Source organism: Bombina bombina, chromosome 3 (genome assembly GCF_027579735.1).
Source record: "Bombina bombina isolate aBomBom1 chromosome 3, aBomBom1.pri, whole genome shotgun sequence".
In the NCBI taxonomy this organism is placed as follows: Eukaryota; Metazoa; Chordata; class Amphibia; order Anura; family Bombinatoridae; genus Bombina; species Bombina bombina.
The window spans coordinates 1,060,148,073-1,060,220,161 of NC_069501.1; positions in this window are offsets into that span (position 1 = coordinate 1,060,148,073).

Consider the following 72,089-nt stretch of genomic DNA (forward strand, 5'->3'; position numbering starts at 1 on the left):
AGGTCGAAAGAAGCCGGAAGAAAGAAGATTGAAGATGCCGCTTGGAGGAAGACTTCGCCCCGATGGAGGACCTCTTCTTTGCCGCTTGGATGAAGACATCGCCGGGATGGAAGACCTCTTCTTTGCCGCTTGGATGAAGACATCGCCGGGATGGAGGACCACATCTGGATGAAGAGTTCGGCCCGGCTGGGTGAAGACGACTCAAGGTAGGGAGATCTTCTTGGGGTTAGTGTTAGGTTTTTTTTAAGGGGGGTTTAAGTGGGTTTAGAGTAGGGGTATGTGGGTGGTGGGTTGTAATGTTGGGGGGTGGTATTGTGTTTGTTTTTACAGGCAAAAGAGCTGATTACTTTGGGGAAATGCCCCGCAAAAAGCCCTTTAAAGGGCTGTTAAAAGAGCTCTTTACTTTTTAATTTAGAATAGGGTAGGGCTTTTTTTTATTTTTGGGGGCTTTATTATTTTATTAGGGGGCTTAGATTAGGTGTAAGTAGCTTAAAATTCTTGTAATCTTTTTTTATTTTTTGTAATTTAGTGTTTTTTTTTTTTTGTAATTTAGTTTAGTGTATTTAATTGTATTTTAGTTTAGATATTTGTAGTTTATTTAATTTATTGATAGTGTAGGTGTATTTGTAACTTAGGTTAGGATTTATTTTACAGGTAAATTGGTAATTATTTTAACTAGGTAGCTATTAAATAGTTATTAACTATTTAATAGCTATTTTACCTAGTTAAAATAAATACCAAGTTACCTGTAAAATAAGTATAAACCGTAAAATAGCTACAATGTAATTATTAATTATATTGTAGCTATCTTAGGGTTTATTTTATAGGTAATTATTTAGATTTAAATAGGAATAATTTAGTTAATATTATGAATATTATTTAGATGTATTTTAATAATAATTAAGTTAGGGGTGTTAGAGTTAGATAGGGTTTATATAGTTAATATATATATATATAATATAATAACTATATTAACCCTAATATAATTAGGGTTAATATAGTTAATATATATATAATAATAACTATATTAACTATATTAACCCTAATATAATTAGGGTTAATATAGTTAATATATATAATATAAAAACTATGTCAACCCTAATATAATTAGGGTTAATATAGTTAATATATATAATATACTAACTATATTAACTATATTAACCCTAATATTATTAGGGTTAATATAGTTAATATATATAATATAATAACTATATTAACCCTAATATAATTAGGGTTAATATAGTTAATATAGGTGGCGGCGGTGTAGGGGGATTAGATTAGGGGTTAATGTATTTAATATAGCTGGCGGCGGTGTAGGGGGATTAGATTAGGGGTTAATGTATTTAATATAGCTGGCGACGGTGTAGGGGGATTAAATTAGGGGTTAATGATTTTAATATAGCTGGCGGCGGGGTAGGAGCTCACATTAGGGGGTAGGTAATGTAGGTGGTGGCGGTGTAAGGAGCTCACATTAGGGGGTAGGTAATATAGCTGGCGGCGGGGTAGGAGCTCACATTAGGGGGTAGGTAATGTAGGTTGCGGCGGTGTAAGGAGCTCACATTAGGGGGTAGGTAATGTAGGTGGTGGCGGAGTAAGGGGCTCACATTAGGGGGTAGGTAATGTAGGTGGCGGCGGAGTAAGGGGCTCACATTAGGGGGTAGTTAATGTAGGTGGTGGCGGGGTCCGGGAGCGGCGGTTTAGGGGTTAAATACTTTATTAGGGAAAGCGGCGGGGGATCGCGGTTGACAGGTAGATAGACATTGCACATGCGTTAGGTGTTAGGTTTTATTTTGCAGGTAGTTTAGGGAGTTACGGGGCTCCAATACACAGCGTAAAGCTTACTACGCCTGCAATTTGTGGCGAGGTAAAAATGGAGTAAGATTTCTCCATTTTCGCCACATAAGTCCTTACACTGTATATTGGATACCAAACTGCACGGGTTTGGTATACCTGTCTATGGGCCAAAAAACTACGGCCGAAGGCAGAAATATACGAGCGTAACTTCTATGTTACGCCGTATTTGTGATAACAAACCAGCGCAATATTTGGCATCGCCGGCTTTTGCAGGCGACGCTGCATATCGGATGAAGGCCAATATCAGTGGGTAACTGTCAGGTAACAGGTTTTTATTTGGATCACAACTGCAGATAGGCTGCACTAGAGGAATGAATACTGAGGAGTCTGTTAAATTATCACTTAGTCTTCTCCTGATTAGTATGTTACAAGAGAGCATATAAGAGAGTACCTGAAAGGATTAGCACAAAATAGTTCTTGTGGTTCACTGGTAACTCTTTAGGCAGGTTAGTTATTGTTCAAGAGATGGCAGATTACATAAGCAACAGAGAATCAGAGGATGTTGTGAAGGATAGTCCGATGTCTGATCTCGATACCTGCAGTAAGACAGTAAAGAACACCCAGTTGCGTTAGAGGCTGTGAGAACAAGAGCTTACATAGCAGAGTGGGTGTTGACTTCCAGGAACACAACAGAGAATCTCTGACGTAAGTGGAGGTGGGCGGTAAGTCCGGGAAGTCCCGCGGCTGATGCCAGTGAGTCACAGGTGACGTAAGTAATGGGCGGACCTCGCCGCTGTTTGTATCTTTAGAAACAAGTAAGTAACTGTCAAATTGTAGCAATCTGTGATAAAGTTTTATGGAATTATAGGCAGCGGATGCTCAGATTGAGTATGTGGGAGTCCAGTGAGAACGGAAAGTCTTTTCCCAATACTGAGCGAAGATTCAGTTCAAGTTGTCTGTGAGAACGGTGCTGCAGCGCTGCAGAGGCTTTTACCTCTAGAGAGGTTGTGAGATGAATCCTTTAGCAAGTATTTAGTAGAAGTCTCCAAAGATAATATGGTAGATGGCCTGTATTACTACACAACAATGCTCCAAGATATGTTGTTAGCAGGTGATACAGTAGTTGAGCTGGATTTGTTCAGGAACAGTTTGTTCAATGAGCAGCAAGCTACACACTAAACATTAATTGGCGAGTTAAGTAGAGGATTATGGGATTTTATGTGGAAGGATTTAAAGGCACATAGTCCATACAGCATCAGAATGGAACGTGACATGTCCCCCGTCAAGGGGCTGCACAGCAGCAACAGGTCCAGGTCTGTTCGGATTTGCTCGGTGGAACTGAGCAATGAGAAGTGAGGCTTGTAGGTTTGTGGAGGGTTCCCACGAATCCTCGTCAAAGGAATAACCCTTCCAACGGACTAAATATTGCAACTTCCCTCTGAAGAGTCTTGAATCCTGAATGGAGCTTATCTCATAAATATCTTCTTCAACCAAGACAGGAGCATGCGGGATTTCAAAAGGGAGACATGGAATGTCGGATGGATTTGGTACTCAGGTGGCAATAGCAATGTGACAGCATTGTCGTTCACCAGTTTACTTATTTTAAAAGGTCCTATGAAGAGTTGGCTGAATTTCCTACATGGTGTTTTCAACTTCAGATGTCTTGTAGACAGCCAGACTTTATCCCCAACAGAGTAGGAGGGAGGTTTTCTTCTTTTTGAATCATATTACTTCTTTTGTCTCTCCTGAGCAAGTGCTATATTGTCCTTTAAAAAGGTTAATGTATGGGATAGGGTGTTTGTAGTCTCGTTGACTTGGGGTGAAATTGTGTTCAGATAAATGGAAGGTGGGATGATACCCATAGTTGGAATAGAATGGAGACCTCTTCATGGAAGTGTTAGGTGAATTATTGTAGGCGTATTCAGCCATAGGTATATTGTAATACCACTGATCTTGTTGATACAAGCAATAATACCTGATATACTGCTCTAACCACTGGTTCACTATTTTTGTTTGCCCATTTGTTTGGGGATGATAAGCAGTGCTGTACCGTTAGTCAATCTGGAGAACATTACATAGCTGTCTCCAAAACCTGGAGGTGAATTGAGATCCCCTGTCGGTTACGATGATGGAAGGTAGTCCATGTAGTCATATTACATGTGTTAGAAAAAGCTCTGCTGTCTCTGAGGAGGTAGGTAGCTTTTTGTATGGAACAAAATGAGCCATTTTCATGAGTAAGTCCACAATGACTAATATGGTGTTAAAGCTATTAGATGGGGGAAGATCAACAATAAAATCCATGCCTACTGTTTGCCATGGTCTGTCTAGAACCTAAAGAGACTTCAGTAACCCGGAAGGATGAGCTTTATCGGTTTTTGAGGCTGCACATATTTGACATGTCATGACATATTCATTTACTGATTGTTTGATCTTAGGCCAGCAGTAATTCCTTTTTATTAGGTCCAATGTTTTGTGGACACCCGGATGACCTAAAAGAGGTGAATCATGGTGGTTGTACAATATTGAGTTTCTTAGTGAGGGTGGTATGTAAAGTTTGTCTCTGGAGTAATTGAACCCGTCGGTTTTAATCTAGAGTTTCTCTTTAGGAAAGTAGAAGGCCGGTCTAGTCTTCTGGACAGAGCATCAGCCTTTCTGTTTTTGGACCCTGGGCGGTAAGTAATATGGAAATTAAACCTTGTAAAATACAAGCTCCAGCGGAGTTGGTGGGCTGATAATGTTTTGCTAGATTGTAGGTACTCCAGATTACAGTGATCCATATAGATATGTATAGGTATCTTAGTGCCTTCTAGTAGATGGCGCCAGTGTTAAAAAAATCTTTTAATCGCTAGGAGCTCCTTTTCTCCGATGGAATAGTTTAATTCAGGTGGTGTCATCAATCTAGAATAGAAGGCAACGGGATGTATTGGTTCGGTGGGGGATTTCCGTTGGGAGAGTATGGCACCTATAGCATGCTCGAATGCATCCACCTCAAGGATGAACTGTAAATCTGGATTTGGAAAATTCAGAATTGGAGTAACAGTAAAAGATCTCTTCAGAATGTCAAAAGCCTTCTGTGCTGTTGGATTCCAAATGAAGGGAGAATGTAAACCTGTAAGGCTGGTGAGGGGTTTTGCGATGGTTGAGAATCCTCTAATGAATTTGCGGTAAAAATTGGCAAATCCTAGGAACCGCTGTACCTCCTTTTTGTTTTTCAGTATTGGCCAGTTCTGTATAGCCTCTACCTTGTTATCCTCCATCTTAAGTCCTGAAGAGGAAATGTGGTAACCAAGGAATGATATCTCTGTGACATGGAATAAACATTTCTCGGGTTTGGCAAAATGTTGATGAGTCCTTAGATGACCTAGCTCCCAGCGAACATGTTTACAGTGATTTTCCATGTTGTTTGAGTAGATGAGGTTGTCATCCAAGTATACCACCATACACACGTCCAATAAATCCCTGAAGATGTTGTTTATGAAGAATTGGAACATGGCAGGGGTGTTACAGAGTCCGAATGGCATCACTGTATATTTATATAATCCATAGCGAGTTCTGAATGCCGTGAGCCATTCGTCGCCCTCTCTGATTCTTACCAAATTGTAGGCTCCTCTTAGGTCTAATTTGGTGTATATTCTGGCTTAACTAAGTCGTTCAATCAGTTCCAGTATTAGCGGTAAAGGATACCTATTTTTTACTGTCCTCTTGTTGAGTTCGCGATAGTCGATGATTGGAATCAGAGAGTTATCTTTATTCTTCACGAAAAAAATGCCCGCTCCGGCAGGAGAGGTCGAAGGCCGGATGAAACCCTTCTTGAGATTTTCTTCTATATAGGATTTCAGGTGTTCTAGCTCAGGTTGGGACAACAGGTATATGTGCCCATAGGGAATAGAGGATCCGGGTAGCAATTCAATTCTATAGTGTCTCGGCCTCCTTCTTATTGAAGATATCTAAGAAATTGTGGTACTCTTCTGGTAGAGAAAATTCAGTTATCTGTAAGATCTCCTGGTGGGGATAACAAGTACTATGACAGTAAGGTGATTTGAATTCCAAGTGAAGTGTGTCCCACTGTATGCTGGGTTGGTGTAACTGGAGCCATGATAACCCTAGAACAACAGGGAATAAAGGCGAGGGGGTTATATCAAACGATATGTATTCTACATGTCCGGTACCTGTGGTGAACTTGATTGGAATGGTTTGATGTGTAATAGGACCGGAATTAATAAAAGAACTGTCAATAACACAAATTGAAACAGGTTTTGCTTTTAATTGAAGTGGAATTTTATTTTTCTGTGCTGAAGCTGCGTCAAGGAAGTTGGAGTAAGCTCCGGAGTCAACAATGGCTTCAGTTTGAAGTACTTGATGATCCCACTGTAGAGAGAGAGACAAGGTACAGTAAGCGGCATTAATGATTTTATTGGTGAAACAGTTATCAACTACAACTGACTTACTCTTCTTTTGGCGGAGTAGCAAAGGGCAGTTCTTCACTGTATGGTCAGGAGAGGTTCTTCAGGCTGTAGAGGTCCCTTCGTGAACCCTAGTTCCATAGGGATGGGGGAATCTTTGTTGTAGGAGCTTGTATTGTGAGGAGAGTTGTATCTGTGTAGAGACTCCGGTTGTTGACGCTCTGCACACCTCTCTCTGAGATGTCTATCGATCTGAATCAACAGATTTGTTAACTGCTCTAATGTCCTAGGAAGCTCAATACGTGCCAACTCATCTTTGAGAGAATCTGATAACCCTAATCTGTATTGATTACGGAGGGCAATGTCACTCCACTCTGAATCTTTCATGTAAAGTTTGAACCTTGTTAAGTATTCTTCGACAGGACGCCTGCCTTGTTTTAGGGAACGCATTTTGGCCTCTGTGGTCAATTGCTTTGGCGTATCTTCGTACAAGGCACTCATTTGAGCAAAAAAATCAGTAAGTGAACCCAAAATAGGGTCATTGTTCTCAAAAAATAAATCAGCCCATACCCTGGGCTCTCCTCTTAAAAAAGAAATCACAGTCATGACCTTAATCCTTTCGTAAGTTAGGTTATTGGTCTCATTTGGAAGAGTAAATAACAGGCATTCCTAAACTATCTATAAGTAGACCTTTCTCCTGAAAAAATTTTGGGTAGGCAGACTTGTGGTTCTGGGGTGTTGTCCTTAACCATAGCCCTAAGGTTGTCATTTGAATTTGGAGCTCTCTTACCCCCTGCGTGAGTTGTTCAACACGTTGTGTTAGATTGTACACCACGTTTAGAATATATGCTGGATCCATAGTAGTGGCCAATTAATATGTCAGGTAGCAGGTTTTTATTTGGATCACAACTGCAGATAGGCTGCACTAGAGGAATGAATTCTGAGGAGTCTGTTAAATGCTTACTTAGTCTTCTCCTGATTACAGTATGTTACAGTACAAGAGAGTACCTGAAAGGATTAGCACAAAATATTTCTTGTGGTTCACTGGTAACTCTTTAGGCAGGTTAGTTATTGTTCAAGAGATGGCAGAGTACATAAGCAACAGAGAATCAGAGGATGTTGTGAAGGATAGTTTGTTCCGATGTCTGATCTCGATACCTGTAGTAAGACAGTAAAGAACACCCAGTTGCGTTAGAGGCTGTGAGAATAACAAGAGCTTACATAGTAGAGTGGGCGTTGACTTCCAGGAACACAACAGAGAATCTCTGACGTAAGTGGAGGTGGGCGGTGAGTCTGGGAAGTTCCGCGGCTGATGCCAGTGAGTCACAGGTGACGTAAGTAATGGGCGGACCTCGCTGCTGTTTGTATCTTTAGAAAAAAGTAAGTAACTGTCAAATTGTAGCAATCTGTGATAAAGGTTTATGGAATGACAGGCAGCGGATGCTCAGATTGAGTATCTGGTAGTCCAGTGAGAACGGAAAGTCTTTTCCAAATACTGAGCGAAGATTCAGTTCAAGTTCTCTGTGAGAACGGTGCTGCAGCGCTGCAGAGGCTTTTACCTCTAGAGAGGTTGTGAGATGAATCCTTTAGCAAGTATTTAGTAGAAGTCTCCAAAGATAAGATGGTAGATAGTCCATATTACTACACAGAAATGCTCCAAGATATGTTGTTAGCAGGTGATACAGTAGTTGAGCTGGATTTGTTCAGGAACAGTTTGTTCAACGAGCAGCAAGCTACACACTAAACATTAATTGGCGAGTTGAGTAGAGGATTATGGGATTTAATGTGGAAGGATTTAAAGGCACATACAGCATCAGGATGGAACGTGACAGTAACCCAAAGAGACAAATAATATTCTTGATGATGAGGGAATCCACCACTACCAGAGAGTAGTGTTGCCTATTGTTCTAAATCAGGGGTGTCAAACTCAAATTCATCGTGGGTCGCATCAGCAGTTTGGTCACCCTCAAAGGGCCGGTTGTATCTGTAGGACTATGTGTCCACTCTTTATTATCGTATATTATTGTCACTGCATTCAATTATTACTGTTAATAATAAGAATAATGGCAAGTAGATATTCAAATGTACAATTATTTTACAATTTATTGAAAAATTATTTTTGTAACAGACAGTAATATTTTTTTTTTAAACGTACAAATATTGCCAAACACTGTTTATTACACATATGGCAAACACAAGGCATTAACTTTTTTTAAACTTTTCTGACTAGATGGCTGACATCGTTTTCCTGAGGTCAGTCCATCGATGTCTGGCATTAGGTCTTGTGCTGTAGCAATCCGCAAAACGGCATGGTACCAAAGTGAATCAGCTGATTGATGAATTCAATCGATGCTTTTCTGACTTTAAAGAACAGAACTTAACCTTTACCAGCTTTGATAACCTCCATGCTGTTTTGCGGATTGCTACAGCACAAGAGCACTCTGATACGTTATACCACTGTAAAGTGACACGGAAGTGGTCAGTATATCCAAAGTTTACCGCTCAGACTTTTAAGCAGAATAATAAGCAGACCCCCCTCCCCCCCCACATACATCATATGTACTTACAGTACAGGAGAGAAGGGTTCAGGCAGCCGTTGGATCTGTCACATAACAGGATGGCATGCGCTCAATATAAAAACAAGTTTCCTGAATTCATGTAAAGTGGAGGTTTCCTGTGTAGAACGGCCGGCGCCGCTAGAGGGCTGGCTTGTAGGCTGCCGCGCATGCGCTGAAGAGGGCGGCTTTCTTGTGTCAAAAAAAAAAAAGCGAGAATAAAAGGTGAAGGCTGGCGGCCGGCGGCGGCTACACGGGCCACATGACGAGGTCTGGCGGGCCGGATTCGGCCCGCGGGCCTTGTGTTTGACACCCGTGTTCTAAATGTTTGTTTATACATTTAATTCAAATGTTTGTTTATTCCTTTATTCATCTGTCCCCTTATATTTAAAGATATGTGTTAATGCCCTCCATACATCACCATGTCTATCCAATTGTATTAGTATTGCTTCAAACAAGAGTGTTGACACTACAGGCTAACACTCAGTTTTATTCATTATTATCTTTGGATGATGATGATTTGGAAGGCATAGAATTGGATGACTTTTTTACCATAGAATCTTTGGGTATTAAACTTGGAGATATGTTTAATAATATGGAGTTGTTGAGACTTAAAGAAATTAGACTCAAGTTAGACATTTGGATACTGAAGAAATACTATGTTCTAAATATGATACCCAGAGGGTTGAGAGTCAGGAAATTTCCTACGTTTGTTGTAACTGATTCCACTTTCATTAGTGAGGGGAATCAGGTTCTCTCTGAATGCTCACTAAGACTAATGTCAATGCTAATTAAATACAAAACTGATCAATTGTCTATGGTTAGGAATGACATTGTGGTACTCCAGATAGAACTTAACAAATGCAAAGATGTCGCAGAATACTGTGAATATGACAAAATGTTACAAGGGGTTGTTGAACAGTGTAAACAACAAATTATCCACACAAAACATGTCAAATTTCTAAGAGACCAGAAAGATTACAGCACTGACAAGGTCTTTTTATGGCAGAAACCTAAGACACAACATAAATTAAAAAAGGGGTCACGTAGGTTGAACAGTGGCAACACACATAATCAAGATAATATAGCAACTAGCAATATATCAGAAATAGGAGTAGTGAGTAGTGAAGACAGGAAACCACAAAGAAAACATAAACGCAGAAGGGGCCAGTATCAAAAAAGGGTTTCATTTTCTGATCCTGAGGTAACTGATGAGGAATTTTCCTCTCAAAATTATTCTACCTCTGGTGATGAAGCATCAACCACGGATATTGATTCAGGGGATCTTCCAGTATCTATTATCACCCCTGCCCCTATTCTTGCTGACAATGTCACTCAAGCTGTTCAAGCTGAAGTTATTGACCAGGGAACACGGCCAAAAGATAAGTCTTCCATTTTGAAAAAAATGTGATATAACAATAACAACAAAAAAACAGGTGTTAACACAATCACAAGGTGCTAGTACACAGGTTTTTTGGCCTGTTCTCAAACAAACAGAGGGAGGAGGCTCCCATCTAAAAACCCGAGTCAATCACAGGTATGCATTGAGGGACAAAACAGAGAATTAGGCATCACCACTAATGTAATAAATCTCTCTTCATACACTCTAAGTGATACAGAGGAAAGGGTTCTCAGTTATGGTTTAGGTTTTTGTCCAACTTGCAATTTTAACTTGTTTAACACCATTCTTGATGTCAACAAGTTCATCAGGAAACTGACCCTTAAAAAAACATTTTTCTGACAACAGTGTAACCAATCAGCAATGTTCCATTCCAACTAATTCTGAAAATACATTTCAGGATGCTTGTGATGCAATTTTGCTTGAAGGATTAGAAAGAGAATCTCTATACACAATGGAACAGGAAGAATCTAGAGTTTACCCAAAATTCAAGCCTGATTCCAATTTTTACCCTATACAAAGCAGGGGCAATGTATTGGAGTTATACCACAAGAGAGTTGTAGAAGATCTAACCAATTTACACTACAGAACTACACAGTCTAAGAGCAATCTATCCCCTATGGAAAATCAGGCAGTCACTTCACTCAGAAATAATGAAAATCTGGTCATTCGCCAATCAGACAAGGGAGGTAGCATTGTGGTAATGGATCAAATAGACTATACAACTGAAGCCTACCGTCAGTTAAGGGATCCAGAAACATATAAAGTTTTGCACAGGAACCCTACTTTCCTTTTTCAAACCAAACTGAGATCTTTGGTGGATGATGGAGTCTCTTTAGGGATCATTGACAGGGACACCTACAAATATTTGGTAGTTGAACACCCTGTGGTCCCTATTTTCCATCATCTGCCAAAAGTCCATAAAAGTATTGACAATGTTAAAGGCTGCCCCATTGTCTCGGGGATTGGGTCTCGACTTAGCCCTCTGTCTGAATGGCTCGACAATATCCTCCAAAGATCTGTGCGAGGTATTTATAGCTATCTAAGAGATACCACCCATGTCTTGTCCTTACTCAGGGAAATCCAGTGGCAGGAACACTATAGCTGGCTCACGATTGATGTTGTGTCATTATACTCCAGCATACCCCATGACAAGGGTCTTCTGGCTATTGAATTTTTCTTAGATTTAGACAATGACATGATTGGTACCCACAAAGAATTTGTTCTACGTGTAACTAGATTTCTCTTAGAACATAATTTCTTTATGTTCGAGGGGTTATACTATTTACAACTTAGAGGCACTGCGATGGGGGCAAAATTTGCCCCCTCGTATGCAAACATCTTTATGGGCTGGTTAGAGTCCAAGTATGTGTACTCAGACACTAACCCAATGAGGGACAACATTACCTTTTATAAAAGATTTATAGATGATCTTTTGATCATTTGGAGATCAAGTGAACAAGATGCTGAACAATTTGTTCAGTACCTCAATGAACAAGACGCAGGAGTCACCTTTACATATGAATGGAACAAAGAGAAAACATGTTTTTTGGATGTTGAACTTTTGGGGTCATCTTTGACCAAAGAGATTAAAACCAATTTGTACCGTAAGAAGATTGCTGGTAACTCTTTATTACATGCCAAAAGTGCACACCCAAAGCATGTTTTCAAAGGGATTGTCAAAAGCCAGTTCATCAGAGCAAAGAGAATTTGCTCTGATAGGGCTGACTATGTGGCACAAAGTACAGATCTTAAGAAAAGATTTAAAGCCAGAGGCTATTGTAAAGATCAAGTAAATAAAATTTCCAAAGAAGTGGACAATATTGATAGGGATGATACTCTATCTAGTAAGCCGAAGAAAATAACAACTAAACAGCCAATTTTCATCACTAAATACTCATTCCAGTATCCTGAGGTTTGCAGTATTATTAAAAAATATTTCCCAATTTTGCATGGAGATAAGAAGCTTAAAGCAGTAGTTGAAGATGGCTGTAAATGTGTCTTCTCGAGAAACCTAACCATGGGTAACATTCTCTCACCAAGCTATCTGAAAACTACTAACAGATATAGCTCTTGGCTATCAGTAAATGGCACATATCGTTGTGGCCATGCACGTTGCAAATCCTGTGAATTTCTTTCAACAGGGAAAGAGTTTTACTCTTGTGTCACAGGACAAACTTTTCTCACTAAGGGCGTCATTTGTTCCACATCATATGTAATCTATTTGATCGAATGTACAGAACATAAATTACAATATGTTGGAATGACTAGTCGTGATGTCAGAACCCGCATAAGAGAACATCTGGGTTATATCACCAATGAAAAGAGATGTTCAGCTTTATCAAAACATTTTTTAGATGTTCACTATCAAAATACCAATACATTTAGATGGAGAGCAATTGAACATGTGAAAAATCCTAGCAGAGGAGGAGATAGAAATAGACTCCTCTCTAAACAAGAGATTTATTGGATATTTAAATTGGATACCCAAGTACCCAAAGGCTTCAACTCCGAATTTGATGTCATTAACTATTGGTAATGACATAGGGAAACATTTATTTAACACCGATTTAACTTTACACCCCAGTATATTTACTACCCAATCTATCATCCAACAACCTGGAGCTTACAGAGAGTGATAGGAACAAATCAACATGCCACATTAGTGTCTTTTTGCTGTAGTATGATGCTACCTGTAAATGGCTATATAGTTTGTAGCCTAGAACTAATAATGAACAAATAATAAAAGAGAACTTGGATTTTTATCCCAGTGTACTAGTTTTTACAGGTAATAATAACAAACAGCATAAACACACCAATATTCACCATAGACTTTATATTACACACACATTTTTATGTTTATGTTTAGAATTGCTTTCTAGTTAGTGTTTATGAGAGTTGTATCAAATGTTGTTAAGTAAAGGACAGTAGTGCAACTTTGCACTTTTTGTTTAAACACATTTTGAGCTAAACTGTATAAATAAATTATGGTATAGTATTTCAATGCAACACTTAGAACAGGAAAAAAATTTTTTTTAGCCAATCTTAAAACATTAGTTGTAATATAATATTTTGAGGAAACTAGGTTTTTCCTTTGAAGGGTTTATGTTGACACTTTTGTGACTTATTGTTCGAAATGTTTGTTTATACCTTTATTGAAATGTTTGTTTATTCCTTTATTCATCTGTCCCCTTACATTTAAAGATATGTGTTAATGCCCTCCATACATCACCATGTCTATCCAATTGTATTAGTATTGCTTCAAACAAGAGTGTTGACAGTTTAAAATAATTAACTTACTAATTGCTTGCCCAATGGCTGCTTGGCAGCCTCTTTTTAAAGGTTGCAGACATGCTAATCTGTAGGTCTATGAATACGGCACACAGCCGAAACGCGTAAGACCTGTCTGCTGGTCTTATTCCTGTATGTTGGATTTTAATTATTGAATAAAAATTACGTTTTATGGCATCTTGGGACTCTTACCGGATCATTTTCTTTTTGTTTTCTATGTTGCCTATTGTATCTGGCAAGACAGTGATTAAGTCCAAGGTCAATTGTGTCAAGGGATGTTTGGCCACAGAGTATGAAGGCCAGCTGTAAGGTTAGGTTTGTAGACTGCATAAGAACTAGGCAGCACTTTGCACTTGGTGATTCTTTTTTAAACAATAATTGTTACTCCTAATGTATTAATAGGAAATGCACTACATGGATTATGTCACAAGGAATTCTCCATTGGGAAAAAGTAAAGAAAATTATTACAGCAGTAAAATTTCCTTCTGCCAGGTTCCTTTTTTAAATGAGGAACATTTTGAATACATCCAAGCAAATATTATTTTATTGTTGCACCCTACTGGAAATTAGAACATTACTTGAGTCTTTTAAGATATTCAGAAGGCCAGATGTCATTCTGTACTTCACCAAGACAAAGTTCTCTTACAGACTATATAAACGGAATTAGTTATTTTCCATTAAATTATTTTTAATCTTTTTTCCTTGGTTCCAAAATAAGGCAGTGATTTTCCTTAGTAGATAAAGCTACCGCGCTTTTAATGAAATAAAATGAAGTTTAAGTAAAAATGTATTTCACTTATGCAATTCTTGAATAAAAAGATTTAAACATTTGGATAGCAAATGCTTTACTCTTATACATGTTTGGATATATACAGTCATTTCAGAAGATGTTTAAGACTAGGGGGCATATTTTTCAATGTGCGAGTGGACATGATACAAAGTAACGTATCATGTCCGCCGCACATCAATAAAAACCGACAGCATACGCTGTCAGCATTTATCATTGCACCAGCAGTTCTTGTGAACTGCTGGTGCAATGCTGCCCCCTGCAGATTTGCGGCTAATCGGCTGCTAGCAGGGGGTGTCAATCAACCCAATCGTATTCGATATGGTTGATTTCTGTCCGCGGTGTCAGAGCAGGCAGACAAGTTATGGAGCAGCGGTCTTTAGACTGCTGCTTCATAACTTCTGTTTCCGGCGAGCCTGAAGGAGCTTGATAAATATGCCCCTAGATGTCATCCAATTTGTCATTAGGGCAATGGTGTCCTTTAGACTTTGTTTAAGCCTTTTTTTATATAAAAAAAAATTGTATTCCCTTATTATTCCCTTATATTAATGCAGGTATTACTATTGATCTTGTTGTCTGGGTCCAAAAAATTATAGATATTCTCCTTGAAAGACATCAAGAAAATTAAATTAGGGCAGTTAAGGTAAAGGGGCATATGTATGAAGGTCTGGCGGACCTGATCCGACACTGCGGATCAGGTCCGCCAGACCTCGCTGAATACGGCGAGCAATACGCTCGCCGTATTCAGCATTGCACCAGCAGCTCACAAGAGCTGCTGGTGCAACGCCGCCCCTGCAGACTCGTGGCCAATGGGCCGCCAGCAGGGGGTGTCAATCAACCCGATCGTACTCGATCGGGTTGATTTCCGGCGATGTCTGTCCGCCTGCTTAGAGCAGGCGAACAGGTTATGGAGCAGCGGTCTTTGTGACCGCTGCTTCATAATTGCTGTTTCTGGTGAGCCTGCAGGCTCGCCAGAAACACGGGGCATCAAGCTCCACACGGAGCTTGATACATATGCCCCAAAGAGTTCCATCTTTCACAATCCCATTGGGAATAGACAGAATTTTCCTTTAAAAAAGTCTAAATATTTATTATTTTACATTTGTATACTATTGGATAAATATGACAGAAATTCCACCCTTTTGGAAGATTCTGAACAATAGATTCTATGTTTTAACAGAAAACACAGTGCTATTGATTTTTGTTTATTATTATTATAAGACGATTATTCCATTTCTATTGATGCAGAAACTACTATTCATCTTTTTGCTATTAAAAGAAAAAAAACAAGAAAAAAAAATGACCCTCTGCCATGTTATATTGTGCTAATGTACAGTCCACTATTGGATAAATAAACAGATAAGTTACAAACATTGGTAGCATAGGAAGGTTATATGTTCTATTTTTCATCAAGAGAATGTAGTGTGCAGAATATGTTTATGTCTTTCTTTTTTACATTAATTTTTTTCTTATCTGGTCCCAAAGAACCCAGGGCCTCTCCAAAAATAATATATAATTTCCCTTAGTCTTGTAACCCTTTAAAGTGACAGTATAAAACCTTTTGAGAAAATCTTAAATATTATTTTACTGTGATATACGTTTCAATATGTAAGAACATAACCATTGTCCTTACCAAAAGTAGTTATTCTGCTTACATTAAAGTAGATATTACTTCTATTTTTTATTGGGTTAAAATCAATAATAGGGACTCATCTTCACAGATTATGCTACTATGGTAATAGGACATAAAAATAATTATATCATGGCTAAAGTGAAAACAACCCTTATGTCATATACTCCTTTTAAATGTACATTCTAGGCATTCTATGCAAATATTATTTAACTGTTGTACATTAAGGCACAATTAAGAAGTAAAGTTCATACATTTTGGGAAGTGTTTTCCTTTCTTCATGTGGACACATTTGTTGTACACACATTGTTATACCTTTTTTTTCTACCAAAAGTGGTTATTCTTTTCATATTAGTGCAGATAATATTTATTAATCATTTATGTTTGGGTCCTAAAAAAATATAGAAATTCTACTTTGCAGATTATGCTGTTATGCATGCTAATATGGGACCACTGTAATTCAGGCAAAAGAACATTGTGATAATAGCTAAAACAAATTTGATTTTAAGATTATACCTAGTTAATACAAAAGGACAGAAAGTTCAGTCCTTTCTGTAAACTTTAAAAGACCAGGGGGTCAATAATAACCCTTAAGAAAAATTTATCAAAGGAGTCATCTACAAAAACAATTATTAAACTTTTTGAAAACATTATGATCAACGCATAAATGTCCTGTTTTTTGTCAGGATAAATTTGTTTATGCCTTTTCTTTTTTACAAAACTGTTTATTACTTACATATATGCAGATAATAAACCGTTTAACAAGGACTCCCAAACTTCTAAGACTATTGGTAAAAGCCAAGAAAATAAAATTACAGCAGCTCATACATTATGCAACATTGGGAATAAGTCAAGAAGATCAAATTCAAAAGCTTAGGTAAAAAATAAATGTGTACCCCTTTGGAGGGGGAAGATAAACTTTTTGATAAACAGACCTATGAACGTTGTCTGTCTTCCATTAAGGCAGATATTGTCATTAATATTTCTACTGGGTGAAACAAGTGACAAGGTCTCTCATTTACAGGTTAATGAATAATGGGGATACCATAAGCTAAATCAACTATTTCAGAAGTACTTGTAAACAATTGTATACACTCCAGCAGGTAAAGTGGATCATTGGGAACAAATTAAAGGGGAGAATTTTTTTTTGGAGTAAACTGTAAATATATATATTTATATGTATATAAGCATATACTGTACATATAAATTTAGAGTAAAACCACAATCCCCCGTAGACCTCAATGTAAAGGCACTTTTAGTGCCGTTTTCTTTTTCTAACACCCCACATCCCCTCACTTTAACCACTTAACTGCTTTGTGCAGTTTGCTTTTTTTATTTGTACAGCACTGTTCTCTTTATTTGGGGGGCAATTGAGGCATTTTTTTCATTAACCAGAGGTTAGACCTCTGGTTAATTGCGCTTAGCGCAAAGTTAATCCACGACCTTGTGGGAGCGTTAAAGAGACACTTGTAATGGCTAGTTATGTAACGTGCGCACGTTAAAATAGCGCTCCACTCGTAATCTAGCCTATAATGTCTTGCATATCTACAGAGACAGAAAGTTCTGCCTATGTAAAAATCATTACTTGTGCTGCTGCACATGCAAGAAACATAAATAGCTTCTAGAGATTTGCATATAATAATAGTGTACATAACAGTACATGAAGTACATCACTGCAAATAGCATTCCAAAGAGCATAAAATGTACAAAAGTATACAGAATGCAGACTGACATAAAAAAGGATATCTGTTTACATTCCCTGGCAAAAATGGGAGTACAATGCTTTATGGACTTATATACAAGAATTGATAGCACAAATAGTTATAATAATGATAATGGCACTATATGTCATTATGGTCAGTAAATATATAATTGCACATATTATAGTAAATTGGGTACACTGTAGATCACATAAGTATGTGCTGAGGTATACAGCTGCCTAAAGGTCTTTGGAAAAACACCTGCATAGAAGATGTTATCAAATCTGACACTTTTTTTGTTTTCCAAAACAGTCCCGACGCCTGTTAAAGGGACATTATACACTAGATTTTTCTTTGCATAAATGTTTTGCAGATGATCCATTTATATAGCCCATATAGCTCCAGATAGAAGATACCTACTCCAGATTGCTCCTGTTTGTGTAAATAGTCTATTCATATGCAGAGGAAGGGGGAGGGGGAGTGTCTTCTCTTTTTGGTGTACAATTTCTACCTCTGTTCTGTCTCTAAGATTTCTTGTCTTGAGGGAGAAAAGCTCCTTTTCCAGCAGTAACAGTCTTAATAATTGAGTCTAAATCAAAACCAAATAGAATCTTTCCTTGCAAGGAAAGAGACATTAACCTATGTTTTGAAACCATGTCTGCTGATCATGGTTTTAACCATAAGGCCCTTCTTGCAATAACTGCCATAGACATATTTTTGACATAAAGCTTGATTATGTTCATTACTGCTTCACATATAAAGGTATTAGCCATTTTAAGGGTTTTGATGCAGTTCTGGAGATCCTAAGCAGACAATTGTTCAGAAGCTAATTTGGATAAGGAATGGAACCAGAGAGCCACATAGGTGATGGACACTGCTGGTTTAAGCAGAAGACCTGTCTGGAGAAAGAACTTTCTCAGGAAAGACTCCTCAATTTTAAGATATATAATAGGGTTCCTAAAAGATGTGCTATCCTCAATGATGAGAGTAGTGTGCTTGGCAAGAGTGGAAATAGCTCCATCAACCTTGGTAATTGTTTCCCATAATTCCCCATTCTGTTCTGGAATTGGGTACATCCTCTTAAACCTGGAAGAAGGAGCAAATGGAATAACAGATTTTTTACATTCCTTGCCTATGTAGTCAGAAACCAAATCTGGATCTTGATATACCTCTGGAATCTTTGGAGGAGCTTTGAAAACAACATTTAACTTATTTACAGGCTTGTTTTCAGCAGGCTTTTCCTCAGTACTTCATGCAACAATGTGTGGATATGTTCCACTTTAACTAAAATTGTGGAAGTATAGAAACTAACCACGAGACAGTATGCACATACAGCACTCTACGCCCAGACTTGGGAGTGGTACTTAGTGTGAGAAAGTAATTAAAATTTGACTTTTATTTGGATTAATTAAAAAGTGTAGACAAATTACACACAACACACAGGAAATTAAAATCCTCAAAGTAAGCTATGTCTAATCAAATGCTGAGTCTAGTGAACACTAATTTTAAGGTAAATGCCTATAATATACTGTAACAGTGTATCACATAGGTCATATCAGCATGTTGCAATAGTTGTCTCCTATGGTAGTAATACCTCTGTCTAAGGGAGATTGTAGTTAAAGATCTCTACATATAATTATTGTAGAGATGGGTATATACTGAGGGTTTTATAAATCAGGATATTGATGCCAGATCTAGCTGATCACATGTTGATCATACTATCCCTTATATCCTTGTAATTGTGTAGTAGATGTGCGTTATTGGCACAAGAGTGTGTCAGTACATGTTACTGATATAGAGATATACAACGTTGTATGTTAGTGGCTAGGGCTAATGTCCACTTGTGTTATACCAGTTTAGTAACAGTGTAATCTCTCTATAGTTATTACATCAAGAATATTATGGATGAGAGCATAAATATTGTATATAAACTATTGGATGTTGCCACTTGTAATATAGGGTCTATATTTGAACCTCAATGTTATTTCTTATAATTTGCGACTACTGAATGGATGGTAATCCTAACCATCTGTTTGTTCGCCTTAGGTAGTGGTTAGCAGAAATTACGCTAATATTTACATATGCCCAGGAGTCCCCGTAATTACGAATACTATCTAGATGGTATTGTCAACCATAAATGGTATCACCTTGGGAGATTATTAGCTCAGATTACGCCCATATTCGTATCTGCCCAAAAGTTGACATATGTTATGAATACAGTATAGATGGTATATTAATCGCAGAGATTGATGTAATAATCTCTAGTGTAATAGGTATATTGTGGTAATATTAGTCATTGGGATTGCACTGTAACGCTTAAGTGACAATATTATTTCCTTAGGCCTAGGTTTAGAGTTTGGCGGTAGCCGTGAAAACCAGCGTTAGAGGCTCCTAACGCTGGTTTTAGGCTACCGCCGGTATTTGGAGTCAGTCAGGAAAGGGTCTAACGCTCACTTTTCAACCGCGACTTTTCCATACCGCAGATCCCCTTACGTCAATTGGGTATCCTATCTTTTCAATGGGATCTTTCTAACTCCGGTATTTAGAGTCCTGGCTGAAGTGAGCGTTAGAACTCTAACGACAAAACTCCAGCCGCAGAAAAAAGTCAGTAGTTAAGAGCTTTCTGGGCTAACGCCGGTTTATAAAGCTCTTAACTACTGTGCTCTAAAGTACACTAACACCCATAAACTACCTATGCACCCCTAAACCGAGGTCCCCCCACATCGCTGCCACTCGATTACATTTTTTTAACCCCTAATCTGCCGACCGCCACCTACGTTATACTTATGTACCCCTAATCTGCTGCCCCTAACACCGCCGACCCCAATATTATATTTATTAACCCCTAACCTGCCCCCCACAACGTCGCCGCCAGCTACCTACAATAATTAACCCCTAATCTGCCGACCGCAAAGAGCCGCCACCTACATTATAGCTATGTACCCCTAATCTGCTGCCCCTAACACCGCTGACCCCTATATTATATTTATTAACCCCTAATCTGCCCCCCTCAACGTTGCCTCCACCTGCCTACACTTATTAACCCCTAATCTGCTGAGCGGATCTCACCGCTACTATAATAAAGTTATTAACCCCTAATCCGCCTCACTCCCGCCTCAATAACCCTATAATAAATAGTATTAACCCCTAATCTGCCCTCCCTAACATCGCCGACACCGAACTTCAATTATTAACCACTAATCTGCCGACCGAATCTTGCCGCTATTCTAATAAATGGATTAACCCCTAAAGCTAAGTCTAACCCTAACACTAACACCCCCCTAAATTAAATATAATTTAAATCTAGCGAAATTAATTAACTCTTATTAAATAAATTATTCCTATTTAAAGCTAAATACTTACCTGTAAAATAAATCCTAATATAGCTACAATATAAATTATATTTATATTATAGCTATTTTAGGATTTATATTTATTTTACAGGTAACTTTGTATTTATTTTAACCAGGTACAATAGCTATTAAATAGTTAAGAACTATTTAATAGCTAAAATAGTTAAAATAATTACAAAATTACCTGTAAAATAAATCCTAACCTAAGTTACCTAACACTACACTATCAATAAATTAATTAAATAAAATACCTACAATTACCTACAATTAAACCTAACACTACACTATCAATAATTAATTAAATACAATATCTACAAATAAATACAATGAAATAAACTAACTAAAGTACAAAAAATAAAAAAGAACTAAGTTACAAAAAATAAAAAAATATTTACAAACATCAGAAAAATATTACAACAATTTTACACTAATTACACCTACTCTAAGCCCCCTAATAAAATAACAAAGACCCCCAAAATAAAAAAATGCCCTAGCCTATTCTAAATTACTAAAGTTCAAAGCTCTTTTACCTTACCAGCCCTGAACAGGGCCCTTTGCGGGGCATGCCCCAAAGAATTCAGCTCTTTTGCCTGTAAAAAAAAACATACAATACCCCCCCCAACATTACAACCCACCACCCACATACCCCTAATCTAACCCAAACCCCCCTTAAATAAACCTAACACTAAGCCCCTGAAGATCTTCCTACCTTGTCTTCACCATGCCAGGTATCACCGATCGTTCCAGGCTCCGAAATCTTCATCTAAGCCCAAGCGGGGGCTAGACATCCATCATCCGACGGCTGAAGAAGTCCAGAAGAGGCTCCAAAGTCTTCATCCTATCCGGGAAGAAGAGTAGATCCGGACCGGCAACCATCTTCTTCCAAGCGGCATCTTCTATCTTCATCCGATGAGGACCGGCTCCATCTTGAAGACCTCCACCACGGACCCATCTTCTTCTTCCGACCACTTCCCAACGAATGACGGTTCCTTTAAGGGACGTCATCCAAGATGGCGTCCCTCGAATTCTGATTGGCTGATAGGATTCTATCAGCCAATCGGAATTAAGGTAGGAAAATTCTGATTGGCTGATGGAATCAGCCAATCAGAATCAAGTTCAATCCGATTGGCTGATCCGATCAGCCAATCAGATTGAGCTCGCATACTATTGGCTGATCGGAACAGCCAATAGAATGCGAGCTCAATCTGATTGGCTGATTGAATCAGCCAATCGGATTGAACTTGATTCTGATTGGCTGATTCCATAAGCCAATCAGAATTTTCCTACCTTAATTCCGATTGGCTGATAGAATCCTATCAGCCAATCGGAATTCGAGGGACGCCATCTTGGATGACGTCCCTTAAAGGAGCCTTCATTCGTCGGTAGTCCGTCGGGCCAGCAGGATGTTCCGCGTCGCAGGTCTGCAAGATGAATCCAGAAGAAAGAAGATTGAAGATGCCGTTGATAGAAGACTTCAGCCCGATCATGGACCTCTTCAGCTCCCGCTTGGATGATGACTTCAGCCGGATCATGGACCTCTTCAGCTCCCGCTTGGATGATGACTTCAGCCGGATCATGGACATCTTCAGCCCCCCGCTTGGGCTTGGATCAGGACTTCGGAGGAGCTCTTCTGGATCGATCGGTGAACCTGGTATGGTGAAGATAAGGTAGGAAGATCTTCAGGGGCTTAGTGTTAGGTTTATTTAAGGGGGGTTTGGGTTAGATTAGGGGTATGTGGGTGGTGGGTTGTAATGTTGGGGGGGGTTATTGTATGTGTTTTTTTTACAGGCAAAAGAGCTGAATTCTTTGGGGCATGCCCCGCAAAGGGCCCTGTTCAGGGCTGGTAAGGTAAAAGAGCTTTGAACTTTAGTAATTTAGAATAGGGTAGGGCATTTTATTATTTTGGGGGTCTTTGTTATTTTATTAGGGGGCTTAGAGTAGGTGTAATTAGTTTAAAATTGTTGTAATATTTTTCTGATGTTTGTAAATATTTATTTTTTGTAACTTAGTTCTTTTTTATTTTTTGTACTTTAGTTAGTTTATTTCATTGTATTTATTTGTAGATATTGTATTTAATTAATGTATTGATAGTGTAGTGTTAGGTTTAATTGTAGGCAATTGTAGGTATTTTATTTAATTAATTTATTGATAGTGTAGTGTTAGGTTTAATTGTAACTTAGGTTAGGATTTATTTTACAGGTAATTTTGTAATTATTTTAACTATTTTAGCTATTGTACCTGGTTAAAATAAATACAAAGTTACCTGTAAAATAAATATAAATCCTAAAATAGCTATAATATAAATATAATTTATATTGTAGCTATATTAGGATTTATTTTACAGGTAAGTATTTAGCTTTAAATAGGAATAATTTATTTAATAAGAGTTAATTAATTTAGTTAGATTTAAATTATATTTAATTTAGGGGGTGTTAGTGTTAGGGTTAGACTTAGCTTTAGGGGTTAATCCATTTATTAGAATAGCGGCGAGATTCGGTCGGCAGATTAGGGGTTAATAATTGAAGTTAGGTGTTGACGATGTTAGGGAGGGCAGATTAGGGGTTAATACTATTTATTATAGGGTTAGTGAGGCGGATTAGGGGTTAATAACTTTATTATAATAGCGGTGCGGTCCGGTCTGCTCGGCAGATTAGGGGTTAATAAGTGTAGGCAGGTGGAGGCGACGTTGTGGGGGGCAGATTAGGGGTTAATAAATATAATATAGGGGTCGGCGGTGTTAGGGGCAGCAGATTAGGGGTACATAGGGATAATGTAAGTAGCGGTGGTTTACGGAGCGGCAGATTAGGGGTTAAAAATAATATGCAGGGGTCAGCGATAGCGGGGGCGGCAGAATAGGGGTTAATAAGTGTAAGGTTAGGGGTGTTTAGACTCGGGGTACATGTTAGGGTGTTAGGTGCAGACGTAGGAAGTGTTTCCCCATAGACAACAATGGGGCTGCGTTAGGAGCTGAACGCGGCTTTTTTGCAGGTGTTAGGTTTTTTTTCAGCTCAAACAGCCCCATTGTTTTCTATGGGGGAATCGCGCACGAGCACGTTTTTGAGGCTGGCCGCGTCCGTAAGCAACTCTGGTATTGAGAGTTGCAGTGGCGTTAAATATGCCTGTACGCTCCCTTTTTGGAGCCTAACGCGGCCATTCTGTGAACTCTCAATACCAGAGTTATTTAACCCCTTAGTGACCAGGCCACTTTTCAATTTGTTGACCATCTGGGACCAAGGCTATTTTTGCATTTCTGCGATGTTTGTGTTTAACTGTTATTTTCCTCTTACTCATTTACTGTACCCACACATATTATATACCGTTTGTCTCGCCATTAAATGGACTTTCTAAAGATACCATTATTTTCATCATATCTTATAATTTACTATAAAAAAAATTATAAAATATTAGGAAAAAATGAAAAAAACACACTTTTTCTAACTTTGAGCCCCAAAATCTCTAACACATCTACAACCACCATAAAATACCAATGCTAAACAGTTTCTAAATTTTGTCTTGAGTTTAGAAATACCCAATGTTTACATGTTCTTTGCTTTTTTTGCAAGTTATAGGGCAATAAGTACAAGTAGCACTTTGCTATTTCAAAACCATGTTTTTTCAAAATTGGCGATAGTTACATTGTAACACCAATATCTGTCAGGAATCCCTGAATAACCCTTCAAATGTATATATTTTTTAAAAGAAGACAACCTAAGGTATTAAACTTGGGGTATTTTGACTTTTTTCATGCAACCATTTTACCACCAATCTATGCCAAAGTTTTGGGGGGGGAAAAAATAATTTGATTTTTTGACAAATAGCAATTTAAGAATACATTTACTGATAAAATGGTAAGGGTTACTGCCGAATAACACCCTAATATGTCTTCAGTAGCATCTCCTGGGTACAGTGATACCACCCATGTATAGGTGTGTCGGGTTCTCTGTGGGCTAAAAGCCCTTATTTTTAGAGAGCGCATTCCAGTTTTTCAACTTGGAATTTTCACATCGGTCATCATGCACCCATGTCCTATTTGGGACATTTCTGAAGCTGGCCAATGGAATTTACCCCCATCAAACCATATATTTTTGAAAAGTAGACACCCTAGGGTATTTCAAATGCTGGTATTTTAACACTTTCCATGCACTAATTCAACCACTAGTCTTTGTCAAACTTTTGGGTAGTCATTTTTTTGTGTTATTTTTCACACACATTGTACTTTAGGCATGGATTCTCAGTTCCTGTTATGTGTTACTGCCAAAAACCACCTCAATATGTGTTCAACAATATCTCCTGAGTACAGTGATACCACCTATGTATAGGTGTGTCGGGTTCTCTGGGGGCTAAATGGCCTTATTTTTAGGTAGCGCATTCCAGTTTTTCAACTTGGAATTTTCACATTGGTCATCATGCACCCATGTCCTATTTGGGACATTTCTGAAGCTGGCCAATGGAATTTACCCCCATCAAACCATATATTTTTGAAAAGTAGACACCCTAGGGTATTTCAAATGCTGGTATTTTAACACTTTCCATGCACTAATTCAACCACTAGTCTTTGTCAAACTTTTGGGTAGTCATTTTTTTGTGTTATTTTTCAGACACATTGTACTTTAGGCATGGATTTTCAGTTCCTGTTATGTGTTACTGCCAAAAACCACCTCAATATGTGTTCAACAATATCTCCTGAGTACAGTGATACCACCTATGTATAGGTGTGTCGGGTTCTCTGGGGGCTAAATGGCCTTATTTTTAGGTAGCACATTCAGTTTTTCAACTTGGAATTTTCACATTGGTCATCATGCACCCATGTCCTATTTGGGGCATTTCTGAAGCTGGCCAATGGAGTTTACCCCCATCAAACCATATATTTTTGAAAAGTAGACACCCTAGGGTATTTCAAATGCTGGTATTTTAACACTTTCCATGCACTAATTCAACCACCAGTCTTTGTCAAACCTTTGGGTAGTCATTTTTTTGTGTTATTTTTCACACACATTGTACTTTAGGCATGGATTTTCAGTTCCTGTTATGTGTTACTGCCAAAAACCACCTCAATATGTGTTCAACAACATCTCCCAAGTACAGTGATACCACCTATGTATAGGTGTGTCGGGTTCTCTGGGGGCTAAATGGCCTTATTTTTAGGTAGCGCATTCCAGTTTTTCAACTTGGAATTTTCACATCGGTCATCATGCACCCATGTCCTATTTGGGACATTTCTGAAGCTGGCCAATGGAATTTACCCCCATCAAACCATATATTTTTGAAAAGTAGACACCCTAGGGTATTTCAAATGCTGGTATTTTAACACTTTACATGCACTAATTCAACCACTAGTCTTTGTCAAACGTTTGTGTAGTCATTTTTTTGTGTTATTTTTCACACACATTGTACTTTAGGCATGGATTTTCAGTTCCTGTTATGTGTTACTGCCAAAAAACACCTCAATATGTGTTCAACAACATCTCCTGAGTACAGTGATACCATCTATGTATAGGTGTGTCGGGTTCTCTGGGGGCTAAATGGCCTTATTTTTAGGTAGCGCATTCCAGTTTTTCAACTTGGAATTTTCACATCGGTCATCATGCACCCATGTCCTATTTGGGACATTTCTGAAGCTGGCCAATGGAATTTACCTCCATCAAACCATATATTTTTGAAAAGTAGACACCCTAGGGTTTTTCAAATGCTGATATTTTAACACTTTCCATGCACTAATTCAACCACCAGTCTTTGTCAAACTTTTGGGTAGTCATTTTTTTTGTGTTATTTTTCACACACATTGTACTTTAGGCATGGATTTTCAGTTCCTGTTATGTGTTACTGCCAAAAAAACACCTCAATATGTGTTCAACAACCTCTCTTGAGTACAGTGATACCACCCATGTATAGGTGTGTTGGGTTCTCTGGGGGCTAAAAGGCCTTATTTTTAGGAAGCCCATTCCATTTTTTCCACTTTGAATTTTCACATCCCATGCACCCATGTCCTATTTAAGACATTTCTGAAGCCGGCCAATGTAATTTACCTCAATCAAACCATATATTTTTGAAAAGTAGACTTCCTAGGGTATTTCAAATGCAGGTATTTTAACACTTTCCATGCACTAATTTAACCACTAGTCTTTGTCAAACTATTGGGCATTCATATTTTTGTGTTATTGTTCACATACATTGTACTTTAGACATGGATTCACAGCTCCTGTTATGTGTTACTACCAAAGAAGACACCAATATGTGGTCACCAACATCTCCTGAGTTCAGTGATACCACCTATGCATAGGTTTGGTGGCTTGTTTGGGGGGTGCAATGCCAAATGTCTGACATGCGTTTGTGATTTTTTTTCACCTTTAACATATTTTCTTTGCCTATCGTCTTTTTGGGGGGTCTTTTAACATACCCCAATTTATTTGTTTTCCATGAATGTGCATATATTTGAAAAGCTGACACCCCAAGGTATTGTATATGGTGTGCTTTGATGCCTTTGAAGCAACCGTTTTAGCCCAAAAAATTGGAGAAAGTGTATGGTGGTTATTTTTCAATTTTCATTTTTACAGACACATTGCTTTTTGACTATGATTTAGGAGAGACTGTTGTAAGTTATTGCAAAAGAATACTTCAGGTTGTTTTCTGCAAGGCACCCTGAGTACACCTATGCCCCCCATGCATAGGTTTGCCAGGATTTTGGGAAGGTTATGTTACAAATTTATGACTTGTGATTTTAGTTATTAACAATGAGAGTATTTCTTCTGATAGGCCTATCTTTAGTTTGTGGCCTATCGCATACCCCACTTTTATTTATTGCCATGAAAGTGTATATTTTTTAAATGTTGACACCCCAAGGTATTGTATATGGTGTGCTTTGATGCCTTTGAAGCAACCGTTTTAGCCCAAAAAATTGGAGAAAGTGTATGGTGGTAATTTTTCAATTTTCATTTTTACAGACATATTGCTTTTTGACTATGATTTAGGAGAGAATGTTGTAAGTTATTACAAAAACATACTTCAGGTTGTTTTTTGCAAGGCACCCTGAGAACACCTATGTCCCCCATGCATAGGTTTGACAGGGGTTTTGGTTAAAAAAAAAATAACAGGCCCAATTTTAGAAAAAAATAGAGTAGTGAAATGTAAAAATCTGGCACAGTAAAAGTAAAAAAAACAAAAACCCATCTAACAGTAAACATAACCAAAAAAAATAAATATATATATATAACACCAAATGTATTTATTTTTTTAAAAATTGACCATTGTATGGTACCGCTTGAAGCAGTCCCCAATGCAGAGTGCAGGCTGTCCAGGGCAATCAGGACAGTGATATATGGTGTCCCTTCTCTTCCCCCTCTTGGTACAGACTCTGCATTTTTTTTGTGGTTTCTGCTTTGCGGCAGTAGGGGGGATTTTAAAAATAAAATGAGTAGCCCCAACTCTGCTCTCTCCCATCACCGCCCGGGGAGCAGGTGCATCATGGTACAAAATCCCAGTAATAATCTGGAGCTGAAACTGTAAAAAAGTTTTTTTAACTCTGGGGTTTGCTTTTTTGAACAACAAAAAAGCGTTGTGGGTTGCAATCTGCATTAGATAAATTGCAACCTTTTTGTACCAGGCCCTTGTCTTCCGCATAATTAGGTAGGGCTGCAGCAGCTGATCAGCCAGATCAACCCCACCCATATGCCGGTTATAAGACTTGATGCACACTGGCTTCCTTATGATCTCAGCTCTGCCACGTACAGAAACCGCCACCGTCCTCTCTGTGTGGATGGTGGTAAGAAGGTATACATCCTTCTTGTCTCTGTACTTAAGTGCCAACAGCTCCTCTTGGCGCAGAGCTGAGGTCTCCCCCCTTCGTAGCCGGGTGCGTACAAGTTGTCCTGGGAAACCTGCGCGGTTCTTTTTAATTGTACCACAAGCTACTGTATCAAAGCAATACAGTAGCTTGAACAAAAGGACACTTGTATAAAAATTGTCTAAGTACAAGTGATACCCTTTGTTCATTAGGGGTAATATCAGGTCCCAGACAATCTTGCCAGTGGTTCCCATATGTTCTGGGCAACCTGGAGGGTCAAGGTGGCTATCCTTTCCCTCATACACCCGGAAGGCCTGAGTATACCCAGTCTCGCTGTCACAGAGCTTATACACCTTTACCCCATATCTGGAGCGTTTGGAAGGAATATACTGCTTGAATCCCAGCCTTCCCTTATACTTCATTAGGGATTCATCAACGCATATATTCCTTCCAGGTGTATAAGCCTCTGCAAACCTGGCAGAAAAGTGGGTTATCAGGGGGCGGATTTTATACAGCCTGTCAAATTGGGGATGCTCCCTAGGGGGGCACAGGCTGTTGTCGCTGAAGTGCATGAAATGCAGAATCATTTCATACCTCTTCCTCGACATAGTCTGGGAGAAAATGGGGGTAGAACAGATGGGGCTACTACTCCAGTAGGAGCGAATGGAGGGTTTCTTTATGATGCCCATCAGCATAGTCAATGCCCAGAATTTTTTGAATTCTGGCACATTGATGGGGGCCCATTGCTGCTTTGCCAAATATGTTCCAGGCTTTGCAGCACGGAACTGATGGGCATATAAATTAGTTTGGGCGACAATGTTCCCCAATATATCATCGCCCAGAAACACTTCCAGAAACTGCTGGGGCTAAAACCTGCCACATCTATATTTATGCCAGCATTTGCTGTGAAGGGTGGGATATCTGGCCTCTGGAGATGAGGCGTTACCCACTCTTCAGCAGCAATGGCAGCAACACGCCTCCTTCTGGCAGGGGGGCTAGCAGAGGGGCTGGCAGGGGGGGTAGCAGGGGGGCTGGCAGGGGGGCTAGCAGCCACAGATACATCACTATCAGTTGAGACTGCATCTAGTGATGTATCTGAGCACATGGCAGGGTCAAAATTGGGGTCTGAGTCAGAAATAGAGGCATCTGACTCCTCAGCACTATATCTTTTCTGTGACATTTTTGTATCTGTCACAGAAAACAATTACTAAAAAAAATTAAATTAACTAAATTAATTAACTAAATTAACTAGCAAAAAAGTACAGCTATGCTACTGCCAGTGATTTATAGCGATCACTGGCAAGCTAGTGGTTAATGGCTCTGAAAATTAAATTAAATTAACTAAATGTTTCTGAAAAGAGCCTTTGGGTTTTTAAAAAATTACAACAACAAAATTAACCCCTAAAAAATGCACAGACAGCAAAAAAGTACAGCTATGCAACTGCCAGTGATTTATAGCGATCACTGGCAAGCTAGGGGTTAATGGCTCTGAAAATTAAATTAAATTAACTAAATTAATTAACTAAATTAACTAGCAAAAATGTACAGCTATGCTACTGCCAGTGATTTATAGCGATCACTGGCAAGCTAGGGGTTAATGGCTCTGAAAATTAAATTAAATTAACTAAATGTTTCTGAAAAGAGCCTTTGGGTTTTTAAAAAATTACAACAACAAAATTAACCCCTAAAAAATGCACAGATAGCAAAAAAGTACAGCTATGCAACTGCCAGTGATTTATAGCAATCACTGGCAAGCTAGGGGTTAATGGCTCTGAAAATTAAATTAAATTAACTAAATGTTTCTGAAAAGAGCCTTTGGGTTTTTAAAAAATTACAACAACAAAATTAACCCCTAAAAAAATGCACAGACAGCAAAAAAGTACAGCTATGCAAATGCCAGTGATTTATAGCGATCACTGGCAAGCTAGGGGTTAATGGCTCTGAAAATTAAATTAAATTAACTAAATGTTTCTGAAAAGAGCCTTTGGGTTTTTAAAAAATTACAACAACAAAATTAACCCCTAAAAAAATGCACAGACAGCAAAATGCAGCAAAAAAAAGTGCACCTATGCTACTGCCAGTGATATATAGTGATCACTGGCAAGCTAGGGGTTAATGGCTCTGAAAATTAAATTAAATTAACTAAATGTTTCTGAAAAGAGCCTTTGGGTTTTTAAAAAATTACAACAACAAAATTAACCCCTAAAAAAATGCACAGACAGCAAAATGCAGCAAAAAAAAGTGCACCTATGCTACTGCCAGTGATATATAGTGATCACTGGCAAGCTATGGGTTAATGGCTCTGAAAAGAGCCTTTGGTTCTATATTTTTTAACAAATAAAAGAAATAAATCTCTCTCTCTGCTAAATACAGGTCTCTCTCTCTCTCCAACAAAATGGCAAGTGAGGAGAGGGAGGGAGATCCACACTGATCATAGTCAATATTTACAAATATTGACATGATCAGACAAATGGGGTATTTTATTATTATTATTTTTTTTAGGGTGGGAGGCTCAGATTGGGTGACCCTAGCTTGCCCCTATGATGATGCAGGCTAGGGACACCCCCAGAGGCCCGATGATGCACTGGGCATCGCCATCTTGGATGCCTAGTGAAGGGGGAGGGGGGGGCTATTTAGGGCTTTTTTTATTTTAATCGTTTTTTTTTTTTTTCTTTTTTAATTTTATTTTACAAGTAACTAAGTGCCTCGACCCACCGAGGCACTTAGCACACAAGCAGAGCATCGGAAGCGTGTCCGATCGCTTCCGATGCTCTGAAACACTGCCGGGCTCCACGTGGAGCGAAACCGGAAGTGATCACTCGTGGGGGAGTGATCAATCCGGTCCCGGCACTCGGGAACAGTATTGCAGGATGCCTAGACCTCAAGGCAAGCCTGCAATACTGTTAGAGCAGCTGGAAGCGATTTCGATCGCTTCCAGTGCTCTGTTAAACCGACGACGTATGCCATACGTCCTCGGTCGTTAAGTGCTTTTTTTCTGAGGACGTATGGCATACGTCGTTGGTCGTTAAGGGGTTAAAAAGTGCGGCCAGAAAAAAGCCAGCGTTAGCTACGCGGGTCGTTACCGACAAAACTCTAAATCTAGCCGTTAGTTTTTATATGAAAATAAATTGCTCAGGGCTTATACTATGTTTATTAGCACTCGCCCTTATAGCTCGATATATGTCAGCAGATTGGACCAGTTTGTGATTACTGATTTATATATCAGAAGATTAGACCGGTTAATGATTACCGATTTATGTTCCACTTGTATGTGTGTCGGTATTATTAAAAATAACTTGGGCCTTCTATATTATGAATACAAAGCCTGCTGGTCTAGCATTCACATCTGAGTGAATCATATCCATTATTTGGCCAATCACTGAATAGCAGTGTATCTTAATCTGAGCTAGAGTTTATCAGTGTTGATAACTTATAGGTAATAAGTGCTAATGTACATTATTGATGTACTGCAATAAATCTTGTCAAAACACTTAGGAAATCCTGATGTTCATTTACTATTGTGGTTCCTAGTGATAGATGGTGTATTGCTAACTCTAAAGTATCTACGATCCAAATGCTTGGCTATGTATCGTTTCTCTCTATCCGTGTATTCCCTTATATGTTGATGATTTGTACACTCGGAGCTTATGTATTTCTTAGCAAGCTTGTGTCCATCATAAAAAATTGTATCAACTGATTGTGCGGCTGTAGCTTCTATTTCAAACTTGTTACAACTTGTATTAGTGGACTCTTGATTGTACAGCTTGCATTGGTTTCGTAAGGTATATACAAAGAAACCTTAAACCGTTCATTTATTACCCGGATGTGTATCCGTTATTATGAGTCTAGCACGCTAGTCAATTGTAATCGTATCATAGAGATACTATAATTCCACAATTTCTATATATACAATATAATAGAGTATTACATATTTACAGTTCTATGGGGGATTCCTGACATTTAGCTGTTTGTATAAGTTCAGCTGATTACATCGGTCTTGAAAATCCCATAGGCCGATTGAAGGTACCCGGATGTAAGCCAAATGCCGACAACCCTAATAATCCTAAATTATCTTTAAATCAACATAACTGTACTATGGCGTATATTGAATTATGTTACCCACATGTGTTGTATAATACTATTACACTACATTCAGTTAGACTAGAGGTAGAACCTGAACGGTCCTAAAATAGAGGTTAATATTAGAATAACATAGGAGATTAGTTAGGTATTGAAACAGAGCTATACTTTGACACGTTAAAAGGCGTCTGACACTACTGACACGTTTCGCCCGTGAAGGGCTTTTTCAAAGGCAGCGAGCCACCAATTTTTCAAACATTTATGTGTTCCGTTCTCAGGTAGTACCTCCCCTTTCGATTCCTGATTGGTTGGGGACTCAGTGGGTGTTGTTACCAAGTTCGTAAAGGTGGTATATACCTGTTGTGTTCGTCTGCATTTACAACTACTATCCTTGAGTAAAATTAGGTATTTCTATTATTGTTGTTGATCTCTTGATGCTCAGATTATTGATATAGTATTGGGATGTCACGCATTATTGATTTGAATTAATTTCTATCCGTCTATTTATGTCGTATAGAACCATCTCATTATCAATATTTATGATCTATGAGATCTTACTGTAACAGTTTTTTAGGAAATCTTATTTTAATGTGACCTAGTCTGTTAATAGTCATTGAGTAGTTGTTGTCTCTTTTTTCTATTAATTATGAATATCTCTATTAGATTTCATGAATTTGTTATAAACCTTGTTACATAATGATTAATCCTCATAGGATTTCGTTATCCTCACTTATGTATTTTATTGTAATTTAGGATTGGTTGTTACTTTGTTTTATACTAAAATGATAATATGGTATTTATCATATTAAAAATGTGTTAGTCTGATGTTTACTATTTACAGTGGAGGTATGGTACTAGTCTCGTTATTACAGTGATCCTATGTTGTTATTTAGATTAAATTAGTTCACATTTGATTTATTCTATGTATTCTTATATTTTGTATTGTTCACTTTTAAAATATAATCTCTTTTACATGTTTCTCTCTTGTTATTATACTGTGTGTCTCTCATGGAACTATGTGTAGTTCTTTTATGGATGTGAATGTGTTGCTGTGTTGATTTAACCAAATATTACTTAAAATTCTTTAAAAAGCGGTGCTTATGTGAAATACACTGTGCCTTTTGGTGGTTACCTCTGTTTGGGCATATGTATATTGTGTGCTTGTTAATGGTGTTTCATATTCTATTACAAGTGTCATTCTCTTATATTAGATTATCTATTCTCCATAGTGAAATAATTAAAATGTGGTAAATCTATGTGATGGTAATTCAAATAATGTGATTGAGTGAAAAAAAAAAAAAAAAAAAAAAAACTAAAAACATAGGAAAAAACAAACTAAAAAACTAAAAAAAAAATTAATGTGATTCCTTAAATTTCATTATATAATAGTGAATCGGTCAGTTTCTTTGACCAGTGTCCATGTGATATTGGAAGGTGTATTCATGGAGAGACTATCATTGGGTAAATTTAAAGTTTGTAAAAGATTTTTTTCAGATTATATAAAAGTGTCTGGTGATTGTTCAACTCTTTCTGAAGAGTTATTATGTCTTTATAAGAATATATAATAGTTGTTCTGCTCATTCATTCCCTTAGGATACACTGTATTTAACCGATAGGTCAATTTAGTTTCAGCCTTGAGGATTGCCGTTTCCAAGTAACCTCCTCTAATTCCCAAACTTATTTTTTCTACACCCCAGCAACAAAGATCTTGTTTGATAGACCGGTGATGACTTAAAAAATGGGCTGCTACACTTGTGAGTGTTTTGCCTCTTTCTTTGTCTGTTGCCGCATTTTTTATAGTCCTTAGATGTTCCATTAGTCGTGTGTGGAGTTTACGTGTAGTCATACCTATGTACAATAGATTACAGCTGCATCGTAGAGCATAAATTACTCCTTCTGTATTACAGCTGATATATCTTTTGATCACATACTTTGTTCCAAATCTGTCTGTTATTTGTGTAGTCAGTACCATATATTTACAAGTACTACAATTCTCAGATTTGTGAGATCCAGGTCTGAATGCCGTTGTAGTCTTTTTAGTTTGAAAATGACTACTACTTACAAGATCTTTTAAGTTTTTCGTTCGTCTATATCCAATCATTGGTTTATCTGCTATTTGTTGTTTTAAATTTGCATCTGACATAAGTATATTCCAATGCTTGTTAATAATTTTAACCACCTCTGATGTTTGATGGTTATACGTGAGAATGAGTCTTGGATTTTGTGTGTCTTTTTATGGGTTACCATCTAGATAGTATTCGTAATTACGGGGACGCCTGGGCATATGTAAATATTAGCTTAATTTCTGCTAATCACTACCTAAGGTGAACAAACAGATGGTTAGGATTACCATCCATTCAGTAGTCGCAACTTATAAGAAATAGCATTGAGGTACAAATATAGACCCTATATAACAAGAGGCAACACCCAATAGTTTATATATAATATTTACGCTCTCATCCATCATATTCTTGATGTAATAACTATAGAGAGATTACATTGTTACTAAACTGGTATAACACAAGTGGACATTAGCCCTAGCCACTAACATACAACGTTGTATATCTCTATATCGGTAACATGTAATGACACACTCCTGTGCCAATAACGCACATCTACTACACAATTACAAGGATATAAGGGATAGTATGATCAACATGTGATCAGCTAGATCTGGCATCAATATCCTGATTTATAAAACCCTCAGTATATACCCATCTCTACAATAATTATATGTAGAGATCTTTAACTACAATCTCCCCTAGACAAAGGTATTAATACCATAGGATACAACTATTGCAACATGCTGATATGACCTATGTGATACACTGTTAAAGTATATTATAGGCATTTACCTTAATATTAGTGTTCACTAGACTTAATATTTGATTAGACATAGCTTACTTTGAGGATTTTAATTTCCTTTGTGTTGTGTGTAATTTGTCTACACTTTTTAATTAATCCTAATAAAAGTCAAATTTTAATTACTTTCTCATACTAAGTACCACTTCCAAGTCTGGGCGTAGAGTGCTGTCTGTGCATACTGTCTTGTGGTTAGTTTCTATACTTCCACAATTTTAGTTGGAATTTCAATTTATGCACAGCACCAACTCACGTATATTACTTCCTATTGTAGAAGTGTTAAGAATTATAGAATACACTCAGGACAACAACTATAGTGGGGATCGCCTAAATAGTGCCATTGTTTAAACTTTTTCCCTGTATGTTCCACTTTAAATCTGAAAGCATTGTCAAATTCAGGATCAAGAGCAGGGTCCTGTTTACTAGATGACACTTCCCCATCTGAAGAAAGACAATCTCAGATTCACAAGGATTTAATGCTAAAGGATTAAAAGGTGCATACAAATTACACGTACAAGTTAAAATGCAAAAACAAGCCGATAGTTCACTCTACCGGTCCCTCTCATAGGCAGCTTTCATGCGCTCTCCTCCTGCATTTAGATGTAAGACACGCTCAATCTGGATAACTGCGGTCAGTTGATGAAGTGGAGCAGAGCTAAGGTACAGCCGCAGATCATCTAAGGTATCCGGGAATGGACATAAACCACTCTACGTATTTTGCCTGGTAAACGTCCAGGCTTAAAGCATAATGCCCCCCTCCAGATTAACTTGCTAAAAAACATTCCTTTCTGAACTGGATTATTTTGAGTCCTCAGAGTCAGAGCTGCTGTTCTTACAACTTACACATTTTCCCCCATCCGATCGAGACACACAACTGCTTTGAAACCCTACCCACCAACAAGAGTGGAAACAGTCACAGAACAATGGAATCACAGGTGGGTATGAGTTAAAACCAAGAGACCCTCCAATTAAATATAAATATATCATTCCTTAAGGGAAGTAGAAGGATGCAGCTGATTTGCATGCAAAAATTAAAGCACACATCTATTACAACGTTGTTTGATCTGGCATACTGGAACAGTTTTGCAAACAGACACAAAAATGCACAGTGAAAGTTATCAGTAAAAGTCTCTTCCAAAGGGTTTGACATAGTTTCAGTGGGATCAGATTCACTGGGTTCCATTATATGCAAAAACTTGCATGTATAGCAGAGTATGAACAAACACACATATACTGTTAAGTAATGGTAGAGAGCCCTCTACACTTGTCAATTAACACCTCTGACACCTGCAATGTATATAAAAGGTCAAGAGATACCCTAGAAAGTGACAGACTGGCAAAATGCCCCAAGTGACCCCCCTGGCAGCTCCTGCGTGGGTACTCACACTCCTTCAGTGACAGGACACAGATTGTGGCACAATTTTGAAGAAAAAAGTCAGACAGATTCTTGGAAGATCCTTTCCCTCTCAGTTATTATTATCAGTTATTTGTAGAGCACCAACAGATTCTGCAGCACTATAAACATAGGCGGAGTACAACAAAACATTTATAGGGATCAAATGGGTAGCGGGCCCTGCCAAGAGTCGCACTGTTGTAGTCAGCTCTTAAAGGGACAGTCTAGGCCAAAATAAACTTTCATGATTCAGATAGAGCATGTAATTTTAAACAATTTTCCAATTTTCTTTTATCTCCAATTTTGCTTTGTTCTCTTGGTATTCTTAGTTGAAAGCTTAACCTAAGAGGTTCATATGCTAATTTCTTAGACCTTGAAGTCCACCTCTTTCAGATTGCATTTTAACAGTTTTTCACCACTAGAGGGTGTTAGTTCACGTATTTCATATAGATAACACTGTGCTCGTGCACGAGAAGTTATCTGGGAGCAGGCACTGATTGGCTAGACTGCAAGTCTGTCAAAAGAACTGAAAAAAGGGGCAGTTTGCAGAGGCTTAGATACAAGATAATCACAGAGGTTAAAAGTATATTATTATAAATGTGTTAGTTATGCAAAACTGGGAAATGGGTAATAAAGGGATTATCTATCTTTTAAAACAATAAAAATTCTGGTGTAGACTGTCCCTTTAAGAAGGTGATCTACAAACAGCTGAACTCTTAGGCTTACATACTAAGGGGGTTCAAGGGGATAGCAATGGAGGAGAGGAACTGGTATAAAGAAAGGTTAGTGTAAGTTGTATGCATCCCTGAACAGTAAAGTCTTTAGGGAGTGCTTGAAGCTTTCAAAACTAGGGGACAGTCTTGTGGAGCGAGGCAGATAGTTCCACAAGATGGGAGCCAGTCTGGAGAAGTCCTGTAAATGGGAGTGTGAGGAGGTAACAAGAGAGGAGGAGAGTCGGAGGTCTTGAGCAGAGCGAAGGGGACGGAAGGGAGAGTATCTGGAGACAAGGTCTGAGATATAGGGGGAAGCAGTGCAGTTGAGGGCTTTGTATGTCAGAGTTAGAATTTTGTGTTTAATCCTAGAGGCAAGAAGAAGGCCAGTGAAGGGATTGGCAGAGAGGTGCAGCAGATGAAGAGTGACGTGTAAGGAAGATGAGCCTGGCAGAGGCATTCATTATGAATTTTAAAGGAGCTAGGCAGCAGCTAGGGAGACCAGAGAGGACAGAGTTACAGTAATCGAGGCAGGAAAGGATGAGAGAGTGGATTAAAATCTTAGTTCTGTCTTGTGTAAGGAAATGTCTAATTTTAGAGATGTTTTTAAGGTGGAAGCGGCAAGATTTAGCCAAGGACTGAATGTGGGGAGTGAAAGAAAGATCTGAGTCAAATGTGACCCCAAAACATCGGGTAGGGGTAATGATGGAGTTCTCTACAGTTATAGAGAGATTGGGGGTGAAGATTTTGGAAGAAGGGGGAAAAAAGGAGCTCAGTTTTGGAGAGATTTAGCTTGAGGTAGTGAGAGGACATCCAGGAAGAGATGTGAGTAAGACAGTTAATGACACGGGTTAGCAAGGAAGGAGATAGGTCTGGTGCAGAGAAGTAGATTTGGGTGTTGTTACCATACAAATGATATTGGAACCTGTGGGACTTTATTAGGGAACCTAATGATGATGTGTAGATTGAGAAGAGAAGGGGACCGAGGACAGAGCCTTGCAATACCCTGACAGAAAGTGGTGATGTCACAAATGCCAAAGGATTGGAGGGTTTGGAGCAAAAGAGGGTGTTCAACAGTATCAAATGATGCGAACAGATCAAGGAGGATAAGCAGAGAGAAGTGGCCTTTGGATTTTGCTGTACGTAGGTCATTGGTAACGTTAACTATTGCTGTCTTTGTGGAGTGATGGGGATGAAATCCAGATTGCAGTGGGTCAAGGAGGGAGTTTAATGTAAGGAAATGGGATAGGCGTGAGTATACTAGCTTTTCATGAAGCTTTGATGCAAGAGGGAGTAGGGAAATAGGGCGGTAGTTGGATGGGGAGGTTGGATCAAGAGAAGGTTTTTTGAGGATAGGTGTGACCAGTGCATGTTTCAGAGATGAGGGAAATATATCGGTGCTTAGGGGGAGGTTGAAAATGTGTGTGAGTATAGGGGTTAGGGTAGAAGAGAGGAAGGGGAGTAGCTGTGAGGGGATAGGGTCAAGGGGACAGGTAGTGAGGTGAGAGAGCAGTATAAGTGCATAGACTTCTTCCTCAATAACAGGGGAGAAAGAACTAAGTTTATGGCTATGTGGATTGTGGTTGATTGTGAGCGTTTGAGGGGGTGAGAGAATGGAAATATGTTGAGAGCTGATTTCATTTCTGATGGAGTCGATTTTGTTATTGAAGTGGCTAGAGAAATCTTGTGCTGACAGAGAAGTTGTATTAGGAGGTGGGGGTGGGCGGAGAAGAGTATTGAAAGTGGAGAACAGATGTTTTGGGTTTGAAGAAAGAGCAGGGATGAGAGTAGAGAAGTAATGTTGCTTGTAGATATTAAGGGCAAAATAGTAGGAGTTCAAGATGAATTTGTAATGAAGTATGAAGATTTTTTCCAGTGCCGCTCAGCAGTCTGCGCAGGTACCGTGTCAGAAGAGTATCCCAGGGCTGAGGATGAGTGTGTGATTTCTGAGCTATGATAAGAGAGGCCAGATTGTCAAGGATGGATGTAAGGGTGGAATTATAGTGGCAGATAGATTGGTCAGGGCAGGAAAAGGAGGAGATGGATGAGAGGAGAGGTTTGAGGAAATTAGCAAGCTGTTGCTGATCTAATGACATAATGCTTCTGTGAAGTTTGGTGTGAGGAGTAGAAGGAGGGAGAGTTGTAGGGAGGGATGATATGTTGCAAGTGAGGAGATGGTGGTCAGAAAGAGGAAAAGGGGAGTTTGTGAAGTTTGAAATATTGCATTGATAGCTAAAGATCTGGTCAAGGGAGTGACCATCTTTGTGAGTGGGAGAGTCAGTCCATTGTGAAAAAACGAAAGAGGAAGTGAGTTGCAGAAGTTGTTTTGCAGAGGAGGCAGGGGGGTTGTCAAGAGGGATGTTGAAGTCTCTAAGAATGAGGGCAGGGGTGTCTGAGGAAAGGAAATAAGGTAGCCAGGCAGCCAAGTGATCTAACAATTGAGTTGAGGAGGCAGGGGGTTGGTATATGACTGCAACACATATAGAGAGGGGAGAGAATGATTGAATCATGTGGGTTTTGAATGAGAAAAATGTGAGGGAAGAGATGGGATGTATTTGTTGAAAGGTGCAAAGAGAGGAAAGCAAAATACCTACACCACCTCCTTGTCTATTACCAGACCTAGGAAAGAGAAAAGAGAACAAAGCTAAGGGGGCAGGGCTACCACCCAGAATGCTGCCAGTGCCTCGTAGAGTCCAAATTCATAAGAAAATGCATACAATAAAATTTTGTAAAAAATTAAACAAACACTAAAACATAGTCCAAAACATTCCCTGTATGCTGCATAGACAAATTGGATGCTTAGTGAGAAAACCTCTATATTTTAAAAAGTTAAAAGGAGGGTCCCAGCAGAGGTGGCTCTATCATTAGGCCACATAGGCACTAAAGCCTCACTCATGATGGAGCCTCCCACAGGGGCATAGAAAAAAAAAATTACATTTTTTCCCCACAGATCAAACAGGTGTTGGTGGTATGATAGTAGCCCCGCCCACTGTCTTCCTCCAAGTACAGTCATATAGTATAATATTCATAGGCATGAGTAGAGGGTGGAACAGTAGTGTTGAGGCACAATGTGGGGATTCCTACTGCAGTAAGTTCTGTGTTTATTGAATGTCTAGTCTGCTTAGTGCTACACATGAAGTAGCACCAATTCACACCAGCTCACCAGACACCAAACTGCAGCAGTATCAAGTAAAGAGCCCATCCAGTGCTTGCACACGTACAGCAGAGGATTTTAGAGGAAATACCATTATCCCACGGGGAAGGCCAAGGGACATGTCCCTGCGATACCTGAGGGTAGTTATGGCTGAAATCCCTAGGGAGATACATTCTGCGCACAAAACAGGGTATTCCTATGTCCCTGTATCATTCAGCTTTCTGGCAATCTCTTCTGTCTTCTTTGTGAATGATATGTCCCAAGGATAAAAGGGTTTCACATTGATCTGAGCTTTCATATATAAATTCATAAGCAAGTAGCTGGAACACCTCTATTTTCAACCTACTCCTGGGAGGCCAAGAACAAAACTGAGGAAAGACAGGAGGTGGGAGGGATTTAAGCTCTTGTGTGGGCTCATGCCCTCCTCCTAGTGATTGGAATTATATCCCACATGTTATCGAGCCCTATGGACTGTAATCATGAAGCGAAAGAAAATGGGCACATCCATGTTGAAAGCTAGGTTTACCCTTATCTATCTCTTCTGTTGAGGACACCTAGGACTGATATAAAACAGTCAACAAAGGATACTTATTGTTTCCATAATACCAATATCAATATACAATCTAATTGTTACTAGTTTTTAAGCTTCCCAAGATACAGTATGAAATGGTTAATAATGCAACAGGGATTTTTGTGATGACAATGTGGCAGTTACTGGATTAATAGTTAAACAAGGTTTAGCATTGGGGTTGTAGGAGTTATGGGATACATAGTGGAGGGGTGTTTTACTGTTGTATGTTAATAGCAAAGGGGGGGAATACCATTGGGGTTTTGTAGCAGTTGGGGGGGGGGAAGTGTCAGGGGGATTAATGCAATGGATGATTGTTGCAGCTTAGGGATATATTTTTCTTGGGGGTCTGGCATTTTAGGGCTTACCAGTGCAATGGTGCAGTTGTTAGGAAAAAAATGCTTTCTTTAACATTTGATTACACATTGTACTAGTGCTAGCAAATTATCAAATGGCACAAATAAGTACCTAGCTACTTGTAGTACTTGAGTGGAAAAATGGGAAGCAGTGTGGATTTTGTGGGTGCAGTACAGGTAGCCCACAGTTTACGCCGGGGTTAGGTTCCAGAAGGAATAGTTGTAAATCGAAACCGTTGTAAATTGAAACCCAGTTTATAATGTAAGTCAATGGGAAGTGAAGGAGTTAGGTTCCAGGTCCCTCTCAAAATTGGCATAAGTAACACCTAATACATTATTTTTAAAGCTTTGAAATGAAGACTTTAAATGCTAAACAGCATTATAAACCTAATAAAATAATCACACAACACAGACTTTACTTGTATTTTTCTGCAAATAGTTCTTTCTATGCATTCCAATCAGGACTGATTTATAGACAGGAAGATCTTGTTCCTTTGCAAGCTGCTCGATAGCTCAGGGCTGGTTAAACTGATTAATTTCAGCTTGCTTGACTTGCATATCTTTGCTGCAGCACAAGCGGACTGCTCCATCTACTGGTTATTTTAAGCAATGCACTGCTTCTCAATGCTTTTCAATAGCAGTCACATGACTGGAAGAAAAGGTTGTTATTCTGAAACGGTGCAAATTGAACCGTTGTAAACCGAGGGCTACCTGTATAAGCATTCCATACTGCTTGCATTTCAGTGATCCACTTGTAATCTGACTCTGAGGGCCTGTTGATTTAAAACTCTTTGCTCAGATGAAATTATATTAAATGAACCTCCAGCACTTTGATAAATATACCCCTTAGAACACTTTATATTAATTAAAATACTTTGGCAGTATAGTTAACAGACATATGGGGGCATATTTATCAAAGTGCGAGCGGACATGATACGATGTAGCGTATCATGTCCGCTGCACATCGATAAATGCCGACAGCATACGCTGTCGGCATTTGTCATTGCTTGTGCAATACCGCCCCCCTGCAGATTCGATCGAGTTGATTTCTGTCCACTGCCTCAGAGCAGGCGGACAAGTTATGGAGCAGCGGTCTTCAGGCTTGCCGGAAACAAGGGGCATCAAGCTCCATTCGGAGCTTGAAAATCCGGTCCCTTAGTATCAATGGATACATTTTCTAGGACAGTCATATGTAAAATATTAAGTTAGTATATAAAATATACTTATAAGCCGGAAGTTACAAATCACTTCTATGAGAATATTACCAATAAATACAACAGTAATGAATACAATATGGCTAAACTTTAAATGGACACTGAACCCAATTTTTTTCTTTCATGATTCAGATAGAGCATGCAATTTTAAGCCACTTTCTAATTTATTCCTATTATCAATTTTTCTTCGTTCTCTTGCTATCTTTATTTTAAAAAGACAACATCTAAGCTTTTTTTTTATTCAGAACTCTGGATAGCACTTTTTTATTGGTGGATGAGTTTATCCACCAATCAGCAAGAACAACCCAGGTTGATCACCAAAAATGGGCCGGCATCTAAACTTACTTTCTTGCATTTCAAATAAAGATACCAAGAGAATGAAGAAAATTTGATAACAGAAGTTAATTAGAAAGTTGCTTAAAATGTCGTGCTCTATCTGAATCACGAAAGAAAAAAATTTGGGTACAGTGTCCCTTTAAATACAGTTTCTAAAATATTTTAAAGTTACTTAAAATCAAAGTATTTAATACAGAACCATTTTTATCTTCTATAGTAAATTTTCTCAATGCAAATATAATTATTATCTAGAAGATACTGATCTATGAAATATTTTTATAAATATAAAACACACTTTTAAATCACAATATTACCACAGATATTCTACTACCGCTATAATGAAACTTTAGCTATAGTGACTATTACAATATTTAATTTATATTATACATTACCAGGTAGGCAGCTGGAAATTGAGATTTGTCTTTACCCTAAAAGTTTTAGGCCTAGATTTAGAGTTTGGCGGTAGCCGTCAAAACCAGCGTTAGAGGGTCCTAACGCTGGTTTTTACCGCCCGCTGGTATTTGGAGTCAGTCAGGAAAGGGTCTAACGCTCACTTTGCAGCCACGACTTTTCCATACCGCAGATCCCCCTACGCCATTTGCGTATCCTATCTTTTCAATGGGATCTTTCTAACGCCGGTATTTAGAGTCGTGGCTGAAGTGAGCGTTAGAAATCTAACGACAAAACTCCAGCCACAGAAAAAAAACAGGCGTTAAGAGCTTTCTGGGCTAACGCCGGTTTATAAAGCTCTTAACTACTGTGCTCTAAAGTACACTAAAACCCATAAACTACCTATACACCCCTAAACCGAGGTCCCCCCACATCGCCGCCACTCTATTAAAATTTTTTAACCCCTAATCTGCCGCTCCGTACACCGCCGCCAGCTACGTTATCCCTATGTACCTCTAATCTGCTGCCCCTAACATCGCCGACCACTATGTAATATTTATTAACCCCTAATCTGCCGCCCCCGCTATCGCTGACACCTGCATATTATTATTAACCCCTAATCTTCCGCTCCGTACATCGACGCAACCTACATTATCCCTATGTACCCCTAATCTGCTGCCCCTAACACCGCCGACCCCTATATTATATTTATTAACCCCTAATCTTCCGCCCCCAACGTCACCTCCACCTACCTACAATTATTAACCCCTAATCTGCCGACCGGATATCACCGCTACTCTAATAAATGTATTAACCCCTAAAGCTAAGTCTAACCCTAACACCCCCCTAAGTTAAATATAATTTAAATCTAACGAAATAAATTAACTCTTATTAAATAACTTATTCCTATTTAAAGCTAAATACTTACCTGTAAAATAAACCCTAATATAGCTACAATATAAATTATAATTATATTGTAGCTATTTTAGGATTTATATTTATTTTACAGGCAACTTTGTAATTATATTAACCAGGTACAATAGCTATTAAATAGTTAATAACTATTTAATAGTTACCTAGTTAAAATAATTACAAAATTACCTGTAAAATAAATCCTAACCTAAGTTACAATTAAACCTAACACTACACTATCAATAAATTAATTAAATAAAATACCTACAATTATCTACAATTAAACATAACACTACACTATCAATAAATTAATTAAATAAAATACCTACAATTATCTACAATTAAACCTAACACTACACTATCAATAAATTAATTAAATACAATACCTACAAATAAATACAATGAAATAAACTAACTAAAGTACAAAAAATAAAAAAGAACTAAGTTACAAAAAATAAAAAAATATTTACAAACATTAGAAAAATATTACAACAATTTTAAACTAATTACACCTACTCTAAGCCCCCTAATAAAATAACAAAGCCCCCCAAAATAAAAAAATGCCCTACCCTATTCTAAATTAAAAAAGTTCAAAGCTCTTTTACCTTACCAGCCCTGAAAAGGGCCCTTTGCGGGGCATGCCCCAAAGAATTCAGCTCTTTCGCCTGTAAAAAAAAACATACAATACCCCCCCCAACATTACAACCCACCACCCACATACCCCTAATCTAATCCAAACCCCCCTTAAATAAACCTAACACTAAGCCCCTGAAGATCTTCCTACCTAATCTTCACCTCGCCGGGTATCACACCAATCCGTCCTGGCTCCGATGTCTTGATCCAAGCCCAAGCGGGTGGCTGAAGATGTCCATGATCCGGCTGAAGTCTTCATCCAAGCGGGAGCTGAAGAGGTCCATGATCCGGCTGAAGTCTTCTATCAACGGCATCTTCAATCTTCTTTCTTCCGGATCCATGTTCATCCCGCCGACGCGGAACATCCATCTTCACCGACGACTTCCCGACGAAAAACGGTTCCTTTAATTGACGTCATCCAAGATGGCGTCCCTCAAATTCCGATTGGCTGATAGGATTCTATCAGCCAATCGGAATTAAGGTAGGAAAATTCTGATTGGCTGATGGAATCAGCCAATCAGAATCAAGTTCAATCCGATTGGCTGATCCGATCAGCCAATCAGATTGAGCTTGCATTCTATTGGCTGTTCTGATCAGCCAATAGAATGCGAGCTCAATCTGATTGGCTGATCGGATCAGCCAATCCGATTGAACTTGATTCTGATTGGCTGATTCCATCAGCCAATCAGAATTTTCCTACCTTAATTCCGATTGGATGATAGAATCCTATCAGCCAATCGGAATTCGAGGGACGCCATCTTGGATGACGTCCCTTAAAGGAACCGTCATTCGTCGGGAAGTCGTCGGTGAAGATGGATGGATCCGTGCTGGAGGTCTTGAAGATCAGCCGGTCGTCATCGGATTGAAGAACATAGAAGATGCGGCTTGGATGAAGATGTTTGCCGGTCCGGATGTCCTCTTCTGCCCGCTTGGATCAAGACTTCAGCCGGAGGATGGACGTCACTCTTCAGCCCCCGCTTGGGCTTGGATCAAGATTTCGGAGGCTTGGATCAAGACTTCGGTGGACGGATCGGTGAACCTGGCATGGTGAAGATAAGGTAGGAAGATCTTCAGGGGCTTAGTGTTAGGTTTATTTAAGGGGGGTTTGGGTTAGATTAGGGGTATGTGGGTGGTGGGTTGTAATGTTGGGGGGTATTGTATGTTTTTTTTTTTACAGGCAAAAGAGCTGAATTATTTGGGGCATGCCCCCCAAAGGGCCCTTTTCAGGGCTGGTAAGGTAAAAGAGCTTTGAATTTAGAATAGGGTAGGGCATTTTTTTATTTTGGGGTCTTTGTTATTTTATTAGGGGGCTTAGAGTAGGTGTAATTAGTTTAAAATTGTTGTAATATTTTTCTAATGTTTGTAAATATTTTTTTATTTTTTGTAACTTTGTTCTTTTTTATTTTTTGTACTTAGTTAGTTTATTTCATTGTATTTATTTGTAGGTATTGTATTTAATTAATTTATTGATAGTGTAGTGTTAGGTTTAATTGTAGATAATTGTAGGTATTGTATTTAATTTATTTATTGATAGTGTAGTGTTAGGTTTAATTGTAACTTAGGTTAGGATTTATTTTACAGGTAATTTTGTAATTATTTTAACTAGGTAACTATTAAATAGTTATTAACTATTTAATAGCTATTGTACCTGGTTAAAATAAATACAAAGGGGGGCGTGTCCTAGCAGCCGCCATAGCAAGTCACAAAAAAATAAGCTCTGCACAGACCCGAGATCATTTGTGGCATATCGTTCTATATAATTATTTTTTCCTCATCTATTAAGTATACTTTTTTAAGAGGGAGATTAGCTGCTCAGACAGATACCACCTGAGGTCATCTTTCCTCTAATCACTACGAACTTTATTGCCTACAAGAAGATAGCGGCTCAAATGGCGGCCTGAAGAAAAAAAAGATTGTTTACAGCAAACCCCCCCCCCCTCGGCTTGCCCGGGGTAGCAGGTTTAATTCACTCTAGGGTCCACATTTTCACAGAGGACTCATCATAACCTTATCTGCATCGCACCACTGTTACTACCGGTGCTGAAAGAGAGAAGAGCTTAACGGACATAACATGGATCTCTTGCAGGCTGTGGACACGTGGGAGTGCGCAGTAAGGTCCGTGATCACTCAATCTTATGCGAAACTACAGAAGGATCTTGGCGCGCTGCTCTATGTTGCCTCAGCTTACCACCCTATCCTACCTAGAGAATCTACTAAGTGCTCTCAGTTGCTGGGCGTCAATACTCCCCACACGAAGCTGACAGTGAAACCGGAACGTCCTCCTGCTCGATGCTCCATGACCCAAGCTGCTGCTGCATTGCAGAGTCTCGCTACAGACCAGTTCATTCCACAGAGGAGATCAACAGGCTCGACCCTCATAATAGTAAGACAGTGCTCTCATACAAAGGCTCCAGGTAAACCTCTGCAGTTCAACCCCCTGGGCTTAGGGGTTTGTGGGCAACATTATACTGGACTGTTGGCGGTGGGGAGGGCCCCCTATACACAGAGTAGAGAGATCTTGCAGTTCATAGAGATGAGTACCCAAGTCAGAGACCCTGGTATGTCATATATCGGGAAACATCCACATGTGCTTCAGATAAAGGATGTTACTGTCCCAAAGAACCCCTACGCCAGGAGATATCTTCCACAAAATAGTTTCCAGGGAGCTCAGAAAAGTCTGATCTCATGGTTGGACACTTTATCACAGCGCATTAAAGTTGGAATTGGTTAATCTCTGTAGGAGACACAAGATCTATACTTTATAATTATGTCTTCTCATTAGACTTTTGACAGACTTCACTGGATGCCTATGCACAAATTTAAGACGAGACTCTCATGTTGTCATTTCTAAGGTTTTTATGCTATTATTTAGTTTGAGTTTCCTCTTTGCTAACTTTGATGTTGTTGTTTTTTCTCTTTTCTTTTCCTTTTTTTAATGGTCAGTATATGTGAGGGGCGGGTGTGGCCATCTTTTTACAGGGCAAGCTATTACTTAACCATAACACACTGCTATCCATAAGCAAGACTTCACCTATCCTATAAGCAACTCCCGTCATAAGCATAACGTGTACATGGATTTAGCGATAGCTTCACGTAAACTATTTCATGGGTTTCACCAGCAGGCTTGTATATGCATATTATACATAGTTATAGTCCCCCCCCCCCCGACATGGTTTAGCATTAGCGCATAAATATTGTTTGAATAAAAGAGGGGTCCAAAATATAGAGTCAGCTCTTGGACATTAAAACATTAAAACTGAGAAGGTTTAACAATTAGTCAATCCTATTGACACATCACTGCATAGATAGCATACATTGACATAAGCCTGATTCCTTTAACAAATAAGAGTATTGCCCTCGCGGCTCACAAATATTCTAACTGCCAGGCATTCCGCTGCGCTGCCAGCGGCCGAGGTAGCGTGGCGTACTGAGCATTATAGCTGTAGAGGCATAAGAGAAATGTGGTCTGAGCAGCATAGAGTATGGCCTCAGGCTTATTCGATGGGTCAAACCATGTGCACTAAATTTATAAAATGTCAGTAGTTATGTTATAGACCTACTATACTATGAGCTCACACATTTTGAGGTATATCCTTTGATAATAGGTGAGTTATATACCTTATTATTTACTTCAAGCCTTAACAATAATAGCTCCTTGACATTCAAGAATTGTCTTAATTCCCTTACCCCTTTAGTTAAAGACTAACCTATATAACACTCACAGGATGGTAGTAGGGAATAGAGAAAATGGGTAAAGCAGAAAACTGATAACTCCAATATATTATGCAGGCACTCCTCAGAGCATAGCCCTGCCCTTCGCAAGAGGTATAGGCTAGTATAATTCATTGACGCCCCCAGACAAAACTAATTATGCTCAGACTATAAGCTTCCCCCTCACATTAAATTTCAGTCTGTTCAGCAAAGGACTCCCCACATGTTAGACAAGAACCTCTCAGTCCAGCTTTACAAGACATATTTGTGCTAAACACTCGCCTTTAGAAAACTATGCCCATATTATAATGTCTACATAGTGCATTTCTATAACTGACCCTAGAGCGTCCAGTTTCCCCAATATTTTGTAGCTTAGTAGTCCTGCCATTCCATCTATAATATACCTCCTAGTCTAGGAGGGCTAAATTTGCGGCTTATCTAGTCTATGCCGCACCCCTATTATTTTTCACTATTACCTACAAATCGAAAACGCTACATTTTTTTTTTTCTTTCTTACCTTGAGTTATTACCTAGGTTAGGCCCAATAGAGGACTTTAGAGTTATGTGAAAGATGTTTTCAGTTTATTAGTTATATATGATATAAGATATATAAAAATGAGGTCTATTATTTGAGATCCATAAGTGGTCACCTAAGGTCAAAACCACCTCCTTTTGCTTTCATATTTTCGACTATATTTGATGGCCCAAGAGTGACCTACAGTGCCATTTAGAGAGCTACTAGAAGACTGGCATACCATTTCCATAATGTTCACATGGCACATATATTATTAACTCTGTATCTCCTAGAATTCTTTTTTTAATGTTTGTACTTTTTGTAACATTGATATTTTATTTCATGTGATGTACAAATTTATCTATGTGATGTATGCCTTTAAATGAACCTCAAATAAAAAAATATATAAAAAATTAAAAAATAAATACAAAGTTGCCTGTAAAATAAATATTAATCATAAAATAGCTACAATATAATTATAATTTATATTGTAGCTATATTAGGATTTATTTTACAGGTAAGTATTTAGCTTTAAATAGAAATAATTTATTTAATAAGAGTTAATTTATTTCGTTAGATTTAAATTATATTTAACTTAGGGGGTGTTAGTGTTAGGGTTAGACTTAGCTTTAGGGGTTAATACATTTATTATAGTAGCGGTGAGCTCCGGTCGGCAGATTAGGGGTTAATTGTAGGTAGCTGGCGACGACGTTGTGGGGGGCAGATTAGGGGTTAATAAATATAATATAGGGGTCGGCGGTGTTAGGGGCAGCAGATTAGGGGTACATAACTATAATGTATGTTGCGGCGGTGTACGGAGCGGCAGATTAGGGGTTAATAATAATATGCAGGTGTCAGCGATAGCGGGGGCGGCAGATTAGGGGTTAATAAATATAACATAGTGGTCGGCGATGTTAGGGGCAGCAGATTAGGGGTAGATAGGGATAACGTAGCTGGCGGCGGTGTACGGAGCGGCAGATTAGGGGTTAATAATAATATGCAGGGGTCAGCGATAGCGGGGGCGGCAGAATAGGTGTTAATAAATGTAAGGTTAGGGGTGTTTAGACTCGGGGTACATGTTAGAGTATTAGGTGCAGACATAGGAAGTGTTTCCCCATAGGAAACAATGTAGCTGCGTTAGGAGCTGAACGCTGCTTTTTTGCAGGTGTTAGGTTTTTTTTCAGCTCAAACAGCCCCATTGTTTCCTATGGGGGAATCGTGCACAAGCACGTTTTTGAAGCTGGCCGCGTCCGTAAGCACCGCTGGTATCGAGAGTTGCAGTGGCGGTAAATATGCTCTAGGCTCCCTTTTTGGAGCCTAACGTAGCCCTTCTGTGAACTCTAAATACCAGCGGTATTTAAAAGGTGCGGGAGAAAAAAAGCACGCGTAGCTAACGCACCCCTTTGGCCGCAGAACTCTAAATCTAGCCGTCAGTCAGCACAAGGGTTTACAGCCACAAAGATAAGCTCAGAGATCAGGCCGAAGAGTTACCTCCAAGAGTTTCTCAAAAAAGTGTCCCCAAAGGAGTGTCTCAAAAGAGACCCTCTCTCAACCCAGTGAGAGCTCTTTTATCTCTAGCATACTCCTCCCCTTTTTGTCAATCATCCAGTGTAAAAATTTAGGGTCTGAGTGACATCTCTCATTGGTCAAATCTCTGCCCCCTGGTGTGAGAAAATTTCCTTAATTTTAAAATATAGTGAGGCAATATTAAGGTTTGGCCATTAAGGGGTACAGGACCTGTGTGAGGAGTTTATTTTAGATAAAATAAACTCTTTATTTCTCTATACCTATAGGATATATTTCCTGAGATATTTTTTATAAAGTGGCTATTTACACACTTATTGATCTTATAATTATAATGAAGCATTGGGTCAATAGTTATATTAGCTAATTAATTGAAATTAATATATATATATCCTCTTAAATTTATATATGCATATACCTGTATATCTGAAATTTTTATATATATATATATATATATATATTCCCATACAATTTCCTATTTATGTTATTTTTCCAAGGATGTATTAGCAAGCTATATTTATAACTGGTAATCAAAGGTATATAAAACCCAATATTTTTTTTTCATGACTCAGATAGAGCATGCGATTTTAAGCAACTTTCTAATTTACTCCTATTATTATGTTTTCTTCGTTCTCTTGGGATCTTTATTTGAAAAGCTGGAATGTAAGCTTAGGAACCGGCCCGTTTTTGGTTCAGCACTTGGGTAGCTCTTGCTGATTGGTGGCTAAACCAACAGGTAAGGAGCAACTGCTACTCCATGTGCCCGAACCACAGAAAGGAGAGTTTCCAGGACCTTTGTAAAAATCCTGGGAGAAGTAGCTAGGCCTAAAGGCAGAGCAGTGACATGGTAATTCCTGTCTAGAAAGGCAAAACGTAGAAACTGATAATGATCTTGATAAATTGGAATATGTAGATATGCATCCTTTAGGTCTAAAGTAGTCATAATTTGACCCTGAAGTACCAAGGAAGAATTGACCTGAAAGATGACATCTTGAAAGATGGGACTCTCAAGAACCCGTTTAGTGTCTTTATATCAAATATCGGTTTGAAGGAGCCTTCATTCTTTAGAACAATGAATAGGATTGAATAAAACCCTTTTCACTGTTCTGATGATGGGACAGGGACAAAGACCCCCTTGACCTCTAGGTCTTTCACACACCACAGAAAATAATTTTCTCATTCTTGGAAATGTGAGACAAATAAACCTTCCTCTTAAATGTCGATCTCTGAATCCGATCCTGTACCCTGGGTAACAATCTCCAGAACCCAGGGATCCTGAATGGACTGAGCCAAAGCCTGCCGAAAATAGTTTAGTCTGCCCCCTACCGGAGAAAGATCCGAATCGGGGGGCAGCACCTTCATGCAGACTTGGAATCAGTGGCAGCCTTCTTAGGCTGTTTGGACTTGGTCCAAACTGGATTTGGGCACCAGGTAGCTTTGGACTGTCTTTGATTTTTGTTCTGATGAAAGGGAAGAAAACATTCTTCTGATCTGCCCTTTGGTATGAATTTTTTTGTCCTGAGGCAAGAAAGTCCTGTTGCCTCCAGTCACAGTAGAGATGATTTAATCTATCTCTACTGATTGCACAAGTGGTATGCAAATAATTGCAGTGAGAAACTCAACGTTTGTGAAAAGGTAACGATTTTTTTTATATGTTTGCACTTGGTGGTGGTATGAAATATACCAAAATTGGCCTAGATCAATACCTTGGCTTATCTACTAAAAATATATATAGTTTTGATAGGTAAATAAAAAAAAAAGTGCCTATTTAATATGGTGCGAGCGGACATGATCCGATATTGCGGATCATGTCCGCTGCATATCAATAAATGCCGACAGCATACGCTGTTGGCATTTATCATAGCACCAGCAGTTCTGGTGAACTGCTGGTGCAATGCCGCCCCCTGCAGATTTGCGGCCAATTGGCCGCTAACAGTGGGTGTGAATCAACCCGATCATATTCGATCGGGTTGATTTCTGTCCGCCGCCTCAGAGCAGCTGGACAGGTTATGAAGCAGCGGTCTTTAGACCGTTGCTTCATAACTTCTGTTTCCTGCAAGCCTTCAACACGGGGCATCAAACTCCATACGGAGCTTGATAAATATGCCCCTAAGTCTCTATTTCTGTTTAAATGGAGTGATAGCAAAAATGCTAAATTTTTTCCGGTATTTTGGGTTCTTTTCTGAAATTCTGACATTTCTGAAATTCCCAGCAGCAAAGAGGTTAAGCATTTAAACAGCCATTTGATTAGCATTATTTGCATTGCTTTGCCGCCCAGTGTCATAAACCTTTTAAAAAAACAATTTGTCTACTCTGCTAAGGCCAGTTAGGGCAGGGAAAAAAAGATCCTGCACTAAAAAGCACTGCATAGATTGTAGCATGGTTAGGTAACTGAATCTGAAGTTAAATTAAAGAAAGGGGACCAGAATAAATAATGAAAGTATACTGCAAAGTTTATTTTCTGTACACTACAGTGAAAATTTTGTAGGGGATTTATATTTTGAGTTTTATGCCTCTAATCTGCTGAGATCATTAGATATTTAAAAATATAATTTTGTCTACATTTCATAATTATATTTCTATCTGTGCTATAAAACCTATAATGATCACCATGTATGCTCGTTATTTTTGGTAGTTTAAGCATATCCTATGGCCAGTGAACTGTCAGGGTATCTGTGAATGTTAGTAGATAATATATATATATATCTATATATATATATATATATATATATATATATATATATATATATATATATATATATATATATATAATAAGATAAAATAAGTATACAATCTATCAAATCTTAAATTTGAGAATGCTTATTTTATTACTGGACACATTCTGTGTATTTCAATTCTGAGACCATGAGACATTAGATGTCTGGCTGACTACACCTCAAAGTTCAATCCTCCCCCACTCAATATGCAAAATTACACAGGAGAGGCCAGTGGGCCACTTCAAAGTAAATGTTAACATATGGAGCCCTCAGATATATGCCCATAAATGGGTTTCCTGCCCAAGATTCTTTACTTAGATCACAGGTACCCCTGGAAGGAACAGACAGTCCGTCTATAATGTTCAAGCGTACTCAGAGGAAATAGCCCTTAACATATAGGTGATAAATTGTCCCATCCTAAGCCCCAATATACATCTCCCAGATGAGCTGGCATTTCAAGTAAGAAATAGCAGGGGGAAGAAAACAAAAACAGAGAGACATGTTTAACCCTATGAGTGCTGAAAGCATATCAAAATTTATATCTTGATTTTAAAAAAGAGAAGTTAGAAATTCATCTATATGAACTGTATAATTCTCAAAAATTTAATTGATACCCAGACTGTATAAATATCTATATATGGATATGGGAAATGCAATTCCGATTTGTAATAGATTAAATTACAATTGTAATAATCCCATTTTTGAAATATATAACATGTTTTTGTTTTTTTCTATCTTCCAGATGGAGCTAATAGATGCTGATACAGGATTGCCTGCAAGGGGTGACCTACGTCATATCATATGGTTATACACTAAATATTTATATAACTTTAAATACATCTCTCAAAATATTATAAGTAGAATGTATAGGAAGTCCATATACAATACTAGTGTGTGATCTCAAATTGTACATTTTCAATTATATTAAATGGGATATATATGCTGATCTCATTGTTTATTAATATCATCAGATAACAGTGAATATACTAAATATACATAGTACATGATATAGTTTACTGTTAGTAATATTGATAATGAAAGGCATTTGGCTGTTGAAAACGAAATTTCCCAGTAGCCAATCTGGGAAGTGTCTCCCAAATAACCAATCAGAGACAGCTCCGTTAGGGCCAATGGAAAGACAAGCCCCAAGGGCCTATCAAAATTCTGTGAGAGGGATTAAAGAAAAGGAGGAGGGATTCTTTATTTTTGGAATAAAGGCCCAGACACCTCACTGCTAAAGGATACAAACAGACTAAAAATAAGCATTAACTTTTGGAAAGGAAAATACATAGGCTTTGGTGCCAAATATATTCTCTGCCATTTTTGGGGACATTTTCTTGAACAAAGAAAGATTAACAATTCTTGAGGTCTGTACCTTTGCACATTGTGAGTGAACCCTCCATAGATGACCCACAAGTTATTTGGGGTAAAGTAGACGCGATTGATAAATATATATATATATATATATATATATATAATATTTAAATCAAATGTATTTGGTAACTATAACAAGACTGCAGTTAGTAATTTTAAAAGGGCATAATTTGTATTTTAAGCTCATGTTCATAGTCCTGTATAAATATTTTTTTTTTTTTTAAATAATTTTTATTGTTTTTGAAAGATGAATGAACATGAGAGCATCAAAAGCATGTACACACATATCAATAGTACATATTACAATATTAACAGAAAATTACAATATGTAAAGCAATCACAGATAATACGGAACGCAAGAGAGAATGCTGAGTGTTAGAGTCAATGCCAGTTGCTTGTGGATCTCCAATCGTACCCTCACCTCTCCAGGTAAGAGCGCTGAAACACCGTTGTTGCAAAAGGATAAACACATAGTAATCTATCCAGATAAATCAGCATTCTCCAGAGAGTGTAGAGGTTGTGCATACCAATATCATAACTTAACCATAAAACATTACAGATCAGGTATATTAGTCAAAACAAATGCAGGCTGTGCCAAGCTATCTAATAGGCGGGGGAGGGGAAAAAGGGAGAGAAAAAAAAAAAAACACAAACAAACACACACACAGACCAGGAAGAGGTATAGGAGTGGAATTTTAGGGAGGGTTCAGTAGGGGGGGGATGAGGGGGGGTAGAAGTGTTCATGTAGCGCTAGATCGGTCCAACACCAAAGAACCACAATCACCCCACAACCACAATCACCCCATATTATTTGCGGGAAGAATTACTTTGGGCAATATGCCCAAGTTTTGATCTGGAGGTCCACTGATCCATGGATGTGAGAGACGTAGGACTCCATTCTCTTAACAAAGTCCAAAATGTCGGTCACTTGCTCCCAAGAGGGTGCAGCACGTTGTAGCCACATACGGGCCACAGCCAGTTTAACGGCCAGGAACAGGTAGATACAGAACAGTTTTTGAGGTAAGGTTAACTTACCGGGCAAGATGTGAAACAGACATGAACTTGAGGACAGAGGTACTGGAATACCCCCTGAAGAGCAATACCGGATTGCTCTCTGCCAGAGCGGCTGAATCTGTGGGCAAGACCACCAGATATGTTGAGGGGTTCCCATGTCCTCGCAACCCCTCCAGCATTTAGGTGAGTTGACTGGCGAAATCTTAAACAAGCGAATGGGAGTCATATGCCATTGGAGCATGACCTTGAGGAACAACTCATACAGAGTTGTGCAGTGTATAGCTTTCTTAGTGAGTTGGACTGCAGTCCGCCAGTGCTGTGGTTCGTGTGAGACCGCCAGGGAAGATTCCCAGTGCCGAATCGGGGGAGATTTGTAGAAAACTGGGGGTTTCATGAGTACAAGATACGAAATGGATAGGAGTTTGGTAGGAGGGGCCAGAGAGTCCCATCTCACCTCCCAGGTAGTTTTGGTTCTCAAAGGGCTTGTATCAAAGCCCCATGATATGAGGAGGCTACGTAGTCTCCAAAATTCAAAGTGTAAAAGAGGGGGTGGGCTAAATTTCCGAAGGAAACTTTGATAAGTGAGTAATTTGTCTCCCGCATAGAGGTCTGCTATCTTGGTCAAACCCAAAGCAAGCCATAAGTTAGGATGAAAGTCTGGTAGCGACAGTAGTAATCCTCTTAAGGAGTGTGACGGTGAGGGGTGAGGCGCTATGGACGGAAGGCTACGAACCTTATCCCAGAATCTCAAATTCGACTTTATAATAGGGTTAGCCAGAAGGGCAGGCGGTCTAGAGTGCTTGGGGATCCACAGAAGATCTCTCAAGGTATACCCAGCCGGAAGAGACGCTTGTTCAACCTCTGACCACCGGCTCACCAGTGTCGAGTTCCATTGAGTTACATGGGAGAGTCTGGCTGCTTCGTGATATTTCAAGATATTGGGGGCAGCCGCACCGCCAGCTAGTAAGGGCTGTTGCAGGATGTTGGTAGCTAGTCTCGGGACTTTGTTGCGCCATATAAATTTATTGCACAGTTGCTGGAATTTATAAATTTTAGACCTAGGGATCGGAATAGGGAGCGAACGAAACAAATAGGTAAGCTTCGGTAAGAGGCTCATTTTAAAAGCTGCTATCCGACCCAGCCATGAGAGCGATGGAACATTCCATGTGTCGGTAGACTTTTCGATATTTGATAGCAGAGGAGTAAAATTCAAGTCAATCATCTCCGAAACACTATGGGAGAGATAGACTCCGAGATGTTTAATATGGGACGTGGACCATGAAAATTTATAGGTACGTTTTAGCGTACCGAGAGTCTCTTCCGAGATATTGATTGCGTAAGCCTCTGTTTTAAGAACATTTAATTTATAGTAGCTAACTAAGGCAAATTTGTCCAGCAGCGAGAATAGATGGGGGAGAGAGGTAAGAGGGTCCGATACAAGTACTGTGAGGTCGTCTGCGAATAGAGCAGTCTTCTGCTCTGTGCGATGTATGCAGACCCCTTTAATCAGAGGGCAAGACCGGATAGCCTCGGCCAAGGGCTCCATCATAAGGGCAAAGATGAGCGGGGACATTGGACACCCCTGTCTCGTGCCATTCGTGATCATAAAAGGCCTGGAGCAGAACCCCAGGCCCTTGACCACTGCTGACGGGGTAGAATATAACGCCGCGATTGCTACAATGAAGGACTCCGGAAGGCCAAATCGTCGTAGCACAGTGAACATATATTCCCAGTTCACCCTGTCGAAGGCCTTCTCGGCGTCCAGCGACAGGGTGACACAGGGCAGACGTGAGCCATGAGCTTCAAAGTAGATATTCAGGAGTCGTCTTGTATTATCCGGGCCTTGCCGATGTAAGACAAAGCCCACCTGATCTCAGTTGACCAGCATAGGTAATAAGGAGTTAAGGCGCGAGGCTAAAATTTTAGCATACAGCTTAACGTCAAGGTTCAGCAACGAAATTGGTCTATAGCTTCCACAAAGCGTTAAATCTTTCCCTTGTTTCGGGATAGTGATGATAGTGGCCTGCAAGAATTCGGCCGGGAAGGTCCCCTGCTCACTTGCCAGTGTAAAAAGACGCCCTAGAATGGGAAGTAGCTGAACTTGAAACTTTTTATAAAATAAGTCAGAAAAACCGTCCTTTGAGGGATTTAATAGCTTTTTTAATTTCCATTAGTGAGATGGGACTCTGCAATGAGGCAATACGATCCTGAGGAACCACAGGGAGATTTAACGGAGTTAGAAATGCCTCAACAATTTCAGATGTTGGGGGGAAAGTTGAGCCGTCCTGTTTTAAATTGTAGAGAGAGGCATAATAGTCCGCAAAGGCATTACCAATATCTGTAGGTTTCAAAATGCACCGACCATCCACCTTCAACAGGGGGATGCGTGCCGCTGCAGTTTTTTGACGTAGCCGATTAGCCAACAGTCTGTCTGCTTTATTACCTTTATGGTAGTATATATCTTTAAGCCGTAAAAGTCTCACGGCTGACCTCTCGGTCTCCAGATGAACTATCCGTGCCTTAAGGTCCATTAGTTGTTTGGACAGTGTGGTTGTGGGATTCATTTTATGTTCCTCAGAGATCTTACGGAGGCTCATAGTGAGTTGCGCTAGGGTTTCCCCTTTGCGCTTTTTATCAGCTGCCGCTATTTTTATGAACGACCCTCGAATATACGCCTTCAATGTTGCCCACAAAGTAAAGTCATCTACCTCATTGGTGTCGTTTAAAGTTAGAAAGTCTGCAATGTCCCTAGCAATAGAAGCTTCTGTTCCAGGAGCTGAGAACAGATGAGAATGTAAGCGCCATGTAGAGGATCGTTGGAGTTCTATAGAAGATCGCAGAGTAATATACACAGGATCATGGTCAGACCATGAGCAAGGGGGGATCCAAGCACGAATTACCCCATCTAGCAGACTCGGGTCACAAAAGAAAAAATCTAAACGCGAATAAGAGCGATGTACCGAAGAAAAGTAAGTGTAATCACGAGCAGTCGAGTTAAGGGCGCGCCATATGTCAAACAGGTTAAAGCGGTAGATCAAATTCCGGAATTTGTGCGACAATTCAGCTAGTGGCTTAGGGGATTTGCGAATGGTATCTGATCGCCTATCCAAATTGGGGTCCCAGATAATATTAAAATCACCAGCGAGAAGCAAGAGGCCTTGGCGCAAAGCTTCCAGTCTCTGGAGGAATTTACGCAATGACCGGATATGTTGTTTATTGGGTCCATAATAGGAGGCCAATGTATACATAGCGCCATCCAACTTACAAACAAGAATCAAATATCAACCCTGAGGGTCAGCTTCAACAAAAACACTCTCATATGAGACATCTTTGTGTATAAGGATAGCCGTTCCTCTTGATTTCTGGGAGAAGCTAGCAGCCTCGACTATCGGGTACAATTTAGACTGAATGGGTGTCTTTGCACCTTTAACCCAATGGGTCTCTTGGAGAAAAACCAGGTGGGCACCAGACTTGGCTAGAGACCTAAGGCAGATGCTGCGCTTAGTCGGGGAGTTGAGCCCTCTCACATTGTGAGTGACACAACAGAATGGCATACTTGCAGTTACGTTTCTTCCTTGCGTAGGTAGGGGCCAGACGGGCTAACAAGAAGGAGGTGGGGTACGCTAGGGAAGGAGGGTAATTGAGGGGAGGAGAAATAGGGTGCAGGGCGAAAAGGAAGGGGGAGACACAAAAAAAAAAAAAAAAAAAAAAAAAAAAAAGGGGAGGGGTAGTTAAGGTAGATAAATACACTTAGCACAGTCTCAAAATGTGAGAGAAAAAAGGACCGCTGGTGCGGACAAAATCTGAGATAAAATATACAAAACAATCAAAACAAACAAATTCGAGCACAAAGGGTGCGGTATATAAACAAGGTAAACCGCGTGTGTAGCCTCTGGAACACGTATCCAGAGTACTTTAAGTGGGGGGGAGGTGGCCAGTACTAGCCAGTAGCTTGGTTATTAGATTATACAAAAGAGAGGAGGGAAAAAATAATATGAAGTGAGAGTAGGGGGGAGGGGGAAGCACATAGACTCTGGATCAAGGAAAGAGTGAGCAAGAGGGTAGAGGGGAGAGAGAGGACAGAGGGCCAAAGTGGAAAAGGGAGCAAAGGAGGGGGGAAAAGGTAGAGCCATTTATGGGCCAGAAGTACAAAGGCAAAAACAGTAATTAGAAAACATCAACATAATAATAGTAATCTAAACGGATAGAGTGAGTAAGCCAGCTGTGTAGCACCACACCTCCATAACACTGTAAATCACAGATATCTCATTGGCCTATCCAAAAAGAGGTAGGCTTAGTAGCATAGTAATGATAGAGGAAGGATGCATCACAGAATGGCATAAGCATTATCATGCATATCACTCGAGGTGGAGATCAGACATAAACAAATAACATATAGGGAATAATATTATGGAAGAAGATAACAAAACCAGTGGTAGATCAGTCAGTTAGTTACCATAATATGTCCACCCCACCGATTAGGCAAGCACTAGCAGTACATAAATATAACAATAACATATGCAATAAAAACAGTAACATATGCAATAAAAGTAACATATAATCCGCAAAACTCAATGGCTGTGGAACATCATTGAAACATTAACAGTCAAATCAGAGAGATCAAGTATGCCAGTTGTGGAACACAACACCTCTCTGCGCTGTGAGTCATAAGCAGCGCGTAAGCCCATCTCTGAATAAGTGGGGATGTATATCACCGAATAAGGCACCATGAAACACAAGTGGCATATGCATTACAGTATACATCATCTAAAATATAATTTAACTGGAGAACAAGTGGTAGATTTAAAATAATAGTGCTCATGAGAGCATCGTGACCATTAATTGGTGGATTCAGTAGTATACTGTCAGTAGGTGGCCATCCCACCATCTAGGCAGAACACAACACACCGACAGCAGTACCTAACAGATACAAATACATTCCTGAAAGCTCAAGTACATCATTAGTTCCTAGTTTGGGGGAAAGAGGATATCCCCGTTTGAGGGGGGATGAGGGAAAAAGAGAGGGAGAAGAGAAAAGCTGGAAAAAGAGTAGAGAGAGGGGGAGGGGAAAAGAGAGAAGGGGGAGTAAGAGAGGAGATAGGGATGGGTGGGTAGGGTAAGGTATGGACACATATACACTTAAGATTAAAGTCTTTGCGTATGTCAAAATCACCAAGAAGAAAAAAAAAAAAAAAAAATATTTATCAATAGGAAAGTCACTTGCAGTTTATATGTAGAGGTGGAGAGAGAAAAACAAAAACAAAAGAAAAGTGGAAGAATGTAGCTATTTCACCTCTCCTGCGTCTCATACTCAGTCATCACCCTCCTCTTGGACCTGACTGGTTGAAGCTGAGTCTTTAGGAAGTCTTTGAGGAAGTGGACCCCATTGTGGGACCAAGGGATTCAAAGAGCTTTGGGGTGGAGTATCAGGTGAAGATGAAGATGCAGAACTCCATCTCTGTAGAAGATTCTGACTTTGTTCAAGTGTGGTGACAATATATTGCTGATTATCTTTTAGAACAAAAAGTCGTGTCGGATGACCCCATCTGTATTTTATACTGTGCGCTCTAAGAAACTTAGTGAAGACTCCAAAAGACTTGCGTTGCTGAAGGGTATGGTGAGAAAGGTCAGCAAAGATGATGATGTCCTTAAACTGTTCTGGTAGAGTAGGCTTGGACATGGAGGCTCTAACAAGCCGCTCCTTATATGTATAGAAATGCAGTCGCACAATGACATCCCTTGGTTTATCAGTTGCTAGGCTTCGAGGACGAAGGGCCCTATGTGCCCTATCAATAAGTCCCTCATTGGGATTCACCGGCGGCGCCAGAAAGTTAAAGAACTCAGACAGGTGGGTAACTAGGTCACTGGAGGCTACACTCTCAGGAATCCCCCTAAGACGTAGATTATTCCGACGGGATCGGTCTTCAGCATCTGCTACTTTATTTTCTAACATGATAAGCTGTTCCGCCAGACTCTGAGCATATGCTAGTACATTAGCCTGTTCAACTACCATGTCTTCCTGCTTCCTCTCAAGTGTGTCCACTCTTTCTGAGGTAGAGGTCAGGTCTCGCCGCATCTCTGTCAGTGAGGCAGTAATTTGAGACTGAAAGGAGGAGTGGTGTGCCTCAAGTAAAGATTGCAGAGAAGATAGTATAAATGAAGGTGTTACAGTTGTCGGAGCAGCTTCTTGAAGGGCCTGGAGAGTAGTGGTCACCTTGTCTGATCCTGGCGTCGATGTGTTGGAGCTGTCTTGTGAGTCTTCATTTGTAGATAGAAGCATAGGGTTGAAATGATCCACCACAGTCCTTTTAGGGCCAACTGATGGCTTGGGTTTTCTTTTGTTGGCTTGTGCCATTTTCAGAACTGAAGGCGGCACAACCTGTGAACAGAGACTCAGCCCAAGGTCAGAGGAGAAAGAAGTTGGAAATTGGCGTTGCAAGATGGACTAAAACAATGTGTATATGTGTTAAGATCCAGAGCCTTAAGAGCGCCCCCTCCCCTGAAGCAGTGCAATTAGCAGAACATTTGTAAAATAGGAGAGTGCCTTTGGGCTTTACAAGGTATTCTTTGACCTCTCACTTCTTGAGATTAGGAGAAATATATAACTTGGATGCAGCCCTTTGCCACATATGCTGCTTTTTATAGGGTATGTATTCTCAGGCTTCTACTAGGATATCTTTGACTTAAAGGTATAGTAGCCTTAATGTGGCCAGAGTGCTAGTGGCAACACAGCAAGTGCAATGTCCATGTATGGCACCCTCCCAGGGGAGTGCCCCCTTTTGGGCGAAGCAGGAGAGGGAAGTAGGGTATGACCCGCTGTCACTGAGGGCAGCGGGAAAGGGGGGAGGGTGTCCAAACCTGGTGAGAGGTATCAGTGAAGGTTGGTGCTGTAACAGAACATTAAAGTAGCATCCGTCTTTAATTTAGGTGTTGGAGGCCCTTTACAGGGGTGTACAGTGATGCAGTAATCTATATCACAAATAGACCACACTTTTCTGGGATTTAGAACAGGGAGCTCTGTGGATTATTAGTTATGATGTGGGACTAGACTCCAAGCTAATTCCTTTTTGAGCTACTCAGTATGTAGTCCGAGATAGTTAAGTGGGGATCAACTTTCAGGATGGGAGCAGGACCAGGCCCTGGGAGCGTTTTACCCTCTATGCAGCAGGATGCTTTTGCTATTACGCCACCAGGACCTAAGCTGCGGTTAGGAGTGCCTTAGAGTATGTTGGTGTGTTTGACCCTGGGAGCTCCTACTGAACTTTATTAGGAGTTGTGGCCCTGAGGGTGGAAGACAGAGTCACTATCAGGTGTGTAGAGGGGGGTCGGGTCTGACGCCGTTCTTTGTGAGGCTGGCGTGGGGGACGGCAAGATGGCGTTGAGGCTTAGGTTGTGGAAGAAAGCAGTGGCTAGGTATGTTAAATAGACATCCTGGACATCACTGTATCTAATTCCAACTACCACAAAAAGATTTCTATAGACACTCAATCCTAGCAGTGAAGTGGAGTAAAGACTGCTTCTGTATGAGGCTTCAGGATGCCTTGATGTAGAGTGAGTTGATAACCAGCATTTAGAGGTGAACCTTAGGTGTGTGGATAAGGTACTCTGCAGCAAGGATTTTCAGTATTATGTTGGCAGATGTTATATAGTTCAAGAGTCTCTCCTGCAGATTATGTTTCTTACAGGGTCTGCCAGCTTAGTCCTGCATGTAACCAGAGCCCCACATGAGAGAGAGACATTATAGAAAGAAAAAAAATGGCAAGGGCTTTTAGCTGCAGTAGCAGCAGATACATTCAAGTGGTGTGAATCGTAGTGCAAGCTACCGCTATTTGAGGAGGCTGAGGTGCAAAGGTGCCTACTGTGTTTATGCTCAACTTGGGGCTATTTGGGTAGAATGGGTAGAATGGGGCTTAATAATCTTACCCTAATGTTCAATATGAGTGAGCCTCCTTATCGCCCCTTAGCTGTTTGTTTATCCTGCTCAGATCTGGAGAGCGGCAAACTGAGAGTTGGTCCCCGTAGTTTCAGCCGGGGGTCATGGGATGGTAGCTGCTAGGAGCGATGTAGATGCTGGCCCCTGCAGTGTGAAGCTCCTCTGTTGTGTGTGCGGGATCACCCGGATGGCCCCCTGCAGTGATTGATGTGGCGCGGATGCGGTAGTCGGCTCCTGAAAGCTACTGTTAGGTAGCGGTAGCCCTCCAAAGTTAAATGCGGAGGGAGAGACAGGATCCAAGTCTGGATAGACAGCCAGGAGTAGTTAGGGTCTGGCTGATGAGACGTGTTGCTCGATCTGTCCCGCGCAGTCCTCCAGAGTGAACCCGGAAGTTCAATGTTAGCTCCGTTATTGACTGTGGCGTAGTTAGAATGTTTGGGCTATGATAAGTTAATTAGCTCTTCAGATGAGTAATCCTGTCACTCTACTTACAGGACAAGCTTCCCCCAGGCATTAGGGACACACTGAGGGATAAATAAAAAAAAAGATAAAGTGAGATAGAACTATTAAATAAGGTTAGGTCTGCAGAGCTCCTGAAGAATGCAACCACTAGGTAGCGTGGCCAGCTCCGCCCCCGTCCTGTATAAATTTACTAGTCATATTTAGTGCTAAGTAATTGTTATTTGCAACTGTATATATATATATATATATTAGAACTTGCCTTAATTGTAGCTAAAATAAGATTTATTTCAGCTCAGATAACTTGGCATAGAAATTGGCTGTTAAAGTATCTTGTTATATTGTTTAACTAGGCACTGTGAAAGTTAGCAATCCATACTCTGGTATTTCATTGTAGTATTTTAATGTGCTGATTGTGAATCAGGTAAATTGTAAAGGCATATTTTTATGATCTTTATATAGAATATTATAATAGCATAAGTGTGGATCATTTAATTCATAATCTGGTTTTCTATAAATATAATTCAATGTGTTTATAACTTTAACTAATATAAAGAATTTAGGAATAAAATATTGATTTTAATATGCATTTTATTGCGGGTTTGTTTTAAAGAATAATTATTAAATAAATTGTATTATAACCCTGCTATATACTGACATATTATTTGGAGGCACTGCAGTAGATGATTATTAAATTTATCACATTGATATAATATATTTGTAGTAAATAGAAATTATTTAAAAAAAATAGATTTTTTTAAAATTAATCTAAAAAAAATGATTAATTGTTTCTGTGGGTAAATATTTCAAAAATATTAATATCTTGAAATATTATTAAAATATTTTTTTTAAAAATTGATTAAAAAAGTAGATTTTTCATATTTCAAAATTAATATTAATATTTTTGAATTTTTTTTTTTTCTCTTCTTGGTCAAAATTGTATTAGCGTTTTAATTTAACTAAATACTAAGCCAATATAATAATGTCTGTTACTAGATGTGAATCAATTAATTCTATACATAGTGTTGAAATATGTTCCCCAAAATCGTCCGTTAGGCAGAAACGCTTAAAACAGAAGCCATTACTTACCTTAAAAATAGATTAAGTATTAAAGGGCCAGTAAACCTAGAAAATAATGTTATAGAATTCTGCACATAGTGCAGTCTAGTTACAGCCCGGCCCGACCACACCATTACACTCAATGTAGCTCGCTCCTGCTCTGTCTGACAGCGGGAGCGAGCTACATTGAGTGCAATGGCGTGGTCGGGCCGGGCTGTGACTAGACACCTGCCCAGATGCGCTCAGAGGGAAAACCAGACCCGCTCAGTAAAGCACAGAGGGCAGGTCTGAAAAACCCTCTTTTTAAATAAAAATTCACAGGCAATATTATGTTATATAAAGCTAGCACTAATATAATGTTATATAATTCTGCACTATGTGCAGAATTATATAACATTATTTTCTAGGTTTACTGGCCCTTTAAGGGAGAATTAGGCGCTTACATTAAGATGCTGAAGACTAAGGCCAAAAATATTGCAGATAATATATGGTGTGGCAAAAGCAAAATATTTCAAGGGCTGTTAAAATTGGGCCAACCTCAAAAGGGGGGGGGATACACAACAAAATAATTTTCAAAACTTGGGGCCTGCTCCTCTATGTGAACAATGAAATGTACAATAAAATTGAAGTACAAAATTCACAATTGGAGCAACTGAGGGGTGAAAATGATTACTTAAGGTTAGATGAGGAAGAGGTAGAATGAGTCCAGGATAAAATTAATGAGTTTGCCCAAAACATGGCCACCTTACAAAAATATAACCAGAGTTTAGTAGCTCAGATAGAAGATTGGCATAAAGAACTCGCACAAAACCAAAGATCGTTAAGTGGTTTAAAAAGGCTGTATCGCCATAATGAAAACCTCTCTATTAGCAATGAGGATAATTGAGATCATTCTAAATCCTTTAAGGAATTAATCAGAAATGAACTGTAGAAATTTAGGGAAGAATTTAAACAAAGGACCCCTATTGAGTCAGAAATAAACTTCCCACATAGACAATCACCTCATGATATAAATTCAGGGAACTGCTATACCTCAGATGAGGAGGGGGAGGGCATCTCTAGTAGGGAGTCAGAGGGCAGAGCTAGCTACCCAAATAGCCTACGTAGTACTAATGTATGCAGGGGGTCTCCTCATAGTAAATATAGGGCAGATAGGAGGCACTCCAGCCCCAAAAATAAGACCCCTAGGAAAGCTGAAGTTACGTCTAATAAGGTATATGACACCCCTAAAATAATTACTTTCTTAAAGGATGCAATACCTAAATTTTCCAAAAACGGAACCACTTCTATAATTGACCACTTAGAGAACTATGGAAATGAATTTCTGCCCTGGGTATTTGAGGGTAAACATCACAAATTCTTTGCTTCACTAAAGGAAATGAATATTCATTCCTGGAGTGAAACGAAGAATCAGTGCAGAAAAGAATTTGGGCAATATCTCACTAAAACCACTGCAAAAATAGCTGTATATAGTTTGAAATGTGGTGCAAATCAAAGCCCAATTAAATTCCTTTCTGTACTGAAAATTGCTTACAGTATGGCTGAAGACTACCCTATATTTGAAAGCTCAGAATTTGTAAATTTATTGTTCAAAGCATTGCCCGCCCACATCAAAATTAATTTAGCTAGAGACTTTGATGAGCACTGCTCATTGGACTGGCTGATCAAAGAGAGTACAAAGTTATACTCTATTCAGCAGTCAGGTGAACAGGGGGTTAAAAGGGAACCAAAACCCAGTCTCAAAATTGTGGCAGAAACTAGGGTGTCACCTAGCCCCCTCAATTTGGAGTCTAACAAGAAAACCTATGTGGAGGTGGCCCGAGAAAACAGGCCATCCCCACAAAGTTTTAACTTTGCCCCTCCCCCAACACAGGCTGAGGCGCAGAGAGAATATACTTAAAATGGGGGGCATACCCAGGTAAATAATTATCCCCAAAGAGATGAATACTCACAAGGTTATCGGTAGCCCTGTAAAAATAAATACCAAAAGTGGCGAAAATACTCTCAGGGTAACCAGACACGCCAAGTAAATAGTACTCCCCAAGATATTAACGCTGAACAAGTTGAACCCCAAAGACAACCACGTAAAAAATAGGAACAATAGCTATGATTCTGAGTGATCTCAAGGATCCAGGAATCAATACCCTGGGACATCAAAAAATAGGTCCATGGGTAAAAATGGCTTGTCCTTTCAAGTTGGCCAACTCAGTACGCAAATAAGTCAATTATGTACACTATTTACTAATATGAGTCAAGCTTTGACGGCTCAGAACCCTAGCAATCCTTTTTTAGGGGCACAGCCAGTGGCCAGCAGTGTGCCACAGACACAGTCATAAATACTGTAGTATTACCTGAAAGAAAGGGGAGAGATATACCAAATAAAATGATAAAAGTCAATAATGGTACTAATCATGTTCTCTCCCTACAGACCGGAAATGGACAATTTATCTGTGATGACGAGCAGCTTCAGCCTGAAAGCTCTAACAAATATCTTCCTTTGCAGTATTCTCTTAACCTTATTTCCACAGATGCAGTACACAGGAACCCTGTTGACTCTATTACAGAGGGAAGGACTGGTAAGAACAAAGTTTCTTGTGCGTCAGGTAACGTGGTGAATACAGGTAACACGTGGCGAAGCCCACAATTGTGTAATCATGCCAATTTTATGTGTGAAATGGTAGAAACTGCAGGGTGATATTATGTATTAGCTGAGCTCCAGGATTCAGTTTCCAACCCTATCATGGGATTATTTGATACTGGATCTCAGGCAACTATTTTATCCCACAGGTACTACACACAGCTAAACACCCCACAAACCTAAAAATAAATAAATTTGATGGTTCACTAATAGGTGTTGGGGGGTGACTTTCTAAAAGTCTATGATACTGCATGGTTAAAATTGAGGCTGGGGAACAGGGTAATAAGACACCCTGTAATTGTAGTGGATCTGCCAACTGATCGTTTAATTATTGGTAGTGAGCTCCTGAAGTTATTAGGCACCATAATTGATTGCATAAATAATGTAATTTGCTCACTAGTAAAAAGACCTATTAATTATGAGTGGTGTGGTATATCTCGCACCGACATAACTGTCACGTGGTGGAAGAGAAGCCAGATGCTGTGGAGATTAATTTCAGGAATAACTCTGTACCTGAAATCACTATCCTACAAATAGATGATCAGACTCCTTTAAGTGGTTCCGATGGTAATATTTTTAAAATTTCACCTGGAAAGATAGCAAATATTTACTATGACGGCGATATATTAACCATATCTCTCCACAAGGGGGATCATAAAATCCCTAAAGGGGGAGGCAACACTCAATACCTCGCAGGAATTGAGAGATTTAAGGAGGATCTATTTATTGATATGCAAGTGCATGACCTTGGGAAAACCAAGTATGCCAAATTGAACTTAAAACAGGAAGCTAGCTATATAAGCGAAGGCTTATTAGCGCAGATAGCTGAACCTAATGTGATTAAATATCTTTCTCCCTAAGATCTTTTGGTCCATGGCCTGGGTGACAGGTCTGAAAGCTATAATATCACAGCTAGGTGTTTATTATCTATCTCTATAGGTAATAAATTAGCAAAGCACCTGTTTTTAGTTGGCTTTTTTTGTGGGGGTTTTTTACAATATACATCTAGTACTTTATAGCATAGAAATAAAATATGATTCTGATATATAAGTACAGCTAAATGTAAAGTATTAACTTATATATTGAGTTTGTAACCTCTTTCATTTTATTTCTATATATTTGGCTATTCCCCGTTTTAATCAACGGTTACTCTTGAGCCATAAATATCGACAGTGCAAGTAGTTGGGGATAGTAGTATCAAAATTGAGGAGATAATGAGGAATTTTGAAATAGATATATAGCATGTCACATTATCATCATATTCTCAAGACAGACCATGAGTAACTATTTGTATCGTGAGTAATGGTGTGGTTAGTCGTGGTCTAACCAATCGGGACTTGTTGAACACTAAGGTGTATTATTGTTATATAAAATAATTTAGTACATGCAAATCTACCACATCACCATTAATGCAGGTTGATAATGGGCATTGAGAAGTATAGACATACATGGAAACATAAGTAAGGGTTCTATAGGATTTATTTTCCGTTGCTTACGTAGTAAGCTCACTGGTGTAGAGAAAAGGAAAAAGGAGGAGGGAAGGGAGGGGATGAGGGTAGAGTCTGGCAATATATGTGAACTTTCAGGTAATCTCTAAATGATCCCTCGGATTTGGGGGAGGAGAAGAGAGATGCTAAAGGGTAGCGCAAGGGAGGAAGTAGTATGGCAGAACCAGCAGGAGTTTACAGGATTGGGTTGTTGGGGGAAATAGGTCAAAGAATGCACTCTCTTGTGTCTACAGAGTAAACCATTTATGAGAGGGAGGGTGGAGCTAGTATTTAGAAGTTAGGACTCTCATGCGGATATGGGTAGGGACTAATATTGGAACATTGGCTATCAGGCAATTATCTATAGTCGAGGGTTGTTTGCTCAGTGGGGGATAACACACATATTGTTGGTACTAGTAGGGATTATGAGGATATATGGCATTTAAAATCAAAGCAAGATATCCTGGAGTATATCTGTAATGTGGGGCTGCTGCAATAGGTACATAACAGAATTAAGTAGATCCTTAGCTATAAAGGTATGAACAAATTGTATCCAAATAATGATAAGGCTGTGATGAACAACAAATATACGGCTAGATTACGAGTCTTGCGTTAGGCTGAAAAAGCAGCGTTAACAGGTCCTAACGCTGCTTTTTCACTACCGCTGGTATTACGAGTCTTGCAGGTTTAGGGGCACCGCACACTTCTTTGGCCTTACCACAAAACGACTTACGTAAACTTCGTAAAGTCTTTTTTCTATGGGACTTCCATAGCGCCGGTATTACGAGTCTGTCCTGGGAGGCCAAAAAGTGAATGGTCCACCCTCTACCTCCAAGATCCCTAACGCGTTTTAAAGTCAGTAGTTAAGAGTTTTATGGTACAACGCTGTACCAGATTTGGTTTGCCCCAAAGAATATTTATCCGATCGGGGAACCCACTTCACTAGCGAAGTGATGACCAAAATGTGGAAAATACTAGGGGTCAAAAGAAAGCTCCATATTGCATATAGAGCTACCTCAAGTGGTGGTGTAGAGCGCTACAACCAATCCATTGTGAAAATCCTCAAAAAGTTTGTGAGTGAAACGGGTAAAGACTGGGATGTAAAATTACCTCTAGTCCTAATGGCATTAAGAGCAACTCCAAGTAGTGCTACCAAGATGTCACCTTTTTAATTGATGACTGGTAGATGAATGGTCCTACCTCAGCATCTACTGTACCGTGCATCAGACCATAACTTGATAAATGCTGCCAATACGCATCAATATCTGGAGAACTTAAGGAAGCACCTGCAATATGCCTTTGCATTTGCTCAAATGAACTTAGAGAAAGCTGCAACTGCCACTAAAACCTATTATGATCTCAAAACGTGAAAAAAGGAATATGAAATAAATGATAAAGTGTATCTTTATAACTTTGGAAGAGATCAGGTTAAGGATAAGAAATTTCTTCCATCATGGAAGGGTCCTTTTGTCGTTACTGACAAAATATCTCCAGTTGCCAATAAAATTAGGATACCTAAAAATGATACCTTTATGGATAAATGGGTCCATATTAATCAGTTGCGAGCGTGCCTTTCTAGATCCCAACTACAAGTCATAGAGGGAGAATGAAGTGTCATATGCACTGAAGAAATATTGCAGTTTAAAGATGCCTAGCTAATGAGCATAAGGGCTCAAAAATAACGGACTCTCTTCATAGAAGGCTGTCTATAATGCATACTGTAAACACACTCACCAAGTACCATTGACATTAAGCCAATTCAAATACATGTGTCCTGCATCTATTTTAAATTGGAAGGGGAAATTATGTCAGGGTATCTGTGAATGTCAGTAGATAATATATATATATATATATATATATATACATATACAGTATATATATAAAGGAATATATATAATAAGATAAATTAAATATACAATCTATCAAATATTACATTTGAAAATGCTTATTTTATTACTGGACACATTCTGTGTATTGCAATTCTAAGACCATGAGACATTAGACGCCTGGCTGACTACACCTCAAGGTTCAATCCTCCCCCACTCAATATGCAAAATTACACAGGAGAGAACAAAGGATTTAGACCATTGTCTAAATAAGGCCAGTGGGCCACTTCAAAGTAAATGTTAACATATGGAGCCCTCAGATATATGCCAATAAATGGGCTTCCTGCCCAAGATTCATTACTTAGATCACAGGAACCCCTGGAAGGAACAGACAGTTCGTCTATAAGAATAATGAAATGTACAAGCGTTTTCAGAGGAAATAGCCCTTAATATATAGGTGATAAATTGTCCCGTCCTAAGCCCCAATATACATCTCCCAGACGAGCTGGCGTTTCAAGTAAGAAATAACAGGA